This window comes from Pelodiscus sinensis, chromosome 29, assembly GCF_049634645.1.
Source record: "Pelodiscus sinensis isolate JC-2024 chromosome 29, ASM4963464v1, whole genome shotgun sequence".
Taxonomy (NCBI): domain Eukaryota; kingdom Metazoa; phylum Chordata; order Testudines; family Trionychidae; genus Pelodiscus; species Pelodiscus sinensis.
In genome coordinates this window covers 3,904,138-3,976,226 of record NC_134739.1, presented here as the reverse complement: position 1 = coordinate 3,976,226, position 72,089 = coordinate 3,904,138, and positions in this window count along the sequence as shown.

Below are 72,089 nucleotides of genomic sequence, written 5' to 3'. Positions count from 1 at the left end.
ACCCAGGCTCTTAAGCTCTGTTCATGGAGGAGAGGTCCATGAATGGCTATTAACCAGCAGGGGCAGGGATGGTGTCTCTAGCCTCTGTTTGCCAGAAGCTGGGAATGGTCATCAGGGGATGGATACTGTTCTGTTCATTCCCTCTGGGGCACATGGCATTGGCTACTATCAGAAGACTGGGCTAGGTGGAGCTTTGGTCTGAGCCAGTACCAAATGAGCCAGATGAGGATAACAGAACATAAATGTTTGTACATGGAGGAGGGAAAAAAATTGTTCTTCCTTCACTTGTGAGGGTAGGACAAGAGGCATTGGGATTAAATTGCAGCAAGGGAGGTTTACGTTGGACATTAGGAAAAACTCCCTAACTGTCAGGGTGGTTAAGCACTGGAATAGATAGCCTAGAGAGGTTGTGGAATCTCCATCTCTGGAGATTTTTAAGGGGAGGTTAAACAAATACTTGTCAGGGATGATCAGATGGTGTTTCGTCCTGCCGTGAATGCAGGGGACTGGACCAGATGGCCTCTCGAGGTCCTTTCCAGTCCCATGCTTCTATGATTCTATAAATCAAGATGCCTCTGGACACCCCAGTGGAGTTCAGCTCTGAGAATAGAGCTAGCCAGACAGTGTTCCTTGGAAAAGATTTTCCACCAAAAAATGATCATTTGAAACTCTTCAATTGTTTCTCTAGGGCTGTGTCCAGACTCAGGGGTTTTTTCGAAAAAAGTAGCCTTTTTTCGAAAAAACCTCACCTGCGTCTAGACTGCAGCCGCGTTCTTTCGAAATTAAATCGAAAGAACGCGGCTTTTCTTTCGATGGCGGTAAACCTCAATTTACGAGGAAGAACGCCTTCTTTCGAAAGTTCCTCTTTCGAAAGAAGGCGTTCTTGAATGTAAATAGGGCTTCTTCGAAAGAGAGCATCCAGACTCACTGGATGCTTTCTTTCAAAAAAGCAAGCCGCTTTTTCGGAAGTTCAACGTGCAGTCTAGATGCTCTCTTTCGAAAGAGGCTCTTTCGAAAGTATCTTTCGAAAGAGGCTTGCAGTCTAGACATAGCCTAAATGAAAAACTAGGGTTTGATTTGAAGGACAAGCAAGGGATTTGGATTATCAGTTTGGGGTTTTTCCTTCCCCTTTTCTAGGGGAAGAAAAGGAGAGAGGGCAGGAAAGCGAAGGTGGGAGAGTATCAAGAACTGAAAACAGACATGATTATGGTGGTTCATTTAAAAAATAAAATTTTAACAAAACATTTCATGAAGAAAACAACAAATGTTTCATTTCTGTAAAAAATTTGCTGCTGGGATGATTGATATCTCCAAAGTGTCACATCAGAGCGGGGAACGGCATTGAACAATGGGTTACAATTAGCACTTCTGTCAAGCCTGCTGCTAGACAGACCATGAACCTGGTCCATTGGGGACCCATCGCAGTCACAGCATGTAACGCAGATCACCTCTCCTAGGCAAGCCGTACCAGCACCAGAGCACAGTGCGGGATGTGTGAGGGTTGTTTTCCTCTTAAAAGGCAACATGAAGAATGGATACAATTCCTCTTCCCTTTGTGTAGTGTCACTGTGCACTGATAACAGCTGCTTTATGTCCCATTTCAGTCATGACTAATGTGATTCCGATACAGGCATCCTTCAAGGCTCTATACACACATAGGCAGAGCTGAGCAGGGAAAGACTTTTCCCATCCCACAAACATTTTCAAGATTTCAAACGTTGCTAATGCACTGAGATGAAATGGACCCCAACATTTCAGAGGAAATGAGCACTATCATGGAATAGCCTCTACCTGGTGCTTTGCCAACTTACCAAGGATGCAGGCAACTCCTTTTCTGTCTAATTCAGGAAAATTTCATTCTCCTACATCACAAGTAAGTGCACTACCATTGGGCTATCCTAGTACCTTTCACTTGTATTTTCACCAGAAATTCTGTCCTAGCTGTGAGAAACTTTTCTGCTGGAAGTTTTCTCAAACAATTTTCAATGTTGATAAATCAGCTTTTTCTAATGAGAAACCATTTTGCTGAAATCTTCCTGACCAGCTGTACTCACCTGTCTAACAATGACACAAATATGCACGATGTCAGTAAAATTCTAGGCCCTCACTGACCAACCGGACCATTCCTAATCACTGTGATTTGCCTGTGCAGCACAAGCCGCACCTACATTTTTAAAAAGGCAATGGTGCTATCAATGCTCCAATTAAAGCCTGCATCATAAAGCTGCTTGTGCTAAAAAACAGAGACTAAAAGAGAAAACAGAGTAAAAAATACTTCTAATGCAACTCCTAATACTGCTCCTAATAACAAAGCCTAGCTCTGATTTAGTGCATTTTAAGACCTCAAAGCTCTTTATAAATGAGGTGTACCTCTTATATCCAATTTACAGGTGGATAAGGCTGTAAGAAAATTGAAGGCTGCAATTTTGTTGCAGAAATCACACAGCACCCACCACAACTTTTTGTAATAAGCACAGATTTGAATGGAGTTGTGAGTCCCACAAGCCAAATCACAAGGCCACAAACTCAGATTTGGCCCTTCAAGAACAAGCAAAACACACACCAGCGTTTTTCTGTGCTGCTGTCCTGCTTTGGAAGGCTGGCTCCATGCGTTGGAGGGAGGAGCTAGAACTTATTTGAGGGTGTGTACTGCAGGTCTTGCGTCTTTGTGGGGATACCCAGAGGAGGTCTTAATTCCTGAGGAAATAGGTTAAGAAGAAGACCCTGCAGGGAGAATCTTTCTGGTGCCATGCTGACACTGGACACTGTTTCTATGGCTATGTCTAGACTGCAAGCCTCTTTCGAAAGAGGCTCTTTCGAAAGATACTTTCGAAAGAGCCTCTTTCGAAAGAGAGCGTCTAGACTGCACGCGGAACTTTCGAAAGAGCAAGCCGCTTTTTCGAAAGAAAGCACCCAGTGAGTCTGGATGCTCTCTTTCGAAGAAGCCCTATTTACATTCAAGAACGCCTTCTTTCGAAAGAAGCACTTTCGAAAGAAGGCGTTCTTCCTCGTGAAATGAGGTTTACCGCCGTCGAAAGAAAAGCCGCGTTCTTTCGATTTAATTTCGAAAGAACGCGGCTGCAGTCTAGACGCAGGTGAAGTTTTTTCGGAAAAAGGCTACTTTTCCCGAAAAAACCCCTGAGTCTGGACACAGCCTATGTGTGTGAGAGTGTGTTTGTGGCACTTGAATGCACTGCAACTTGAACAAACTATGGCCACAGCTCTCAAAGCAAAGAAATTACAATGTGTGACTTGTCCAAGGGGCGATGAATAGAACCCCATCCTGAGTACCACATCCATGCTCTCATCACTACATCACGCTGCGTTACTGCAAAACAACCCGCTTTCTTACTTTGAGCCCGGCGCTCTGACTGGTGCGTGTTACACTCACCAAACCAACAAGGGAGGTAGGGGGAGAATTCTTAAGTCGCTTTTTTCTGATTGCTTTTACTTTGGGGAGCAGAGCCATCTCCAGCACAGACCCCCTTGACACCCTCCTATATTGTGCTGAAAAGAGCAGAAGTCCAGTCTAGGCTGTAAAATATGCATGTGCAAATTTCTGACTTAATGAACTTAGTTTAATCAGTTGGCATCTAGGGGGTAGGGCCGTGCCCTTGTCACCGAACACGCCGTGTCAAGATTATAGACCCACACTGGAGAGCTTCAGTGTCTAAAGTTAATTGAATCCTTAGCTGGGCACATGAGTGGGGGGTATTATAGGCTAATCCAGACTGTGGCCCCACCCAGGCTCCACCATGAGGCTGTGTCCTGATTCCCCCTCTCATCTGAAATTGGTGGAGGCTCTGCTCTGGCTGGTAGCCAAGGGCCAGGGTGGTGTGGGCCAGCTCGGGAGTTGGGTCAGCTGGTGGCCCAGTGCTCAGGCCAGCTGGCTCAGGGGATGGGCCAGCAGGCAGACCAGGGCTCCTCCAGTAGGAGATGGGAGCTGTCAGGACTCTGGTCAGGTGGGGGTGATTTCCAGAAATGCCGAGCTGGGTAGTTCCCTGGGGTGACATTGAAAAAGGACGACAGTACTTGGATCGGCGAGGTTTGTAGCACTGTGTATCAGACTCTTAAATGCACTTGAGCATAAAACTGACCTCTGTGCATACAGCCTGTAAAAGGGCTTTAAGCAGCACTGAATTGGTGCATAGTCATCAGCACAGGGGAGAATTTCACCCTTTATATTTTTTTCTGTTTAGGTTAGAAGCAAGATTTTGTTTCTATAACCAGCAGCAACATGAGCACCAACAGTCTAGAAACAACAGTCCTTTAAGCCCAGGAAACTGAATCTCTACCCCTCAGTCTGGGTAATTTTAGAATCCAATTATGATCAAGATCAGATCTTGAAAGAAAAAAATAACAATGAGAATTCATATCAAGATCCTGGGAGGTGACGGAACAGTAGCAATCTTCACTCCCCTGGCAATAAAATTATCTTGATTCATCGCATGCAAAGTCTCCCTAAAAGGAATAATGGTGCCTTTTCAAGAAGCAGGAAACTTTCTTCTTTGAGATCTAACACTCTGACAAATACAGTTAGTACATATCAGAGGGGAGGATCGTATTTTTCCCAGATGGAATAAAAGGAAAATTAAGAAATGGTACATTAACATATTTCTAATTATTTTCCAATCTTCCTCCAAAAGGAAACATTATGAATTAGTTTTTGCCTGTAAAGAGACTGGTTTATTAGATGCTAAATTTTCCTCTTAGATTAAAGAAGATATTTATCTAAACCCCTGAATCTGACTTGTTCAGAAAAGTGTACCATGTCAGATTTTTGGAAACTCTAAATCTAAACTTTAACTAACTTTTCTAATGAAATTTCTTCAGGCTAACTTGATCAACTCTTTGGGTAAAGGAATTGTATTGTAGTCTGGCTGTATAACCCCTGAACATTATGGCCACTAATGTGACACTAATGATAATAATAATTAATAATAGTAAAAATAATACAAATGACCTACCATTTGTACACTCAAATGTGCATAAAGATTTCAGTTTAGGATCATCAGAAGAACCTCCCTCAGGCTCCATCTTCCTTATGGTTTGTAACAGAAAAAGCTACAAGGCACAGATTTTCTCTGAGGGTCACATGTGGTTGTTAATTGAAAAATGGTCCAGGCTCAATGGAGGAAATTTAAAATTTTGAATTTGAAATTCCTGATTTCAAACTGTTCGTCCCTAGAGAAGGAAATGTGGCCATCAATGAACATGCAGGGAACCCTGCTGAAAGGTAGTGGTGGTTAAAGCTGGTTGGGAATATTCCAGTGGAATTATTTTCAGATGGAAACATTTATTTTTTGAGAAATTGAAATTTTCTGGTGTTCTGCTGTTTTCTGACGTTAAAATGTTCACTCCATTTTACCCCTGATATGGCAAATGAAATGGAGCTAGTGGAGAAACACAGTGATGTCATCTGTCTCATGAAGTCATTTAGTGGTGGACAAACCTAGCAGAGAGGGGATGGGATGGGGACTTCACATCAAGAGTGGATGCTTTCATTAATTATTATTATTATTTATTATCTGCTTCATCCAGCTCAAGTGATTGGGCTCAGTGCAGGAGTAAATTCCCTGGCCTGTCTCTGCAAGAACCAGAAGATTTAATGGTTCCTTCCGGTTATAAAATCTATAAATTCTCAATTAATGTTCCCTTCAGCACTGCAATTTGGAAGCCAAAAGAGGTTAACTCGTCACTTGGACTTTATAGATTCCGTTTCCCCCCCATTTATCAATCTCCCTGTGCAATAAATGCAGTGAATCTCTCTAATCGCATATTGACTGGCCGATGGCACATTGTAACATTGAAGCAAAGTAATGTCATCGTTTGCTTACCCTTCAATGGTAGAAACTGTCAGCGTGGTTTGGGACCTTTGTGCTTTACATCAATACACGCCTGCCCATGACGGTTGCTCTGAGATGTTGCTGCCTAGCACAACCCAGCATCCATACTTACATTGTGATCTGCCTAAGTAGGCTATTTGTTACATCTGTAAGGCCCCCAGCATAACAGCCGTCCCCACCCTAATCACTCAAGAGGTTCCCAGTCTTGTACTGGGCCTTCTTTGAATTATACAGTGGACTCATTGCTGTTGAAAGCTGCCACTACGAAGGCCTCTACTTGTCTAGGGCAAGCTCTCTGCAGGCTGCTCCCACTGCTGCAGTCCTGATGGTGGGGTGGGGGAGAGGATGCCAGACAAAGTAGCAGGGGCAGTACCACTGAGGGTTGTGGGTGGAGGGTACAGACGGGGCACTGGTGGGGGTACAAAGAAAGGGCGCTGATGGATAATTGCACGGTTAACAGAGAGTTAGTTGGAAGACACTGAGGGCCTAGGGTAGGCCCTGCACCTCTTGGGTGTTGCACGAGGTGGTGGGGAACAGAGGGGAGGATACTGCCAGGCACAGATGGAGTGAGTATCAAATGTTGAGCCTCCCCACCCAAAGTGAGGGTAACCAACTTCCTGTAGGCAGGAGCCCTGAAAACCTACATTGTTATAAGCTATAAGTTACATATGCACCCACCGTGACTGCTCCAGAGCTCTTCCCTGGAGTGGGGCTGCTCTCTGACAACATGCTCCTTTCTTGGGGAATTCCCCAAGCCTGACTCACCACTGCTGGGGGAGGGAATATCACTTGCACTCACTCATGCAGGCAGAGACTCCCCTGGAGGTGTTGGTGGCTTTAAAGCGCTGTCAGGGCTTTGGAGAAGCTGAATCTCTTTGGTGTCCTTTTGTTTCGGGCTGTTGTGGGATATTTTTAACCTGGTTTGACTTACAGGGAGAGGCTGAGGGAGTTGGGTTTGTTTAGTCTTCAGAAGGAAAGAGTGAGGGGGGATTTGACAGCAGCCTTCAACTGCCTGAAGGGAGGTCCCAAAGAGGATGGAGAGAGGCTGTTCTCAGTAGTGATGGATGGCAGAACGAGGAGCAATGGGCTCAGGTCACAGTGGGGGGGATCTAGATTGGATATTAGGAAAAATTCTTTCACCAGGAGGGTGGTGAAACACATGACCTCTGAGGAGAGGCTGAGGGATTTGGGTCTGTTTAGTCTGCAGAAGCGAAGAGTGAGGGGGGATTTGAGAGCAGCCTTCAACTTCCTGAAAGGGGGTTCCAAAGAGGATGGAGAGAGGCTGTTTTCAGTGCTGACAAATGGCAGAACAAGGAGCAACGGTCTCAAGTTACACTGGGAGGAGGTCTAGGTTGGATATTAGGAAAAACTATTTGAGTAGGTGGGTGGTGAAGCACTGGGATGGGTTCCCTCGGGAGGTGGTGGAATCCCCATCCCTAGAGGTTTTGAAGTCTTGGCTTGACAAAGCCCTGGCTGGGATGATTGAGTTGGGGTTGGTCCTGCTTCAGGTAGGGGGCTGGACTCAGTGACCTCCTGAGGTCTCTTCCTATCCTAGGATTCTATGATATTTACTCCTCACACTGGGGGAATTTTTCAGTGGCACAAATGGCAGATGGTGCCCAGTTCTTCTTGATGTTCAATGGATGGTAGATGCCATCTGGGTTTGAAAATGACCCTTCAGAATTAGGATCAGGTGTCGCTGTGCCTGCAAATTAGAATTGTTTGCTTATTTCCCAGCTCTGACAATCAGAAACCACTTTGCAAATTTACCCCCTCTTCCCTTAGCAGAAAGATTTTCTCCTTGCTTTAACCTGACAGCTATTCTTCTACTAGGAAAGGGTGCAGGGAGAGAGAGTGAGAACAGCAACCCTATGTTTCCCTGTAATATATATTTTACACCCATTTCACAAGAGGCTGGAAGCTGTCACAGCCATAATGCACTGCATCAGATTAACATATTTTCCTGAAATGGTAATTATACCCTTTTGTGCTGCATTGAGCTTGTAGTTTTGAAGTGGAAATATGGTCATGACATCAAAGTTGCACTTTCAGTCAGCTGAACTAGTACACTTGTCCAGATGCTTCAGTGGAACAGCCCCCCATGGCTCGGGCTTGCTACAAAGGGAATGAAAGGAGGTGATTTGGTGAATAGAAATTGCTGGTCATTCCAGAGCATCTATGAGCAAAGCAAACTCAGCCAGAACTGCAAAGCAAACAAAGCTCTGAAATGGCTTCCACGGTCATTGATCCTCTGAGTTCTGTGCTTGAAATGATCCATGTGGCCCTGCAGGAATGGTCCTGTCAGAAATACCTTACACGAAATCCACTCCCTTCTCTCTGCGTGAATGAGCATTGCACGGGGGCCTAAAATGAACCCTTCTGGGCAGGTTGGGGGTCTGCACTCAGGCCCACCAACAGGGGTGGGAGAGGCCTGATGATTCAAAGGGGCCCAGGATTTGCAGCTAAGCTGCTGCTACCAGCTGCCCCAGCCCCACCCCTTCCAGGAGCATGGAGCTCCCCTCTCCACCTTACCCACACAGGCTGTTGGCTCCCCTGTCTGCACAGTAACCTTTATTACCTCTGCAACCTCTTCTTGGGACAGTATAACAGTTGCTATCTGCAGCATCTCTCTCTATATATTGCTACAGCCCTGTTTGTACATACCTCAACATGTCCCATCTCTGGTCTGGGCAGGCTGGCTCACAGCCCCTTTGTGCAGGCAGAGGCAGTGTGCGACAGCATGATGGCACATCGGGGCTCTTAGCATTTATTACAGCCATATTTAAAAGTGAAGCCGTGTTTCTTACTAGCACTGTTTTATCCCATAACTTAAATCCCTCCAGTAATTATTTGACATAGAATTACTTTTTTAAAAGTACTTTTTAGGAGAGGAATCAGAATCCAGAATTAGAATTTCTATTTAGCTAATCAGTGATTGCACCAAGCCATACACTGAGAGAGCTAATGTAGAGAGAAAGAGCTCCCTCTGCCCTGGGCTTCACTAGGGAGTTATTTCGAGTTAAGGAAGAATTGGAAGCCCTGGCACAATCAAAGAACTATGATTTGACTGGAATAAGGAGACTTGGCGGGATGACTCAGATGACTGGAGCACTGTAATGGACGGTTATAAACTGTTCAGGAAGAACAGGCGGGGGAGAAAAGGAGGAGGAGTTGCATTGTATGTAAGAGAGCAGTAGGATTGCTCAGAACTCCAATATATAGAGGGAGAAAAGCCTGTTGAAAGTCTATGAATTAAGTTTAGAGGTGGAAGCAACAAGGGTGATGTTGTGGTTGGTGCATTCTATAGATGGATGAGGTAGACGAAGCTTTCTCCAGACTACTAACAAAAGCTTCCAGATCACAGGCCCTGGTTCTCACGCAGGACTTTAATCACCCTGACATCTGCTCGGAGAGCAGTACACAGAAAATCCAGGACGTTTTTGGAGAATGTTGTGGACAACTTCTTGGTACAAGTGCTGATGGAACCAACATGGGGCCATGCACAGCTTGACCTGCTGCTCACAAACAGAGGGAACTAGTAGGGGAAGTAGATGTGGATGGTAACCTGGGCAGTAGTGATCATGAGATGATCGAGTTCAGGATCCTGACAAAAGGAAGGCATGAGAGCAGCAAAATACATCCCCTAGACTTCAGAAAAGCAGACGTTGACTCTCTCAGGGAACTGATGGACAGGATCTCCTGGGATGCTAACATGAATGGGGAAAAGAGTCCAGGAGAGCTGGCTGTATTTTAAAGAAGCTTTATTGAAGGCACAGGAACAAACCATCCCTATGTGCAGTAAGAAAAGCAAATATAGTAGGCGACCAGCTTGGCTTACTGGAGAAATCCTTGGTGAGCTTAAACACAAAAAGGAAGCTTGTAAGAACTGGAAACTTGGTCAGATGACTAGGGAAGGGTATAAATCTATTGCTCGAGAATGCAGGGGATTTATCAGGCAGGCAAAAGCGCAATTGGAATTACAGCTAGCAAGGGATGTGAAGGGTAACAAGAAAGGTTTCCACAGATAAGTTAGTAATAAGAGGGTGATCAGGGAGAGCATGGGGCCCTTACTGGATGAGGTGATGTGGTGAAAGCTGAAGTACTCAAGGCTTTTTTTGCCTCTGTCCTCACAGACAAGGTCAGCTCCCAGACTATTGCACTAGGCAACACAGATGGGAAGGAGATGGGCAGCTCTTGGTGAGGAAAGAACAGGTTAGGAACTATTTAGAAAAGCTAAATATACAAAAATCCATGGATCCGGATTTAATGCCTCCGAGGGTACTGAGGGAGTTGGCAGATGTCATTGCCAGAATCTTTGGCCATTATCTTTGAAAACTCGTGGAGATCGGGAGAGATCCCAGATGACTGGAAAAAGGCAAATGTAGTGCCCATCTTTAAAAAAGGGAAGAAGGACAATCCAGGGAACTACAGACTGGTCAGCCTTGCCTCAGTCCCGGAAAAATCATGGAGGGGATCTTCAAGGAATCCATTTTGGATCACCTGGAAGAGGGGAATGTGATCAGGAATAGTCAACATGCATTCACCAAGGGCAAGTCCCAATCTGATTAGCTTCTGTGATGAGGTAACTGGCTCTGTGGACAGTTAGGAAGTTTTTTCTAATCTCCAGTCTAAACTGCTTTTCCTGCCATTTAAGCCCATTTCTTGTTGTACTATCCTCAGCTGAATTGTTTTCCTCCTTGATCCTTTATGTACTTGAAAACTGTTATGGCCCCTCTTTTCCAGATGAAACATAGCCAATTTTTTCTTGGTCATGTTTTCTAGATCAGTGTTTCTCAACCTTTTTTAATAAAGTACCTCCTTTAAAAAAACATATATATATAAGGACACACAATTTTTTTCTATTATTTCAACACATTTGTTTAAACAACTTAATTGTAGCTGGGCTGGAGATGAAATTTTGGGGTGTAAAAAGTACAAAAATAAGAAAGCGCTGTAAAACTTAAAACCAAAATTCAATTTTCTCCAAATTTCAGTTGTATTGATGTACCCCCCAGACTTTTCTTTCTCATTGCACTTTTGCTGTGTAGACACTCTCTTTTGAAAAAAGTTTTTCTGGAAGATTTCTTCTGGAAAAGTTTCTTCCAAAAGAAGCTTGCAGTCTAGATGTAGCCTCAGTTTGTTCAAATCAGTTTGATCATCACCTGTAGTTCTGTGCTTCAAGATAACCCTTCCTTGTTTGTTGTTCCTTTATATTTCTGAAGTTCCGATGTGAAAACCAGTTCAGAGAAAAGAAGAAAAAAACTTGAGCTCTGAAAATTTGGTTCAGAAAAGTTCAGGGACTTTTTTATTTCTAGCTCTTTTTTTTTTTTTTTTGTGTGGCTATACTCCAAAGTACAAAGTACATACGTATCCTGTCCTCATCACCATGGAATATACACAAAAATCATCATAAATATAGTGCCATGTAATTCTGGGAAATGGAATTTTCACTTCTCCTACAAGAGGAATTCTACTGAACAACATTGAGCTCCCAGGAAACAAAACAAATCATCCTCTTGCTGAAGAACTAGTGAAAATGGTCATAAATGAGATTTAAAAGATTGAGACTGAAGCTAGAAAAATTTAAACTGGAATTAAAGTGCAAATTTTAACAATGATGATAATTAATTATTGGACTAGTTTAGGAAGAGATTCAATAAATTCTGTACTGCTTGATATCAAATTAATATTGTCTGTCTTTCTAAAAGATATACTCTAATTCAACTGCAAGGCAGGGGTTTGAAATAGGAATGACTAGATGAAATTTTCCAGCCTCTGTTATCTGGGATGACATATCGAATGATCATAACAGTCCCTTCTGGCTTTAAAAAACTATAAATCACAAATCCCTATGCTCTGAAAGGCAGGCCTGGGTCTGAATTTCACAGCTTGGATCCAGTTCTCTGTCCATAAAGACAGAGGGTCAGAGAAAGGAGCCTAAAAAACATGCTGAAGCCTAAAAAACAACAGTGGTCTTGCAGCACCTTAGAGATAAACCACAAATATAGAGAGAGTATCATGAGCTTCCAGGGGCACAACCCACTTCCTCAGATAACAAATGTAGAGCAAAAGGCACAGAGCTTTAAATAAAAAGCAGAAAAAGAGGGGAGAGAGGGAGGGGGAAAACCTGTCAAAGTGTCTGTGCTAAATGAGTCTAATAGAGTGGGCTGTAAGTGCTGGATATTTAGCTTTTGATATCATTTGGGTGTTGAATATAACAGCCTGTCCAAGGGAGAAGAAACTGCTTTTGTAGTTGGCTAGCCATTCTCAGTCTTTGTTTAATCCTAAATTGATAGTGTCAAATTTGCAGATGAATTATAGTTCTGCGGTTTCTCTTTGAAGTCTGTTTTTAAAGTTTTTTTATTGCAGGAGGGCTACTTTTCTATCTGCTATTGTGTGTCCAAGGAGATTGAAGTGTCTCCTACAGGTTTTTGTATATTGCCATTCCTGATACCTGATTTGTGTCCATTTATTCTTTTACGTAGGGAAAAGAATGACCACCAGGGCTCCCTGGGAAGTGCTGGAGGCCTCCTATTTCAAATTAAGTGTCTACACAGCACTTAATTTGAAATAGCTATTTCGAATTTGGTGTTACTCCTCGTAGAATGAGGTTTACCAAATTTGAATTAAGCGCTCCACTGTCAAATTAAATTCAAAATAGCGTTTTGCATGTATAGACGCTATTAACGTTAATTCAAAATAACAGCTGTTATTTTGAATTAACTTTGTAGTGTAGACATACCCGAAGATATCTTCCTGAATAGTTTATTTCGAAATAGAGCGTCCACACTACAGGGAAGCCTCCAAATGAGTCGGAGGCAGGCTCCCCTAATGTGGACGTGCTACTTTGATTTAGAGCCCCAGGAGGCACTGGGGAGGAATAACTTAGAATGGCCCTGGGGAGGGGCTGTTTCAACATAGCAGCAATAGTGCATCCACACACCGAAAGAGCTTTTTCAGAAGAGGTGTTATTCCTCGTGGAATGAGGTTTACCAACGTTGGAAAAAACCCTCTGCCTGTGTCTAGACTGCATCCCTTTTTCGTAAAAGGGATGCAAATTAGACATATCACAATTGCAAATGAAGCGGGGATTTAAATCTCCCCCGCTTCATTAGCATAAAAATGGCTCCGAGCTTTATTTTAAGAGGTATAAGGGATCTTTTGGAAAAGGCTTTATTTTCCGAAATATCCGCATCTAGACTAGTGCTTTTTTCCGGCAAAGCTCTGAGCCAGAAAAAAGCAGCAGCCATTTTTATGCTAATGAAGCGGGGGAGATTTAAATCCCCGCTTCATTTGCAATTACGATATGTCTAATTTGCATCCCTTTTACGAAAAAGGGATGCAGTCTAGACACAGCCTCTGTTATTTCAATTTTCTTTCTAAATAATGCAATTGCTATGTTTGTTCAGTATTATTTTTCCAGAATAATGGCCGTTATATGTTTTATATATGTTTTATATAGAGTCTGAAGGGATGGATATGTCATAGCTTTTCTTTTTTAATAGAATAATGTATTTTCTTTACTCTTTGAGATGATTTTTATGCTGATTCATGTGGCTACATAGTAAGGGACATTTGTGAATATTTGAGACTATTGAGAAAATCTCTTGCTTTAATAAAAAAAATCTCTGGGTTCATACTGGTTGTGGTTGTTGTTGTGTTTGTGAGTGTCAGGAGCCTTACACTGCTCGCAGCGAAAGAAGATTCTCCTTTCAGTGAAATAGCAGGTGTCCAGTTGGAACAGGAAAGCTTGTCTGAAGCTTGCGGTGGTTTCACTAGAGCTGTGTATGATGGGGTACAGTCACCGAAGATTCCTTGGGATTGTTCCCTGGTGTGTTGATTATGCCACTGACACCCACCTTCTTTCTCTCTGGGGCGCCCCACCACCCTGTCCCGTGGGGCCAGATCCTCTGGTCTCTCCCAGACAAAGCACAGAGTTGGGGTTACCATGCCGTCTTAAGAGCATGTAGACACTGAACCACTTCAGGTCTGGAAGAATTCAGTTCTAGGGCACAGCACCCAGGAAACCACCCCAAATAAATCCATATTTCCCTGTGTAAAAGTTTGCACAAGGAAAGCTAATGAGGATGTTCACCCTCTTTATCAATGAAAGAGAGATACATACACTGGTTGTTCCCCCAGGTAACAATAATTTACACTGTGCCTGATAGTAAACAAAATTTTTTTTAAGTACAAACAGGATTTAAGTGGTTGCAAATGACAACAGACAAATCAAAGTAAGTTACTAAGTTGAAATGAAAAGAGTGCCAATTCACCGAAAAACATATTGCAAACAGATTCTTAGCCTACAGAGCTTTTGTTATTTTAGGCACTGACTTTATCCTGACCTGGATAAAATAAAAAGGGCTGGTGGCTTCCCATTGCTAAAATAGACTTTCCCAGGCAAGAAGCCTTTGTTTTACACCCTCCTTCCATAGAAAAATATTAGATCAAAAAGGATTCCCGCAGGTGGCCATATGAGCATTGTTCACTGCAAATCTTTGGAGATTTGCTCATTACTTGTTCCACCTGCTGACTGCTGAGCAGATCCTAACATGAGATTCACCAATGACTTGAGTCCTCTATTATAAACTGTGAAGTGCTTCGAGACCTACCCTGGAAAAGTGCTGTCGAAGATCTCAGGTACAATTACCTATGTGCTAAACGACTCTGCTACTCCACTGAAAGGCTGGAGTAACTCCACTGACTTCAGCATCATTGCACTGACCTTTCATCAGGTTGTCCAAGTTGAGAAGTTGGTGCTACTGGCTGCCAATGAAGAGAGATGAGGCCATTAGAGCAGGGAGCAGAAGCTCTGGGTTTTCAACACTGGAGTCAATTCTTAGCAATGACCTGTCCACAGCATATCTAACTGTCTCTTGTGATTAGCACATTGGAGGCTCAAAGCAGGGTATTTGTGATCTGTAGATCTACTGGTAAATGCAATTTGGAGTGGGAGAGGAATGTTGTTTCATTTGGGGTCTTGTAAATGGTTTTAAAAGATTTAAAGGATTTTTAATTTTTAATTATCCATAGATCCCAAAACAAAAAGTGGAAAGGTTTTGTTTCAGAAATGCCAAAATGAAACCTTTCAACATTCCAGGATGTTCTGACTTTTTCCAGACAAAGCTTTTTGCCAAAAACTTGAACTTTAAAATTAGTTTCAGTTGACCCGCTTGGCTGAAAAAAGCTATTTTCATGACAAAATTCACCCAACTCTAATCTGTAGCATGTTTAACCTGCTTGGATTCACATATCTCCAGTGTCACCCTAGAGTCAGCCTAATTTGAGAGCCACAGCTTTGGGGATCTCCTGTTTTCTTCACAACCTGCCGTTTCTCCCTTTGGAGACCACATGATCCAGTGAATTAGGCAGTAGCTGAAAAACTAGCATTCTCATCTCAGCTCTGCCTCTTCCTGGCAATAATAATAAATATGCGGTCAATTTGGTTCCGTTCACCATCACAGCATTTGCATGACCTGCTAAAAAAAAAACAAGTAACCCAAGACAGTTGACTTTGAAGAGAAATCTGGACAGCTTTTCCAACATGTCGTTTGCAGGAGAGAGAAGCTCTCACCTCCCCTTCTGAAAGAGAGAAGGTGTTAGTCGCATGGGTTCTACCATTTGATATGTCACATTGTACAAACATTTCGACAGCTGGGAGCAGACAGAAATGTGGGCTCTACCCGGGAATGTGTACCACTGACTTGTCATTTCAAAAGCTGTCACAATTCCATCCCCACCCACCTCTTCACACACACCCTGCCACCACCTTTCCATTCAATCCCAATTATTTACAGCAAGCAGGTTGTCACTTCAGAGCTATAAAAAGCCAGGAGATCAGAAATGCTCCTGAGCCCATGGAATTGGCCAGCTGGGAGTGAGTCCTAAACACCGTAGCAGCTTTCCTTGGATGACTACCTTAAAAATGAGATGATCCTGGGGAAACTGGAGGAGATAGAAACCCCATCAGGCAGGTTAGGAGGCCTTAGTGCCCTATTCACACACCTCTCTCCACAGCACTCTGCCCACTCTTTCATGTTTCACATGCTGTACAATAACAGGAGAAGACTCCATGTTTCGAGAATTAAATAGGAACTTTACAAGAGAGCAATGCACAGCGGTGCTGTAGCTGCAGATGGCTTTCCAGCCATGTGCATGCAGACTGACTTCTTGGTGTAGCCTGCAAAATCTTCCTTCCTGCTCTTCTCGCTCCCAATTCCATGCAAATTGCTACCCCCATCACTTAACCACTTCCTTTTGCCCTCCCTTGATCCTTCCATCTCTCCCCAAACTCCACTTGAATTTGGGAAGCATGTATAGACTCCATTTGCCCATGGTTGGAGCAAACACTAGGCCCTAGGACAGGTACAAACACGGGCATATAACAGCACGAACATAGCATGTGTTGACACAAGGGGCGAGGTAAGCAAAGGCAACCCTAGTACAATATAACTGAGAAGGCTCCCAGACTTTCATCCCCTACTATACCCCATACAGAGGCATTTAGGACCAAGACCAAAAGCCATACACTTGGGGAGCTGCTCAGAAAATGGAATATTTCCATGAACAATCAAAATTTTCCCCAGAAAACACACTTTTCATGAAAAAATTATTTGTCAAAACATTGCTTAGCCCTACAACTGGAACCTCAAACTTGCTCACTTTTCATTCAGGCCAGTTAGTATCTGAGGGTATGTCTACACTACCCTCCTAGTTCGAACTAGGAGGGTAATGTAGGCATACCGCACTTGCAAATGAAGCCCGGGATTTGAATTTCCCGGGCTTCATTTGCATAAGCGGGGAGCCGCCATTTTTAAAACCCCGCTGGTTCAAACCCCATGCAGCGCGGCTACACGGGGCTCGAACTAGGTAGTTCGAACTAGGCTTCCTATTCCGAACTACCGGTACACGAACTAGTTCGAACTACCTAGTTCAAGCCCCGTGTAGCCGCGCTGCACGGGGTTCGAACCAGTGGGGTTTTAAAAATGGCGGCTCCCCGCTTATGCAAATGAAGCCCGGGAAATTCAAATCCCAGGCTTCATTTGCAAGTGCAGTATGCCTACATTACCCCGCTAGTTCGAACTAGCGGGGTAGTGTAAACATACCCTGAGGGTATGTCTGTACTGCAGGGGTAAAAATAACTTAAATTTCTTACAGGTACTGCTCTATCACAACCTGTCCGCCCTTTGGGGGTGACTAAGGATGGGGAGGGGTTGGTCATAAAACAGTACCTGTAAGAAATTTAAGTGTTGGATGGAGTGTGTGGGGCTCAGGGCAGAGGATTCAGGTGTGTGTGGGGGGGTACAGGACTTAGGGCTGGGGACAGGGATGAAGGAATCAAAGTTGGAGTGTATGAGGGGATTCAGAGCAGGGGGTCTGAGGAGAGGGCTCAGGGCAGGGGGCTGTGGTGTGTGGGGTTCAGGATTTAGGGATGGGGGTACAGGAGTTAAGGTTAGCAAACAGGAGCCTAGCAAACAGGAGCAGCTAACAGGGAGTTTCATGCGGGAGTTCTCCAGGTGAAGGAGGAATGATTAAGGTGTAAGGTGGCTGGAAAGCTGCTAGATTATTGGGTTCAACAAGTACCAATCAACAGCTCAATGTCTGGCTGGCGGTCAATTTCAAGCAAAGTGCTCCAAGGGTTGGCTCTGGAGGCAGTTTTGTTCAACATCTTTATTAATGACCTGGATGAGGGGATGGATTGCACCCTCAGCAAGTTTGCAGATCACACTAAGTACGGGGAGAGGTAGATACAATGGACAGTAGGGATAGGGTCCAGCGTGACCTAGAAAAATTGGAGGATTGGGCTAAAAGAGACCTGATGAGGTTCAACAAGGACAAGTGCCTAGTCCTGCACTTGAGGATGGAGGAATCCCAAGCACGTTACAGGCTGGGGACCGACTGGCTAGGCAGCAGTTTGGCAGAAAAAGACCTGGGGATTACAATGGATGAAAAGCTGGATATGAGTAAACAGGGTGCCCTTGTAGCCAAGAAGGCTAATGGCATATTGGGGTACATTAGGAGGAGCATTTCCAGAAGATCTAGACAAGTGATTATTCCCCTTTATTTGGCACTGGTGAGGCCACATCTGGAGTATTGCGTCCAATTCTGGGTCCCCCATTAGAGACAGGATGTGGATGCATTGGAGAAAGTCCAGCAGAGGACAACAAAAATGATTAGGGAGCTGGAGCATGTGACTGATGAGAAGAGGCTGAGGGATTATTTAGTTTATTTAGGTTTATTTATTTGGGTTTATTTAGTCTGCAGAAGACAAAAGGGTGGGGGGAAGATGGTATTTGATAGCAGCCTTCAAATACCTGCAGGGAGGTTCCAAAGAGGATGGAGAAAGGCTGTTCTCAGTGGTGACAGATGACAGAACAAGGAGCAATGGTCTCAAGTTGCAGCGGGGGAGGTCTAAGTTGGATATGAGGAAAAACTATTTCCCTAGGAGAGTGGTGAAGCACTGGGATGGGTTCCCTAGGGAGGTGGTGGGATCTCCGTCCCTAGAGGTTTCTAAGTCTCGGCTTGACAAAGCCCTGACTGGGATGATTTAGTTGGGGTTGGTCCAGCTTTGGGCAGGGGGCTGGACTTAATGACTTCTGAGGTCTCTTCCAACCCTGGGATTCTATGGAAAAAAAGGAAGAAGGGCTCTTGAGGAAGAAGGGTTCTTGTGCAAAAGGGGTTTTTTTGCGCAAAAAGGCGCCGACTACACAGTGATTTTTTGCGCAAAAACCTCTTCTGCCAAAAGGATCGAAATGGGCGCTCCATTTTCATTTCCTCTTCTGGAAAAAGCTTGTAGCTTAGCTGTAGCGCTAGTGTGGGTTGCTGTCCCATGTCGTGGCACTTAGACCACGTACAGCGAGAAATAAGAACAAGGGAGCTCTACAGCCTGAGCTGAGAGCCAGCTGGCTTTATTGCTGGAGCTGTAGAGGCCCCTGCACTAACTCTCCAAGGGTATGTCTACACTACCCCGCTAGTTCGAATTAGCGGGGGTAATGTAGTCATCCACAGTTGCAAATGAAGCCCGGGATTTGAATCTCCCGGGATTCATTTGCATGAAGCCGGCAGGCGCCATTTTTAAATGCCGGCTAGTTTGGACCCCGTGCTGTGTGTAGCCTCGTTCCACGTACAGCTAGTTCGGATTAGAAGCCTAATCCGAACTAGCTACTCCATGTCGCGTGTAGCCGCGCGGCATGGGGTCCGAACTAGCCGGCATTTAAAAATGGCGCCGGCCGGCTTCATGCAAATGAAGCCCGGGAAATTCAAATCCCAGGCTTCATTTGCAACTGCGGATGACTACATTACCCCCGCTAGTTCGAACTAGCAGGGTAGTGTAGACATACCCCAAGTCCCTGGTTCAAATCTACCTGGTGGTGATTACAGAAGAGCTGCAGCTGCACTTACCCCAGTCTCTCAGTGGGGGTTTTATCTGGGCACTAGAGTAGGCTGTGAACTTTGCCTCACTCCCTATTCAGCTAAAAGAAAAAACCCATTCGGCAACCTGGGAAAGTGAGGCGGCAGTTCCCACCTCACCCCTGAAATGGTGCAGGGGGGCAGCTCAGGGCTGGGGCAATCCCAGAGCTCCCACCCAGTCAGCCCCTCTAACCTGCCAGGCTGCCTGCTTCTAGTGTGGCAGCCTGCAGGAAGCTGGGAGCCCTGGCCCTCCCCCTGAAGCTGAGTGCCCCAGCTGGCCAGTTTCTTGCAGAGACTTTCACCTCTGTTGTACTGCAGAACTAAGCACAGCGCTGCAAGTCTCAGGGCCAGTGTCAACCCACCTGAGCTCATGGGGCTTGTGCTGTGGGGGTAAAAACAGCAGCCGAGACATTTGGGCTGTGCGGAAGCCTGGACTCTGAGCTCTTCCCGCACTAGGGTCAGAGCTCGGGCCCTAGCCTAATGGGAATGTCTGCTCTGCTATTCTCAGCCCTGTAGCAAGCGCCCAAGTCTGTAGGCCTGGGTCTACACAACAAAGATAAACCAGAGAGAGAAGCGCAGTTTGCGTATCTTCTTCTGATTTACTTCCGAAAGAGGCTTTTCTGAAATTTGGCCACACGGGGCCAGATTTCAGAAAAATCCTCCTTTCGAACATCCCTTCTTCCTTGTAAAACGAGGTTTATGGGGATGCTAAAAAAGTGTCTGCTTTTCTGACATTTTTTTTGGAAAAGCAGACGCGTTCCTTGGACATGGCAGAGCTTTTCTGGGATACCTCCAGTCTCCCTCTCTGCAGTCTAGACATAGCCGGAGATAAGCCTTTTCTTGCTGTGGAGACGTAACCTGAAGGAGTCTGTCTGGCTAACAGGTCCATAGAGCAATGGGCAGGCTTTAAACAAGGCCTTCCTTCTCCCAAGTTTGCAGGGCTACAAATTATCCTGCTGTGCTGCTAAGTTCATTAATGCAGCATCATTCGCAGTGGCTTTGGCTGGTTTCATGCCCTCCGTCCCCTTTGGTCCAGACAAGAACAGCAGGCAGAGAGGGACTGGAGCTGTACGTGTCAGTAGAGAGCAGGCAGGCAGGTTTCTGGACAGTTGCTGAGCCAGGTGGTCACACGTAAGTAATGACTGTGTCTGCTCCCGAGTCAGGCTAGCGTGGCTCTCACCAAGCGTGCACCCAGGCAACACAAGACAACCACAGCTCTGTGTAGATGGGCACACACACATGCACTCCCACAAGGCAAGTTGTGCAATAAGCCCTGGAGGCTGGAAAAAGATTCTAATCCAAACTGGCCCAGAGTGCAGGGCTGGTCCACTGAAGAGATTAGGTCAGGCCTGTTCAAAGGAGGGAGCCCCAAGCAAAGTTTGAAGCTGGATCTGGATTCAAATGCCAAACTCCCTTGCATGCTGCTTCTTAAGCCCAGATGTTTCTTCTCCCTGCCTGGGACTGTGGACTCCTTAACGCTCTGGCCTGGGCTGTCTCTCACTCGGCCTTGCTAGTGACAAGCAGCACACCCTTCCAGGAACCGTGACCTTACCGCACAACAGCATGTGGTGCTCCACAGCCAGCTAGATGGCATTAGTGCTCCCAGCGCCACTCCAAATCACAAAGAGAAAGGCCCAAGCCAAAACCCACCAACTCCCAGCCTTGTGGCTCAGAGGGTATGTCTGCACTACCCCGCTAGTTCGAACTAGCGGGGTAATGTATGCATACTGAACTTGCTAATGAAGCCCGGGATTTGAATTTCCCGGGCTTCATTAGCATAAAGCCGGCGCCGCCATTTTTAAAAGCCGGCTAGTGCGAACCCCGTGCCGCGCGGCTACACGCAGCACGGGCTAGATAGTTCGAACTACGTAGCCATTCCGAACTATCTGTACACCTCGTTCCACGAGGCGTACAGATAGTTCGGAATAGCTAGCTAGTTCGAACTATCTAGCCCGTGCCGAGATAGTTCGGAATGGCTACGTAGTTCGAACTATCTAGCCCGTGCCGCGTGTAGCCGCGCGGCACGGGGTTCGCACTAGCCGGCTTTTAAAAATGGCGGCGCCGGCTTTATGCTAATGAAGCCCGGGAAATTCAAATCCCGGGCTTCATTAGCAAGTTCGGTATGCATACATTACCCCGCTAGTTCGAACTAGCGGGGTAGTATAGACATACCCAGAAATACACCAACTTGCACTGCACAAGACAAGCAGCGCACGTTTACTAATTGGTTCACTACTTCCTCAGTGGAAAGTGGGTGTACACGGGCAGCCTTTGTAAACCCAAGCAGATTTACCAGTGGCCTCAGGCAAACATACCGCTAAAGAGAAACGGTAACACAAGCGGATTGACTACAAATACAGGAAATGCAAACAGGCTGTGTCTAGGTTGCAAATAAAGGTGAGTGATGCATGGGAGGTTGGATTTGCACTAGCTGCTTTGGGCAGCAATAGTGGCAGAGGTGCAGCAGTACAAAGCCTGGTGTTGTCCAGCAACCCAAGAACAGAGCCTAAGTCACCCTTGGCTGGGAGCTGGCTGGTGCTGCCATACCCTTGCTACGGCTGTTCCTCACGCCAGCTAAACTAGAGCTCCTGCGAGTACGGTCACCACACTGCAATGACTCCTTCATGTGCAGGGTAGAGGTGCCCAGGGGATGCTCTTCCCCAGCCACTGTGCTCTGGCAGGAGCTGTTTGGATGAAATGGGAAATTAAATCTTTAAGCGGCCCAGGGTGCAGGCGTCTCTCTGACTGAAGGGCCACTAGGGTCACTGTGATCATTTACTGGGTTGCACAGGCCACGGGCTTCCCCGAAACGCTTCCCGCTGGCATGAGAAGAGCCACAATCTCTTCCTTTGATTGGGGATGAATCCAAAATCCAACTCTAGGATGGCTCCAGCCTTCGGATGCCCTCTCTGGCCAGTGAGTGGCAGTGAGTGGCAGAGTGGCAGAGTGGCTAATCTCAGGTGAATTGGATCACATCCTCACCGCTAAATACAGAGCTTTGCCGTAGAGCTCTTCTTTTCATAGATCAGCCTGCGTGTTGCCCGCGCATGACACTGACCCAGGTGGGGAGGAGCACACAGAACCTGGAGACTTTCCTTTTCCTGCTTGGAAGCCTGGCAGGGGTCTCAAATGTATGGGCCAGATCATATTTGCAATCCAGCCTGAGATCCCTGGGGGGGCATGCCCAAACCTATCCCCCAAGCCTCTCCTCTTCCCATCACTGTACTGCCCCATCCTCTCCCTGCCTTGGGACCCAACATTAGGGATTACCGGGGTGGGGGGGTTGACATAGGGCAGCAGCAATGGGTTGGGCCCCTTCATGTTCCCTGCATCAGCAACTAAAATGATTAGGGGTTTGGAATGGGTCCCATATGAGAAGAGGCTAAAGAGACTGGGACTTTTCAGTTTAGAAAAGAGGAGACTGAGGGGGGATATGATAGAGGTCTATAAAATCATGAGTGGTGTGGAGAGGGCTGATAAAGAAAAGTTATTTATTAGTTCGCATAATAGAAGAACTAGAGGATACCACATGAAGTTAATGGGTAGCAGGTTTAAAACTAATAAAAGAAAGTTCTTCTTCACACAACGTGTAGTCAATCTGTGGAACTCCTTGCCAGAGGAGGCTGTGAAGGCTAGGACTATAATAGAGTTTAAAGAGAAGCTAGATAATTTCATGGAGGTTAGGTCCATAAAAGGCTATTAGCCAGGGGATAAAATGGTCCTTGGCCTCTGTTTGTCAGAGGCTGGAGAGGGATGGTAGGAGACAAATCGCTTGATCATTGTCTTCGGTCAACCCTCTCTGGGGTACCTGGTGCTGGCCACTGTCGGTAGACAGGATACTGGGCTAGATGGACCTTTGGTCTGACCCAGTACGGCCGTTCTTATGTTCTTCTGTTATGTTCTTATGTTTCCCTGTGACTCCTGCTGCCACTCCCTAGTCACTGCTGTCACCTTGCACCATGTCTCCCTGGTAACCCCTGAGGCCAAGTTCTTGGGAGACGGGGTGCCATAGGGGAGCGGGCAGGACAGGGCAGCTTGGGGGGTGGGTTCAGATGCACTCCCCTGAGACACGAGGTCCCCGAGGCCAGATTGAGAACATGCTCTGGCACGAAGATGGCCTGTGGGCTGGCAGTCTTACACGCTTGCACGGTCAAATGGGAAAAAGGGTCACTTGGCGCTCCTGTTACGCTGTTTGCACAAACCTCATTTCCATCACACCCAGAATGAGACATTCAGGCTGTGCTCAAGGTTTCCTTTCAGAGTGTCGAACACTGAAAACTTTTGGCTGACGGCATTTTAACCAGCACCTGTGCAATAATACAGCGGCATCAGGGCAGCCACGGTGCCTATATCTAGCTAACATTGCACTGCAGTGCAAACCCATTCTTGGCCTTATCAGAAATGGAACAGCAGTGTGAGCGGGGCATTGCGGGAGGCTGAGGCAGGATACGAGGCTGCTTTTGCCCACTGTGAAGGGAACAGCCATGTCCCACAGGCATTCTTTCCAAAATACAGCCCACTGGAGATATTCTGGTCTGTGACGGGTGCCTCCTAGTCCTCACGTGGAAATGAACCAGGAGTGACTTATGGAGTGACATGCCCTCGTGAGAGCATGCTTAATGCATGAACTCATCGCTCACCAGGGTGTGCTCATTTACACACATTGAAACTGAGAAGGAAAAACCCCCAACAAAGGAGGAAAATGCACCAGCCCTCTCAGCCACCAGCCAGCAGCTCTGGGAACGAGGCAGGACGCCTTTTGCCTCTAGGCTGTGGGTTCATTTCTGTTTGGAAGTGATGGAGGGTTGGTGATGGAGGGTTGTCAGCCTCTGGTTGCTGTTCCATGGATTGGTGGGGTCTCGGTTCATTGCTTAGTGGTTGTGTCCACATCCATGTCTAGATTAAGGGCCAGGATCCCTACAGGGTTCCAACTCCTGGAACCAAGCAGCGACCTCAGCCCCTCAGCTTCCATCTGAAAAGCAAAAACATGTTTCGAGCCTTCCTGGTCAGGAAGAAACGATTGAACCTGTGTCCGGCACCTGCCGGAGTCTGCAGAGAGCCCGAGACAGTTACTCTGAGGGAGATGGGAAAGCTGCCCTCACGCATCCAGCAAAGTGTCAGCGACAAGCCTCCGCCCAAGGCTCTGTGTCTGACAGGAAGGAAAATACACCCTGGCTGCTGGATAGCATCCTGGCTGGGGGCTCCCCAGCTGCTGGCAGTACCTCTCTGCACCCTCATTGCAAGTGCTGTGGGGAAAAAGGCAGAGGTTCCATGTGGTTTCCCTGTCATATTCTGCTGCTGCTACTCCATGTAGGGGAGCAGCAGGTTGGGAGTAAGAGGTGTTAACAACAACGCTTGTGTGGAGTATCGGGGGTGCCACGGTTAGGGGATCAGGGGCATCAGCTGTGTGTACTGAGAATTGTTGGAGCCCCAGTGAAGAATTCAGGGCCCTCCTCATAACAAGCTCTGTAACATCCTCCCGCCCCATGTGGAAGTGGTTTATTTCTCTCACCTATGGTATAACCTCTGCCCCCATTGAATCAACCCACCCATCTGCCCTTAAGTCAGCTCCTGATTGGGGCAGAAAACCATTGAGTATCCAGAGCAGTCCGCAAAGCCGTACTAACCCAAAAGGTTCCACCCTGCTGGGGGCAGGGGGAGTTAAAACTTCACTGTATTATTTAAAAGCAAAATGCCATTAAAAGCCCGAGATCTTTAACTCCTAATTTCATTTCTTGATTAAACTTTAAAGAGTAAGTATTGGTTCGTCTGAAGAAAAAGCTGCCTATTAACTTGCAATTTCACTAAGTGTATAACCTAATTTGATTCTGGCAGCCTGCCAGGAATATACAAATATCACTTTAAAAAACCCTGTAAAACCAGGTTTTTGAAATTGAAATTCTCCATGTGGTACTTTTTTGTTTTTAATTGATTGACTGGCTGTGGCACCTGGGACCTGAGTCTCTTCCCATTTCTCCTGGGGGAAGTCCAGCCACTTTACACCCATATGAGGGTGACACAAACAGATTTTTGGCCCCCTTCCACTATGTCTCCTCTGCCCTCCAGCTGTAGGTCTATGAAAACCCAAGTAAACCCAGGCCTCACACTGGGAACTCAAAACATCTGTGCTGCAGCAGGGGGAGTGTTTCCTAGCTCAGAGTGAGGCTAGCACACTAAAAAGTGCAGTGTGGCCACAGTAGCGCAAGCTAGTCACTCAGCTGTGCACCTAGGGACTCTGTTGGGGGTAAAGTTGGGTTAGAAGGCCTGAGTTCTATTCCCAGTTCTGCCTATTGGGTGCCCTTGGGCAAGAAATAGCACCTGCCTATGCCTCAGTTTCCCTGTCGATAACATGTGGATAATGATACTGAAGTACCTGGTGATCTCCAGATGAAGTGCTGAGTGCCACTGTGGTGTCTGGCATTGGGGGATAGAGGGAAAGGATGTTGAGTCACATGATATTTATGTGTTTAAACCTTCAGTTGCTGATTGCGTGAGCCAAGTGCTTTTTGCCTTGATACATAACAAGCCCTTGACAGAGAAGCAGCCGGTGCTGTGCTCACAAGGACGGCAGAGCACATGTGGCTATAAATCTGAGGGCATGCACCTGATGAATCAGTGTTCCTGGCTTATGGGAGCTTCGTTCTATTGCCCTTGGATTTCAGACCCTGCTATTAATACGTCAGTGAACTTGGGTTCAGTCTGTGGAGCTGACTGGGCGTTTCAAAGGCGAGGCCTGTCTCTTGCCTCTTGCTGTGTGCAGCTGCCAGATGGATGGAGGCAAAACCCAGTGCAGGTCACTGTGAATTCCAGGTGGGGATTCTCCTCTGACTTGTGTAGACCAGGAGTTGCTCTGGGTCTTGGTGCTGTCCCCTCTTATACCACCGGGAGTCGAGCAGCCAGGGAGGTGTAAAACCAGTGCAAGCGAGAGGAGAAGCAGGCCCGGACAAATGAAAAAGCCCATCCCAGTTCACTGGCCAGAGTTTTAAACCCCAATGTGGGGTGTTTGGATTCAGTGTATTAGCTGCACACTCAAATGCTGGATGAGGGATGCTCTGGGCTGGGATCAAAGGGTTTGGTGGGTTTGGGGGGGACAGGGCTGGGGCAGCGGCTGGGACTCGGGGTGCAGGCTCTGGAAAGTGCTTTGCTCCTCATGCAGCTTCTGGAAGCAGTGACATGTTCCCCTTCCTATGTGGATGTGAAGCCAGGAGCCTGTGTGCTGCCCAGGCATGTCCCTACAGCTCCCATTGCCCGTGGTTCCCAGAGTGTGGGGGTAGAGACAATGTACAGAACCCTCTGGCCATCCCTACACACAGGAGCCAGAGGGGGAACGCAGCTTCTTGCAGGGGCCACACAGAGCCGGGCAAGTCCCAACCCTGTTCCCCAGATTCAAATGGCTCAAATGGCACAGTTTGCTCCTTCTGACCTAGACCGTTCCTTACAAGAGTCTAACCTGCAACCTCCCCGGACAACGTATTGCAAATTTCCAGGGCTGCCGACATACCCTGACAATTAGGCAGTTTCCCCTCGCTTCCAACCTAAACTGCCATTTTTGCAGTTCAGTCCCATTGCTTCTTATCTTCAGAGGTTGAGGGAAACATTTGTTCTCCCTGTTCCTTGTAGCAACCTTTTATGTACTTCAAACCTGTGATCGTGTTCCCGCTCGGTCTTGCCTTCTCCATACGAAACAAACCCTGTTTTTTCAATTTTCCCTCACCGGCCTTGTTTTAAGACCTTTAATAATCTTCTCTGGACTTTCTCCAGTTTGTCCACATCTTTCCTGAAATGAGGCACTGGGACTGGAAACAGTACTCCAGCTGAGACCTAATGGCTACGTCTACACTGGCATGATTTTCTGGAAATGCTTTTAACGGAAAAGTTTACCGTTAAAAGCATTTTCGGAAAAGCGCGTCTAGATTGGCAGGGCGCTTTTCTGGAAAAGCACTTTTTGCGGAAAAGCGTCCATGGCCAATGTAGACGTGCTTTTCCGCAAAAAAGCCCCGATCGTCATTTTCGTGATTGGGGCTTTTTTGCGGAAAATACTACTATGCTGTCTACACTAGCCCTTTTCTGGAACAGTTTTCTGGAAAAAGACTTTTGCCCGAGCGGGAGCAGCATAGTTTTTCCGGAAAAACACTGATGATTTTACATTAGATCGTCAGTGCTTTTCCGGAAATTCAAGCGGCCAGTGTAGACAGCTAGCAAGTTTTTCCGGAAAAGCGGCTGATTTTCCGAAATATTTTGCCAGTGTAGACACAGCCAATCAGTGCAGAGTAGAGCGGAAGAATGACTTCTCACATCTTGCTCACAACACTCCTACTAATACATCCCAGAACAATGTTTGGGGACTTTTGGAACTGTGTTACAGTGTTCATTCATATTTAGTTTATGATTCACTAGGGCCCCTTTCTGCAGTACTACTTCCTAGGTCGTCATTCCCCATTTATATGTGTGCAACTGATTATACCTGCGTCACCAGCTAACACCGACTAACTCACTTTAGGGTCACACAGAATCTGGCCCGTGTCCACCATGAGTGCAAGGAAAGCACAGAACTGATCATCAGCATCATTTCAAACAACAGGAACATCGAGTTCTGTGTTAAAGATCAAAGCAAATCAGATTTGGGGGGAGATTTTAAAAAGAGGCATCAACTTTTCTCTTAAAATAATTTTACAATTTATGAAAGATTCCCCCACCCAGGCTCTGAAAAATCTCTGAGTCCCCCCAGAAGTGCAGTCCAGAGCCATGTGTGTGTCACCCCATCCGTGAGTGGGTTATCAGTGGCTGGGGGTAGAGACCTGGGAATCTACTGTCATTATACCAAGCTAAAATGCCTCTCTTTCCTGTGGGGAGATAAGGAGTGCAGGGTAATAGCTCTTAGGCTATGTCTACACTGGTGCCTTCTTGCACAAGAACATCTTGCGTGAGGGAGCAAGAGCTCCCATGGCAGTATGGACGCTCTCTTGTGCAAGAAAGCTCTGATGGCCTTTTAGCCACAGGGCTTTCTTGCGCAAGAAATCCCTGCCGAGCGTCCACACTGCCCTCTTGTGCAAGAGCTCCTGCACAAGAGAGATTACACCTGATAAAAAAAGAGCGTAGCTCCTGCACAAGGAGCCCTCTCTTACCATGCCGTACTGTAGATTTCCTTGCGCAAGAGCGGGCGGGCAGTGTGGACGCTCTGCAGATTCTTGTGCAAGAACGGCCGTACTTGCTCAAGAAGCCGCGAGTGTAGACATAGCCCTACTGTTTGAGAGAGAGACAAGCTTGTGAGCTTACCCTGGTTTTTCAGCCGATTAAGGATGTTGCAGGCTCATCTGAAGCAAAATGCAGGACAATTTCGCCAAAGGATTAATGCCCACAAAACAGATATCAGACAAGATCACAAAGAAAAAACAGTTTCTTGCCATTTTAACCAGAAAGGACACTCTCTCAATGACTTAACCACCTGCATTCTGCTACAAAGACCTTTTACATTTGCACTTGAAAGGGAATCCTCTGAACTGTCATTCATGTTAAAATTCGACACTCTCCGAGAAGGAATGAACAAATACTCAAACTATCTTACCCATTACCAAGATAGCTTCCCCAATTATCACCTCTAATACCATTAGCTCACAGACATCCCACTCTCCCCACCTCTAATATAATCAATTCACAGACACTTACCTTCCTTCCTCCCCCCCCCCGCATCCCCCTCCTGTTCTGAAATGTGATTTGTCCTTTTCATATGTGTTCATTTTTTTAATTGTATCCTTTGGTATATATGGTTGTGACTATTTTCTTCCACTATTTGATCTGAGGAAGTGGGTCTGGCCCACGAAAGCTCATCACCTAATAAACCATCTTGTTAGTCTTTAAAGTGCTACATTGTCCTGCATTTTGCTTCAGCTACCCCAGACTAACAAGGCTACATTTCTATCGCAGGCTCATCTGTACATGCAGCTCAGTCACCACTAGAGTGGGCAAGAGCCCCACACTAAATGGGTGTATGTTACACACACACCTTAAGTGCCCGATGTCGTGGCTTTCTAGGCATTGATCTATTGTGCCGCTCTCTTGAGGAGCACTAGCTAGCGACAGTCGCTATGTCTGGTCTTGGAGCTTCAACTAGTAGCGTGTGTGGCTCTCAGAATATCCCCGGAAAGGTGACTGTCAGCCGAGAACATGGCTGTCAGTAGGGAGCCCTGGGAATTGACAAGGAGGCCGTTGCCTGGGAGATGGCCAGCCTGATTTACAGTTACCTCTCTGCCAGACAACTAGAATTTCTTTCCCAGGGCAATTCAATGTTTGTTTTCATCCTGAAACAGGATGAAAAGTTGAAATGCCACATTTTTTCGCGGAGCAAAAGGTGCAGAAAAGCCTTTGATTGGGAAATGGCGAGATAGTCCATTTAGGGCCAGTTTCTCATTAAGCTGGCTAACTGCGGTTCCGCATTGCTAAGGGGAATTGTAAAGCCTTTGGCCCCCAGCTGAACTACATCCCCATGCTGCACCAAGTGGCTCGGTCAGACGGGAGGTCAGGTTTCCTCCTGGCAAGCTTAGCTCAGGTGGCTCCCTGCATGTGAGAACCCCATTCTAAGGTGCTCCTTCACACAGCAAACCTGTGTGCCAACTGCAGTGCTGTGAATTCCACGGGGTGGCCTGGCACCCAAGAGTTAAGCATCATAATCTGCTTTGTCTTCTGGAGGATCTAACCCCTCATTTCTGAGGATCAATGGGGTGGGGCACGAGGGGACCAGACACACGTCCGTAACCTTTAAAATTCATCTCATGTGATGCTGGCTTCTTGCCCTCAGGGACAGTTGCAATGAGTAACATTCACTGTCTGGAAATAAAATCATTCCCTCTTCCTTGCAGGACACGTGGTACTTTTGTTCCTCTCCTATTAGCAAAGCTTTGGCTCAATCATGCTGCAGCCCAGCTCAGTAAACAAAGACTAACCCCATGCCCTGATTTCAGTCTCTCCTCCTCTCAAAGGGGAAATCCTCTACTCTATTCCCGTTGAGAAATCCTTGTAGTGAGCTCAGTGCCAGATTGATTCGTGGCTCGTTTCTGTATTGCCATGAGATATTGAAACCATCCTCTTCTCTCATCACAAACCTCAGTGCTCCTACACCGCGGCTGGCAAGAACTATACTCTGCATGATGCCTATTATTTGCTGACCAAAAATGCAGCCAAGTCTCAAATTAGGCCTTTTGGTTTTCCAGGTAACACCTGTAACAGGTGAGTTGGTTTTAGCTAGAAGCTCTTACATGCATAACTTTCACTGCCTACTGTAAGAGCTTGTCTACACTGGCATGCTTTGTCGCCAAAACCTACCTTTTGGTGACAAAACAATGAAAGCATTTGCACTACAGTTTGATTTTTGTCTGAAAAAACACCTCGGTTTGGTGGAAAAAAAACCTTCCACCCTGTGAGAGATCTTTGTTGACAATAAAGGGAAGGGGAAAAGACAGTCAGTATGGACTCTGCTGTTTGTTTTGTCAAGAGAACTGACCTCCACCAGTATCCCACAATGACTACCCTGGTGGTTCTGCTCAGTGTTTTGTGATCTCTGCTGCCCTGCAAACATGTGCCCTCCCCTTTCAAAGTTCCAGGAAGTATCAGACAGCTGAATGAGCTTCTCCATTTGGGGAACAAACAAAAGGGAAGGTGATGACAACCTTTCAGCAAGAAATTCTTCCAAAACCATAATTTTCCATTCAGCTTTCCCAAAGGCAAGCGGAAGGCCCAGAGCACTAGCTTCCCAGTGGCTAGCATTCCGACTGGTCATGCTGTGAGAGCTCATCGCAGAAAGCGCCTGTGTAAATGGGAGAGTTGTCTAGAGTTTGCATGAGCTGCATTATAGGTACACCTGCCCCCCTCGTATTGCACAGAGTTAGGATGACTCTAGCAAAGATCAATACACAGGAGTGTTATTCTCTATGGGTGCATGAAGAAAAGCCGTGTCATTCTCTTTTCAGACTTTTTTTTGCCTTGAAAGCAAAGATGAATAGGAAAATTGAATTGAAATTTGTTCCCATTTACATTGAGAGTACAATTTCAGTTGATTTAAAGATAAGCACTGTACTAGTGTTGATGACAGCAAAAATAAGCTGTCATTAGTCAATGAATAAGCCACAAAGTCCTATCCTGGCTTGTTTGTACAGGACTGGAGGTAAAACAAACAAATAAGCAGGTAGGTTCATGGAAGCAGGCTAGCAGTAAAAAGCAGAGTTTAAAAATCAAACCAGTTGAAAGCAGGAGCTACAAGCATACAGCTTAGGACCATCTATGCTACAGATTCCATCAGCCTTGATGGCAAAGAAACTTTCAGTCCTGTACCCTCTTCTGATCTTGCCTACAATGGAAAATCAATTGGCCCAGCCATTGCAGAGTAAGATAGACTCCCAAAGCAGTGTAATTCTGGAATCAAATCAATTTTATTCTGGAATACAAGCTCTGTGCGGGGGAGTTATTCTGCAATAGCTCAATCATATTGGAATAGCTATGTTGGTCAATTTCCTCCATGCAAACTAGGACTAAACACAGATTCCAGTGCAGGGACAATTTGAGACTATGTCTACCCTACAAAATTAAGATGACCGATTTACATTAGCATATAGCTGCTGCAGTGCGTGACTACACTTTGCTCCATGGGTTGTGGTGCAGGCATCCTCACCAGGAGAACTCAGGGCTGCTGATGAGGGGGCAAAAGGGGCAGCTTCCCAGGGCCTGGTGTTTTCAGAGAGGAGCAGCAGCAGTTGGAGCCCAGCCTCCTTAAACTGCCGCCAGCGCCCCTGGCAGCGCACATCCTCCAGCCCCACTGGCTCTGAAGGGCTGGCTAGTGGAGGCTAGCCCCCAACTTCCTCTTCCAGGGGGCCCAGAACCAGCTCCCCCAGGGCCCAGTGAAGTCTCTCATCAGCCCTGGGAACACTTGTCAGTGTGGGTCATTGTGGGACAGCTCTTGAAAGCCCATAACTGTCACTATAAGCAATGCGTGTCTACTGGACACTGTCAATGGAACTCCATTGACCCCGACCCTGCTTTGGTTTGGCTTAACTAAAAATACTGAACACCACTGGGGAAAAAATTATGTTGAGAGAAAAAAGGGGGAGACCAAAGTTGTTGAGCAAAAAGAAAAAAAGGACCCCGAGAGTAATTAAGCAAAATAAATAAATAAATACATAAAAATAAAACGGCATTAAAACAGCATGGCCCCTTTAAGAAAAGTCTTTAGGCTTTTTGCCGGCAGCCATCTTGTTTTCTTGATAGGAGCCAGAAGACAGCTTCCCTGAGGAACCAGGCAAGCAGGAGGTCTGAGGGTCTGGGAGGAGGGGGAGACTGGGCCTGGTTGCTGAGTGTGTGTCGGGTTGCCAGGTGTCCAGTATTTTCGCCTCCTGGCAGGGAAAAAAATCAGAAATTGCCGGATATTTTAGGTGTCCGGTATTTTCCGAATTTTTTTTTACCGGACACGAGGTGAAAATATTGGACTGTCCGGGTCAATACCAGATACCTGGCAACCCTACCGCTCAGGGAGGTGGAGTTACAAAGGCAGCATAGCAGGGCACTTCTAGCAGTGGGAGTGTAAACACGTCCATGTGTAGGCTGCTATATGCCACCTTACAGTGGCCTGTTTCTGCAGTGTAGACCAGACCCTAATGTCGACCTGCTCCCACATGAAGAGAAGCCCAAATCCTAATGTCCGAATATCAGTGAATGGTGGATCCTTCCAGGCTCTCCAGTAGGGCTCAACAAAAATGGAAGGTTTCCATGGAAAAATTCAGAAAAAACAATTTCACTGAGATTTTTTTCTTCAGAAGTTTCAGGGAGGGATGACAATGTCTCCTTGCAAAAATAGAACAAACATTCCATTTGCAGGAACCGGAAACCGAAAAATTTGTACTTCGTGTTTTGGAATTTCCAACTACAGAACATGAAGACAAGGGAAGCACAGTCTCTCTATGAAAAAAAATCATTTTGTTGAAACTTCAATTTTCCATTAGAAATAAATGTCAGTGGGAAATTATTGTCCAGTGCTACCTGCCAGGGTCTTGTTCCATCTCTCCTCCGCACAGCACTCTGCTGCTCACATAGGGTACGTCTAAACTACACACTTCTTTCGAAATAAGCTTTTTTGAAATCTTTCAAAAAAGTTTCTTTCGAAAGAGATCTTCTAGACAGCCACAACTATTTTGAAAAAACGATTTGCTTTTTTGAAAGAGAGCACCCAGGCAATCTGGATGCTCTCTTTAGAAAAAGCCCTGTTTGAGGATAAGAATGCCTTTTTTTGAAAGAGCTCTTTAAAAAAAAGTGTTCCTCTTCATAAAATGAGGTTTACCGCTGTCGAAAAATCTGCCACGTTCTTTCAATTTAATTTCAAAAGAACATGGCAGCAGTCTAGATGCAGGTGAAGTTTTTTTAAAAAAAGGCCACTTTTTTTTAAAAAAGCCCTGTAGTCTAGACATAGCCCTAGTCTTTGTCTAACTAAGGGTATGTCTACACAGCAAAGTTATTTTGAAATAAAAGCCCTTATTTCGAAATAACTTTCTAGCATCTACACAGCCAAATTTATTTCAAAATAGCAGAGTGCTTATTTCGAATTTGGTAAACCTCATTCTATGAGGAATAACTCCAAAATCGAAATAACTATTTTGAAATAAGTGCTGTGTAGACACTTATTTCGAAATAGGGGGCTTCCAGCCTTCCCAGGGTGCCCTGGTGGCCACTCCGGTCTCAACCAAGAACACTCCTCCCCCTTCCCCCCCTCCCAGAGCCCTTAAAGGGGTAGACTCTGGCCACAGTGGCTGTGTCAGCTCCAAGCCTACCAGCCCAGAGCCAGCAGTCACTGCCCCTGACCCAGTGGCCCCAAAACATAAGCCAGCAAGCCACTGGCAGCCAGCCCTCCACCGCTCCCCAGGAACAGTCTGCCAGCTCCCAGGAGCCTGCCAGGGCCCAGAGAAGGTAGGAGCCCCTCTGGTCCAGAGTGGAGATTATGGACCTTATTCAGGTTTGGAGGGAATGCTCCCAACATTCATGATCTCCACACTAGATGGAGGAATGCGGCCTTTGGCAGGAGAGCTGCCAGCCTGGCCACCAAAGGCCACATGTGAACACAGGAGCAGGTTTGCATGAAAATCAAGTTGGTCCGGCAAGACCCGCAACCCTGAGCCCTGAGCTTCCCCTCCCCCTTCTTCTCCTTGCTTCCCCCTTCCAGCTCCCTCCTCCCAGGTTTCCCCCTCCCCTCTCCTCCCCTCTCCCAACCTCTCTCCTCCCTTCTCCCGCCTCCTTTCCCCAGTCTCAACAGAGTTTCATTACACACACACACACACACCCCGCAGTTTTGTTAAATAAAGAGAGTTTGTATTCATGAAAATACATGTATTTTATTTTACATCAGGAAAGGGGGCTAGGGAGGGGTAAGTGGAAGGACGTGAGGGAGGAATGAGGCACAAGCCTCCAGTGGGGCAGACCAGGGAGGCTCTTAATGTTCCTCAGGGTGGAAGCTCTCTGGCAGGGCCTCCTGGATACTGACAGCCCCCCGATTGACCTTCCGGATCGCAGCCTGCAGAAAGTGCAGCCAGGCTCACAGCAATGTGTCCAAGAGAAGCACCAGAGTGCCCAGGGGCAGCTCTGGCTCCATGTTGCAGAGTGCTGTGGTGACCCAAGTGAGGGCAATCAGAGCACGCAGAGACAAAATGCTTTGCTGTCCCTCATCGAGGTAGCAAGCAAGCAGGGAAACCTGAGAACTGGCTGTCTGGGGGGCTGAGGGTCCCTTTAAGCACAGACCTCAGATAGCCTCAGGCAGCAGCCCCCACACAGTAAGTCCTGACCTGGTCCCCTGCTGGAACTCGTTCCGGCCAGCTGTAAATGCGATTGAGTCCACTCTGTGTGGACGCACTATTCTGAAATAGCAAAATGCTCTTTTGAAATGCATTTTGTGTGTAGACGCATTATTTCGAAATAACACTGTAGTGTAGACATAACCTAAGGGCATTGGGGGTATTAGAGGGATGTGTCAGTGCTATACACTGTGTCCAGGTACTATATGGAAATCAGACCTACATGGTCTGTTGGGCTTTTCTGACTGTAAACTCTCTGACACAACCTGAGGCAAAGTCATTGTGTTCATTATTTTTATTATTTCCATTTTACCATGGGACAAACCAAGACACAGCAAGACACATTGACTAGCCCATGGTCATAGTAAATCAGCAGCAAAGCCAGGCATAGGAACCAGGATCCTGCTCCCTGTCCCATGCTCTAACCACTAAACATTTCTCTCTTGGCCGTGTGGCAGTGTCTGTGGGATGGGGAGGCATGTGGGAGAGGGGACTGAGAACCTGAAAAAGCAGCTGGCGTATTTGAGTATCGCCTCGGGACACATCTGTCTTCAGGTACTAATTGGAGCCATAGAAAATCAATATTTAATATAATGCATTTGAAATTCACTGACACTGGTGTGTTGAAAGAAGAATAGATTAACGTTCACTGCCAAAATCATTGTGCTCCGACATCCTTTACCTCCATGTCCTCAGGAAACAGCAGTTAGTTATGAGTCAGAGGCCATGCAAGACACTCTGCTGCACTAGGCAAAACGTCAGTGCCATGATCCTCTCCTCATAGGCTGGGCCTTCCCAAAGTCACAGCGGTGAAAAGCATGTGGCAGACCCTGGGAAAGCAGGCTTGGTAGGTCATTGTCACTGCAGGTCATTGTGGGACAACTCCTGAAAGCTAGTAGCAGTCAACATAAGCAATGCATGTCTGCACTGACACTGCGTCAATGCAACTCCATTGACCCCAACCCTAGGCTGTTGAAGTAGGTCCTCCTACTTCTGTGCTGCCTATGGGGTACCCAGCTCTGAAAGCACCAGCAGCAACACAGAAATTAAGGGGGTATGGTGTGGAAGGGAGGGAGGGGATCCTCACTTTGGGGGGGGGGCAGAGCTGGCCTTAGAGATGGGTGACGTGGGCAACTGCCCAGAGACACCATGGTCACCCCTCCCCCAACATACACACAGCTGTCCTGAGGCCTTTTTAGCCCCCAAGTGCTGTGTCCAGAGTCAGGGAGAGGCAGATCTGGGGGCATCCTGGTCAGGATCTGCTTTGGGCTCCAACTGCCAGTCCTGGCTGGGCTGGAGAGGGATGTGACTTCCTCGTCTCCTCAAAGGTCATTCCTCGGGCCATGGCAGACGCCCTTCCCACAGCAGGAAGCTCCACGACTGCTGGCTGGGAGCCAGTTTTGAAGGCAGCACTGCCCTCAGCAGCAGCACAGAGGTAAGGGGGGGGCGATATTGCATCGCCCCTAGAATAGCCTTGAAAACACCTCCCACAGCTCAGGACCAGTCTTCCCGCTAAGCTGCGCGGCAGCCCAGATTCCCAGGTGATTAATCAGGCCTGCCCAGCCAGTGAGCTCAGTGCACGGAGCCCTGGGCTTCCCCGCAGCTTAGAGGGACACTGGTCAGGAGCCCCCCGGTTACACTGCTGTGAAATATCAGATTTCAGTGCCTGTGCAAGTTAAGAATTTTAGAATCCTCTGATTGTGAATTATACCAACCTGTACCGTGAATTTGGCCAGGCCCTACCCGTAAACCTTGGACAGCAGATTTGGCTTGGCCAAGGGGTGACCAGACCAAATCTGCCACCATAGACAGCTGCCTCGTTCTTCTATAAGTAGAGAAACCTCTCTACCGTGGTCTGTTCGACACACAGCAGTTTACTTTGCCCAAACTCTGTAGCCTGTTCTGCTCTAAAATGTAACTTTTACAGCTCCCGGTGTAACTTGCCCATTACAGCAACTTAATAACTCCACCTCCAAGAGAGGTAGCGCGTAGGCTGATTTAGACAGTTCAATGCAGTGTCCATGTAGACCACTACTGCCTTTCAGAAGCATCCCACAATGCCCTAGCCTGACAGTTAAATCAGTTCAAGTGCTCCCGGTAAGGACGTGCACTGCCAACACAAGGAGCATTGTGTGGCCCGCAAAAGGGATTTAATTACTGTGGTGACTCTATGTTGACATAACGTAGGTTGACTTAATTTTGTAGTGGAGACATACCTGGGCACAGAGGCACTGGGGGCTGGGTTTCTTTAATGTAAAGGATTTTGCCTCAGCCAGTAATTTTCAGAGTACATTAAATCATCTCCCAAATCTAAGCTATATCTACAGCTCTCAGATCAGATCAAGCCACTGGCCGTCAGTTTAGCAGGTTTAGTGAAGATCTTGGCTGTGTCTACACTGGCATGAATTTTCGGAAATGCTTAAAACGGAATACTATTCTGTTTTCAGTTTTTCCAGAAAAGGAGTGTCTACATTGGCAGGCTGCTTTTCCGGAAAAGCCCTGTGGCCAATGTAGACGCGCTTTTCCGGAAAAGAGCCCCGATCGCCATTTTCGCAATCGGGGCTTTTTTCCGGAAAAGACTACTGGGCTGTCTACACTGGCCCTTTTCCGGAACAGTGTTCCGGAATAAGGACTTATGCCCGAGCGGGAGCAGAATAGTTTTTCCGGAATAGCGGCTGATTTTGTACAGTAGAGCATCGTTGCTTTTACAGAAATTCAAGGGCCAGTGTAGACAGCTCGCAGCTTATTCCGGAAAAGCGGCTGATTTTCCGGAATAAGTGGCCCAGTGTAGACACAGCCTAAGAGAGCTTGACAAAGAGAGAGAGAGAGAGAGAGAGAGAGAGAGAGAGAGAGAGAGAAATCAAACTGCAGTGTCTGATAGCTGACCTCTTAGGCTATGTCTAGACTGCAGGCTTCTTTCGGAAGAAGCTTTTTCCGGAAGAGATCTTCCGAAAAAACTTCTTCCGAAAGAGAGCGTCCACACACAAAAGCACATCGAAAAATCAATCTGCATTTTCGAAAGAGCATCCAGACTCATAGGACGTGCTCACACATAAAAGGCCACCTGGAACCACTTCGGACGGGGCTTTAGGTCAACAGTTGCTTCCAAGGGCTGGTGCCAGAGCCTTGCAGAGACACGTGCTTAAAGGGACCCCCTTGGACAGCCGTTTCTCTGCTTCTTCTTCCCCGGGGGACAGCAAAGCTCTCGTGGTGCCTGCTGTGGTTGCCCTGCTTTTTTGGACACCACAGCTTTTTCCTTTGTGCCATGGAGCTGGGCTTCATAAACTGGAGGGGGGGGGATCAGAGTGGCATAGGGGCAACTAGATGTGTACTTCAGGTGCAGGAACCTCATCGGCATTGGGGTTGGGTGGGTCCAGGGACCACAGGGGAGGTGGACTGAAGGGGGGGGCTGGATCAGGGTCAGGGATGGCAGGGGTGGGGCAGGCATGGGCATTGCTTGGGGAAAGAGCAGAGGCATTGCATGGCGGGGAAGGGGAGGAGGAATGGGCATAGCACGGGGGGCAGGAGGGTGATAGGCAAGAGGAGTGACAGCAGGTGGGTGTGCCATCATTTCTCTCATGACAGCACACATGGTATCGCACCGCTGCATGAGCTGGTCCCTGGCACAGTTCTGCCACTCAATGTCCTTGTGAATCTTCTGCGCTAGGGTCTGCTGCATGTCGCACAAGACACTGACATGCTGGCATGTGAGGTCTTCCTGGACCCTGGCGTGCTTTCGGGTCCCTTGGGCTGGCAGCTGGCATGGGTGGCGTGGCTCACCCCTTAATCCCGACTAGTCCGGCTGTGGAGAACACAGAGAGGGAGAGGCATTCAGGCATCCATGCAAACTCTGTCCCTGAGGCCGTGCCCTCCTCTGTGAGCAGCGACCACCAGTCCTCAGGCCAGAGGAGGGATGTCCCAGGAGCAAGGCCGTGTGTGGTCTGCACAGCAGGCCCTGCCTCCCAGGGCTTCCCGCTCCCCCCCACCCCGCCAGCCCATGGACAAGAAGGCAAGGGAAGTGTCCAGCCACAGTGGGATCCTATGGGTGGCAGAGGAGCTGGGAGCAGCCTGGACCTCCCTAGGGTCTGCACACACACCTGCAGCTCAGAGCGCTGCCTGTGGGAGCGGGTGCTGCCTCTCCTGTGCAGGCATGTCCGCGTGCTGAGTGTGGCACTCCTCGGGGTGTCTGCGCCCTTGTGGCATGGCAGGTGCTGGGAGGGCCCCGCTCCCCGGAGCCAGACGTGTGTGTGGCCTCCCTTGAGCCTGGAAGCAGGATCCCACCCATGCTCAGGGGCTGCCTGCTAAGTCCACATGCCGCACATTAACACTGCACATGGTTCCACGTGCACAGACCACAGCACGCTGTCCAGCCTGAGCAGCCCAAGTGATGCTCACACCCTGTCCCCTGTGCGCCCACCTCCCCCACCCTGTGAGTGACAAACGGAGAGCACTCACCTGAAGATCCCTCCAAGTGTCAGACAAGACCTGGGAGATGTCCTGGCTGACGCCCTCCTCCGGCTGGCCCCGGTCCTCTTCCGCCTCTGCTGTGACCTCCAGCCAGGTGACGATGGGGGTCTCAAAGCCAGAGTCCACCACAATGGGTGGGGAAGATGTTTCCCCATCCGCCAGGATCTGGTGTAGTGCCTGGCAAGAGGGGCAGGTATGGGGTCCTGCCCCTGAGTGTGAGCTGTGCTTTCTGGCCCTGACATATCCCTGATGGAGATCCTTTACCTTATTCCAGACCTGTTCCAAGGTCTGGGGTCGGTGCCCACGCTCCGCCAGGGACTCGACCATGCGCTCGAAGATATCTGCCTTACAGCACTTGGAGCAGAGATCCTGTAATGTCTCCTCCTCGCCCCACAGCTCGGGGAGGGACAGGATCTCTGCGCTGGACCAGGAGGGTGCTCGCCTCTTGGTCCCCCGGGTAGGTCCTGGGGCTGCTCCTTGTGAGGTCCAGGGGAATCTCAGGGGGCTTGTGGCTCCTCCATGGGTGGCAAGGCCTGTGCCAGGGAGAGCCGCATGGTCAGGGTGCTGCTGTCAGGCTGGCTTCCTACCACAAGGCCTGTCAAGGGTGCCTGCAGCTTTAAGTGGGGCCAGGAGACAAGACCTTTAGAGTTGTGATTAGTATGGACGGAGTGTCCACCAGGGCACCTGTGTTATTTCCTGGGCTATGTCTAGACTGCAGGCTTCTTTCGAAAGAGCCTCTTTCAAAAGATCGCGTCTAGACTGCAGGCGGATCTTTCGAAAGAGCAATCCGCTTTTTCGAAAGAGCGCACGCAGCGAGTCTGGATGCTCTCTTTCGAGGAAGCCCTATTTACATTGAAGAACGCCTTCTTTCGAAAGAGGAACTTTCGAAAGAAGGCGTTCTTCCTCGTGAAATGAGGTTTACCGCCATCGAAAGAAAAGCCGCGTTCTTTCGAAATTATTTTGAAAGAACGCGGCTTGAGTCTGGACGCAGGGGAAGTTTTTTCGGGAAAAGGCTACTTTTCCCGAAAAAACCCCTGAGTCTGGACACAGCCCTGGAGTCCTCTTCTTTCAAAAGAACTCCCTTCTCCCCATCCACACATGCCTTTTTCCAAAAGAGCTCTTTTAGAAACAGGCTTCTTCCTCTTAAAAAGAGGATTACCAATGCCAGAAAAACCCCTCTGTTCTTTTGATTTACTTTCAAAAGAACATGATTGCAGTGTGGACGTAACTCAGGTTCTGTCAGAAAAACATCCGTTTTTCTGTCAAAACTCTGTAGTGTAGACATGCGCTCTGTTTTAGGCATGCATTTGCAGACCTCCTGTTGCCTTTCAGGACACAAGAATCAAATCATAGCCTTAAAAAGGTGATTGTATTAACAAAAGAAAAATATATACTTGGTAAAGCATACTAGGTTCCTAGGTGAGCAACTGAGAAAAGAGCAGATTAAAACACAGAATTGTATCCCTGGGATTCAGTTTAATACAGTGTATTGGAAGGGGGAAGGCACCGGAGCTTAGCTCAGAGAAGTTTAACCAAACAGCAAAACAAAGAAAATAACCTGATTGCATCTAAATGACATTCCATTCCCTAGCTACTCACAGATTTGCGCTTTAAGGTCCAGTCCATTTCCATGCCAAGTATTTTTGGTAGGCTGGTAATTCTGCCTGGATCAATGAATCTTGTTCCCCCAACTCCGGGCTTAAAAGTCACACAAAGAAAAACAGCTGGCAGGTATACCTTTCAATTCAATTTTCAACACTTTCTCCCTTTGGCTGTCCTAGCTCCCTGCCAACAACCCCTAGCTACTTGATTTTAACCCTTTAGTCACCAAATGCTGTCAACACACCTCTTATCCATCAGACCTGCTAAATCAACCACAGATCACTCTCTGTTCAACCCTGTTACTCTACCCTGGATGAGAGGAGTTAGAAAAGTTGATGGAAGAGTTTCTCCTGTCAATGCCGTGCAGTGGGGATGCTAAGTTGAGCTAAGGAATGTTGTCTCCAGCTATGTTATGCACTAAGCTGGAGCTGCATATCTTAGGTCGACTTTCTGTGGTAGTGTAGATCTATGTCTATACTATCACAGAGATAAGTCACATTTCTGACATCCTGGAGTTTGGGAGCCATTGGATCAGGGTTATGTTAAGTGCCTCTATTGGCAGAGTGGCAACAGAATTTGTGGTATTGAGTCAGGAAGTGAACTCTGCATTCACATTCAGCAGACGTGAGACCACAGTCTGGAAGGTTGATCAGAACCCTTTGGAGACTTGATCTTCAGGATCCTGTTCACGCCCATTTAAACGGAACTGATGAGGGGTTATAACAGCTTGAACAGCGTTGAGGAATCTGAAGTTCATTTTGAATCAATGCACACATACACGTGACACACACATGCACACGCACACAACACACACATTCATTTATCATGTAACACAAAGCAAGGGAGATGTGGCCTGATTATTGCACTCCTGGTCCTCCCCAGTTACCAGAGCAGACCAGGGTATATTTCAGGGGGAGCTTAATAAACAGAATGACGTCCTCGTCAGGGAGGTTTATATCACCACATGCCAACATCCACATGAAGCGTTGGTCAGCCAGGTCTTTGCTGGAGCATTGCGAGTGGCTGCAGCACTTTTCCCAGGGGAAGAAATGGGGCTTGGATTCATTTATCTGAAAATGACTGAACAAAGGTGTATGGCACAATCAAAGATGAGAACGCCACAGTGAAAATGACTCCTCTTCCCAATCTGCCAGCCCTGACCAGAAAGATGGAAGTCACGCTGAACTGGGCTGGAAAGGTTAGATTTTTTCACATAAATGTGGGTAAATATAAATTTCACCATACACACATACACAGGAAGCCCTTCCATGGATAATCATTGAACAGAGAGGAAATATAAGAAAATTGCTGCCTGGCAACTGATTAGAGTCTGATTTCAGGGTATTTGTAGATTTTGACATGTGATGTTCACAGTTTGTGCCTGAAGTTGCCAAGTTAACTTTTAGAATCTAACTATTTTCTGTCTATTGTCTGACCCCCTCCCATGTCCTGCAACTGTGAAAAATTTTATGAATGCCAATAAGACCATTTATAAAGCTTAAACCTCATAATTTCCACAAAAAATAGATTTAAAAATAAGCATTAATGTTATCTGTAGAAATGATTTAAAAGCCAAATCATGGGTCAGGCAATAAAAGCATCTTTCCTCTGATATTGTCCCTCCCCTTCCTCCTCCACATCACAGGAGCCCTGAGTAATGAAGGAGCACTGTCCCATGGCCTGGGAGTTAATGAATAGGAGCCATAAAAATCAGTCATCATTCTAAACGCAGCCTTGAATCAGCAGGCTTGTTCCAGTCTCTCTGGAGACTTACTGAAGCAGCAGGCAGGGCAGTTGATGCAAAGGCGCTCTGTAGGCTAAGGGAATGCATAAGGCACAGGCTGGGATATTTAAGGCATTATGCACCCCTCCTTCCATGGAGCAGTCACTCTTTCAGAGGCTCGCTGCCTACTTCTGATCTTGTAGCCCTTCTCAGACGGTCCTACAGCATTTAATATGGCCTGCACTTTGTTGATTCTCATGCTCGTTGGCTCCTTGTGCGCCCTCATCTGTCTGTGCCCTGAGGTCTCTAGACTTAGGGTACGTCTAGACTACTGCGTTTTGTCGACAGAAGTTTTGTCGACAGTATCTGTCGACAAAACTTCTGTCGACAAAGAGCGTCCAGACACATTGAGTTCTGTCGACAAAGCAAGCTGCTTTGTTGACAGAACCCTGTAGTCTAGACGCAACCCTACAGGCAATAACACCATCTGTCGACAGAACTCTGTCGACAGAAGGTGTTATGCCTCATAAAATGAGGTTTACCAGTGTCGACAAAACTGCTGAGTTCTGTCGACGTTATGTCGACCGACCTCAGCGGTAGTGTAGACGCTGGTATAGTTTTGTCGACAAAAGTCCACTTTTGTCGACAAAACTCAGTAGTCTAGACACACCCTTAGATTGCAAGCTCTTTAAAGCAGGGTTTTGTTCTGAGTTTGTACAGCGCCTAGCACTATGGAACTTGGTCCATGACTGTCCTGCTAGAGATGACCATAATACAAATGCATCCGCATAACAATACATTTATTATTATTATTATTATTATTATTATTACGACTACTGATAGTCATAAGGAGCAAACACTGCAGACTTGGCTGGAGTTGGACTCCCTTGACCATAGGTTCAGTCAAATTTTCCCTATTTTAGCCATCCCCGTGAGAAGCATGGCTTAGCAGCCCTAGACTCCTGTTAGGCAGTGCTAGGCCGACAGACCTAGCTACTGCCTCTCAGGGAGGTGGACTAGTTATGCCTCCAGAAGAACCCCTCCTGTCCGCAGTGTACGTTGAGGTACCACAGCAGCTCAGCATTGAAGGAGTGCAGACTGGCCCTTGTCGATGTCTTCGGTTACCAAGCCATGCTCCTCACAGGGGTGGCTTTTTAGCTGGGGCTGTTTTGGTTATCACACAACGCCCCCAGGCAGAGACACAGCACTGCAAAGCACCACGGGCTCTCCAGGCACCAAATATTACCTGCCTATAATTGAGCATGTTTCCCTGCTTTGCTCTCGGCATGCTTGGCTGCAAGTCTTCATTTTTAACATTACACACACCCCAGTTAATGAGGTGCTCAGCAAAGGGAGACACAAACCTGACACTAATTCCTCAATTTGCTGGCAATCCAGGATTAGTGGAATTAATGCAGCGGAGACAGACTCTGGATAGCGGAGAACAGGTCACATTAAACCACTCAGACAGTCACAGGTATCGTTTTAAATCTGCTCGTTTGAAGAAGGAAAGAATCTATGTACGTGTTCACCTTGCAAAAACACGCACCCTGGGTGGAGGCAGAACAGCTCGGGGGATCGGTAATTAGAGCTGGTCAAATCTCAGAAATTCCAAGGTGTCAAGAAGGCTTTGTTCTGGTCTGGAATGAAAATGCCAAGTGTTGACATTTCCTGGGGAACGGGAATTCCAAACCTTTTTCATTTTAGAAAAATGAAAATGTTTCTGTTCTATTTTTCCAGGATGACTGAAGCAGGCAGCTGCCCCGACTCCCGGCCGCCATATCTGTGGCGAGTTGTTGCCTGGGAATCTAGGGCAAAGGACGGCCACCCCATTGATGTCTGTGGTTAAACATTTATTAAAAATCTTACCAGATCATCAACAGAATGGATGCGTAATGGAGCTATAACTACCCTAAAGGCCACCTGGGAGTCTTGTGCTTTAGAGACAGCCTTTTCTGAAAGGGAGGGTGCACCTTACAGTAATGATATACAGGCAGTCCCCGGGTTACGTACAAGATCGGGACTGTAGGTTTGTTCTTAAGTTGAATTTGTATGTAAGTCGGAACTGGTACATATTGTAGGGGAAACTCTAGCCAAACATTTCTCCAGAGCTCAGTTTTATTCTCCCACACCTCACTTCCCTCAGTCCTTTATTCTCAAGCTGAGGTGTCTGCTGAAAAAAGCCGCTCCTTGTCTCCCTGGTCTGCTGGGGGGAAGCAGCTAGTGTGGGGTTGCCTCACCCCGTTTGTAAGTAGGGATCCGATGTAAGTCGGATCCATTTAACCCGGGGACTGCCTGTATTCGTGATGACACAGTGCCTAACCCCAAATGCCAGTCCAAACACTGGAAGAGAAGGGTGGTCAGCGATGGCCACATCTAAGCTGCAGCTGAGAGGTACGTACACCTGGAAGGTTTACTAGCGCACTGAAGCAGTAATTTGAGATTAGCTGCTGGAGCATAACCCCATCTGAGATCCTAGTCATCATCTGCACCACCATGGCCACGATGCTTTTCTGAGCTCAGTTGGAGCGAGCGTATCTATGTCTATCCAAGCCAGGATCGTACCTCCCAGCTGCTGTGCACTCATGCGTGAGCTAAGCCAGTAACCATCTGGTTTGGATAGTTCCAGGCCATCACCATGGCTGTTTCAGATGATTCAGCATGGCCTTTAGAGGGGGGCTGCACTGCAACAGAAGTCAGCTTTGCTAAGGAATAGTTCTGAGCCACTTAAATTTAACATTTTTTATGCCGAAAATGTCCACACCTCTCCACTTTTCTATTTTCATGTCATTAACTGGATCAATATACAACAATTATCTTTTAACCTTCATCTCACTGCTAGTCGGCCTATAATTTGCTCACTATCACATTCGCTTGGGCTTCTGCTGAACAGACAGTCCTGTGCAGTCCGTGGGGAGTGTCTGAGGCTTTCCATGCAAGTCTCAGAGTCTGCGCTGGAACTTTGGATCACTAAGCATTGAACTAACACCCATCGCTTTTCAGCTAGGCAATTAATGGTCCATTGGAGTCGCTGCCCATGATCATCACCGGATATCGATGTAGGCTGAGATCTAATATCTCTACTGTGCCCTTGAGAGAGCCTGTTTCCTGGAACTGGCACTTAGTTTGCCCAGGCAAGCCCTGCCAGAAATGAAGCGCTGCCTAGAACCGCGCTGGTATTGACCACTCTGACATCATTTCATAGTTTTGGAAACTCCAGCATTTGAGCTGAGGAAGAGACACAAAAGTTACATCAAATCAGGAGCTGGGAGGAGGTTTGCCAGCAGGGGGTGACAGAAGCACAAGCGGCTAGTGTGCTGCAAATAGCAGCAGGTGATGGCAACACAAGGTAGCTGCCCATGTACATACTCAGAGGGTCAGGCAGGGCTGAATCAAGCACGCTGCTAGCTTATAGTGCACTGGCTTGAGCAGAAAGCGCATGTCTGTCTAAGAAGCGTGCTGTGTAGATATACCTACAGGGTCCTGTCCATGGACATTGGACCTGACGTGCTACATGCTAGTGAGAATACCCTGGGCAAAATACGGCCTGTGAGCTGGATCTAGCCCACCAAGCCACCAGTTCCGGCCCGCAGAGGCAGTGGGGAGACTCAGGCAGGCTCCCCTGCTTGCCCCACAGCCCCGCAGAAACGTAGCTTCATGGCTCTGTGTCTAGTTTAAAACTGGAGGGGAGGGGGGAAGTTTTAGGAGCCACCCTGCCCCCAGGACATTCCCATTGGCCAGTTTCTGGCAGAAACCGGCCAATGGGAGCTGCTTGTTAGAATAACAGGCAGCTAAGAAGAATCATTCCCCGTCTCCTGGGCTCAGTTATTCATGAAGCACATGGCGGGTGGCTGACTGGCTGGGACACATTTTAAGTCTGCAGGCAGCTGACAAGTAAGTCTCTTGGCCACAGCCTGCTTCTGGCACCCCAGCCCCAACTCTCTGCCCCCATTCAATATACCCAAACCCCTCTGTCTCCTTCTTACACCCATACCCCCTCCCAGATCTGGCACCCCATTCTCCTGCCCCAGATCGCATCCCACACCCCTCCACTCCAGTCCCCTGCCTCATCCCAACTCCCTCCCAGACTCCATCCCAACTCCTCATCCCAGCTCCCTCCTGCACCCCAGTCCCTTCCCCCAAGTTCCCTTCTGCACCCAACCTCCATTCCAGACCCTGCATCTCCTCCATTAATATCATGGAAGGGTGCGGCCCTCGACCACTTTCCAAAATCTTGGAGTGGCCCCCCATCAAAAATTATTGCCCACCCCTGCTCTACCAGATGTGGATGTCCCGCATGTTAAAACAAATGGCCAATCCTAGGTTTTGAACCATTGTAATTTGGGGGAACATCCCACAAATTCTTCATAACCAGCACCACTAGCTCTCAGCTTTACCGCTGGTAAATTGTCTATACCACATCATCAGGTACAGTATAAACTCATCTCCAGCTAGGTATTCTTTCTGTGCTGCGTATATGAAACACACACAAGTGCATGGTCTCAAAGATTTAATTTGAAATGTGCAATCAAATTATAGAGAAAAATGTCCAAACACACAATGAGTTTTGTTTAGGGTTTTGTGTTGTTTTTTTCCAGTTAATTACCAGGCCAAATTGACTACTTGCATAACTGCTTTGAAGTCAATGGGTTTCTGTTAGCAGAGAAGTGGCCTACAATGTTTGGAAGTAAATGCAAAGGGACGTAGAATTTCGTGACTCATTTTCAAAGTGCTTCAGATGGCTTAAATGTCTTATAAAATAATGATCAGATAAGCCTGTGATGCGGAAGCTGGAATGGTGCTTTTCTGTGCTAGCCACTACATTAATTAATGTCCCTTGAAAGGGAGTCATTAACGGAATCGCAAAATCTTCCCAGCCCTGACCTAGGCCGTGTCTGCCAAACTCCCCAGCAATATCTAGCATTCCAGGGTTTAGACTTTGTTGCAAGAACAAGTCAAAAGAGTCACCAAGAGAGGGAGAGAGAGTCTGGCTGCCCCTTCCTGAGTAGATTCAAAATCTAGGGGTTTGAGCTGAATCTTCAAACTCCCCTTTTGCAAACAGCTTGGGGGCTAAAAGAAGAAGCTACAAGTGAAGCTGTTCTGGAGATAAATAAGGAGAGGCACACACTTTGCCTAGCAGACAGCCTCCCTGGCAAGCTGCTCGCAACCCAAGACTCGCACAATGGAGCTGACAGTTTGGAAAAAAGAGGTGTTACCCATTTGGAACATATCCCCCAGCATGCATTGCTTCAATTGGCCACCAGTGACATCCTCAGCAGGCAGGTTTGAGTTTCTACTGATTGAACTTTAATGTTTGGCTACGTCTACGCTAGCATGAATTTCCGAAAATGCTTTTAATGGAAAAGTTGTCCATTAAAAGCATTTTTGGAAAAGCGCGTCTAGATTGTCAGGATGCTTGTGGAAAAGCGTCCATGGCCAATCTAGATGTGGTTTTCCACAAAAAAGCCCTGATCGCCATTTTCGCGATCGGGGCTTTTTTGCGGAAAACAGTACTATGCTGTCTACATTGGCCCTTTTGGGCAAAAGTCTTTCAGAAAAAGACTTTTGCCCGAATGGGAGCAGCATAGTTTTTCCGGAAAAGCACTGATGATTTTACATGAGATCGTCAGTGCTTTTCCGGAAAATCAAGTGGCCAGTGTAGACAGCTGACAAGTTTTTCTGGAAAAGCTGCTGATTTTCCAGAAAAACTTGCCAGTCTAGACACAGCCTTTCAGTTTTGCTTATTCTTTCACACTTGGTTTGGCCACAGTAGGCTGCATGGGATACACAAGATCCCTGCGGACGGTACTCTGGAAGCTGTAACTTTCCTATGCCTCTGGGAGCCATGGAGTTATCCCTGATTAAGAGCTAGGTCATGAGCCATGTGTGATGTTTAATAAACTGCCATGTTGTTTGGATTCTCAATATTGCAGACTGCAGGTGCCTGAAGTAACACGAGCCCCGTTATGTGTTAGGGACAGCTCTGGTGTGTCTGTTACTGCCAGAAAGTTTATCCCAAATTTACCCCCAGAAATGTATTGCCAAAAGACCAGACTACAGTCACCTCCCAACACTGGAGAGCTTGAAAATTTTCCCCATTACATCGCTCCCATTTCACATGCTGAATGCTGGGTATTAACACAAGAGGACTCCCTAATGTCTATATTTCTATCAAAACTATTTTAACCTACTTAACAATAAGCTTAGCACAAAAGCAACTCATTAACCAACCATTTTCTGTCTCCTTCTGCAATTTGAGACATGCAATACACTGTCCTATTGTAGTTATGCACCTGAAAGGCAAACAACCGTCTCCATCCTGTGGTTTCAGTCACAATTGCGCACGGCTTAAAAACATCTGCTTTTCCACATAGCTTCGAAAATGTCTTGTTCTTAAACGTCCTTCCACTCTAGGTGCAGTTTAATCTTTGCTAGTAATTTGATAGTCTCTGTTTTAGTGTAACCCATGCACTTAATAGGGAGCTATCCCTCTAAGAGACCCCTGTGGGGGGAGGTAGGAGTGAGTTGAGTGTTAGGCTGTGTCTACATTGGCACTGGCCGCGAGTATTTGCGCAAGTACACTGACGTTCTAATGTATGAAATCAGGGCTTCTTGAGCAAGAACTATGATGCTCCTGCTCAGGAATAAGGCCTCTTGCACAACTGTTCTTGCGCAAGAGGCCAGTGTAGACAAGCAACATGAATTTCTTGTGCAAGAAAGCCCGATGGCTAAAATGGCCATTGGAGCTTTCTTGCGCAAGAGAGCGTCTACACTGGCACGGATGCTTTTGCACAAAAGCATATGCCTGTGTAAACGCTCTCTTGCACAAATACTTTTAACGGAAAAACATTTCCGTTAAAAGTATTTGTGCAAAATCATGCCAGTATAGACGCAGCCTTACTATTGCTGGGTAGATTTAGCACTCCACCCAGAAGCTTCTGGAGGTGGGTCCAATAGTTTGGGGTCAGACTTCATGAGCGAGCAAGCAGGCAGGGCAGCTGCTTTTCTGAGTAAGGCCTGTGTGAGCTGGAGGAAGCTAAGCCAGGAGCAGAGAACTGGCTGCTGTTCCTCACTCTGCAGCACTTAGCAGCAGGTAGTGGTGTTGTTAACCTACTGGGGATCAGGGGCAATGTACTTAGAGCCAGGAGAACTTGCGAGGGGAAATCACTTCTGTGTTAATTGTTACTTTAAATACTGTTTTGATTTTAGTCAGACTGTTCTAGTTCGTTTTCTCAGTCCATGTGGCCTTCCAGCTCCTCTGAAAATGTAGCAATGGGGAAAAGAGTCATTTCTATTTTGTTGTTCTCAGATTTGTTTTGTATTTTCTTGTAATACGGTTTCTTTAAGTCTGTTCATTTGTGAGCTAACTGACTAGTTAAATCAGTGAGCTGCCTGCCTAGCAGTGACCATAGCAGAGGAAGAATCTGCCTGGACTCCAGCTGAGGATTCCCTACAAGCAATTCGAGAGAGAGACTTCAGACCTCAGACTTCAGATATCAGAGGCACAAACTGAGACTTTGGTGAACCAAATCTAAGCTAAGCTCTTGGAACCTCTCAGGCTTTTCCTACTGGCTGTGTCTAGACTGGCAAGTTTTTCCGCAAAATCATCTGATTTTGTGGAAAAACTTGCCAGCTGTCTACACTGGCCATTTGAATTTCCGCAAGAACACTGACGATCTCATGGAAGATTGTCAGTGTTCTTGCAGAAATACTGTGCTGTTCCCGTTCGGGCAAATCATTTGCGCAAGAGAGCCAGTATAAACATCACAGTACTGTTTTCCGCAAAAAAGCCCCGATCGCGAAAATGGTGATCGGGGCTTTTTTGTGGAAAACCGCATCTTGATTGGCCACGGACGCTTTTCTGCAAAAGTGCTTTTGCGGAAAAGCATCCTGCCAATCTAGACGTGCTTTTCCGAAAATGCTTTTAATGGAAAACTTTTCCGTTAAAAACATTTTCGGAAAATCATGCCAGTGTAGACGTAGCCACTATGTGTGTGTGGACTGAACTGTTCACATTTCACTTTTAGTTTTCTCTTTACTTGTGTTTAGTGTAATTATAGACATTAGTTGTGGACTGTAAAATAGTCGTGTTCTGTTGTAAGAATTAGAATATTTGTTTCTTCATAAAATTTTATAAAGTTATTTAATTTAAATTCATTTTTAGTTTCTTTTGGAACTTGACTGTGGGAGGCTAACACTGGGTAGTCCTTGCTGAAATTCCTAACAGACTAAACTCTGGGTCTCCAGTACTGCAGTGAAGACTAGCCCACTCAAGGTTACATTAGCATTACCTTTTGCAAAGCTTTATGGGAGTCTTGCTTATAACGTTGTAAGCACAGTTCTCTGACAGACTTAGGGTTTTAGCTCTATCTGTGTGCTAATCCTTCCCACCTCCTGGAACAGCCTTTGGTTAATGCGTTGACATCAGCTGTGCTTCTAATTGTCCATGATCTGGAAATGGTCCTGGCAGTGATGCTGTTGGCTCCATAATTGTCAGTAACAATGATGCAAGGAGTGCCAAAGGTTGAGCTCAAATAAGATTCCTAAAGCTACCTAACTTATTGTCTGGAAAACCGAATGCAGAAATGCATTTTACAAATGGCCTCCATCATATAAAGACCCATATCAAACCACCAGCTTTTATCCCCCTCTCAAGCTGTTTTGGAGAAGTTTTACAAAAAATTGAATCCAAATCTGGTGCCTAGAACCCCTCTCTGTTTCTGATTGGGGACACTAGGACCGAGATCTTCAAAGGTATTTAGTTGCCTAACTCCCATTGATATTAGTGAGAGTTGATCAGTCTTCTAATCTAGTGTGAACTCTTTTAGCACCCTCTGGTCTTGACTTAATCCAAAACACTAGCGCTACGTCTACATTGGCATGATCTTGCGCAAATACTCTTTAACGCAAGAGTTTTTGCATTAGAGTATTTGCACAAGAGAGCATCTACGCTGGCATGTGCCTTTGCGCAAGAGATGTGTTTTTGTTTACAAAAGCATCTGTGCCAGTGTAGATGCTCTCTTGCACAAGGAAGCTCCAATGGCCATTTTAACCATCGGGCTTTCTTGCGCAAGAAATTCATGTTGCCTGTCTACACTGGCCTCTTGTGCAAGAACAGTTGTGCAAGAGGGCTTATTCCTGAGCAGGAGCATCATAGTTCTTGCTCAAGAAGCACTGATTTCATACATTAGAACATCAGTGTTCTTGTGCAAGAACTCCCCGCCAGTGTAGACAGGCGGCAAGTTTTTGCGCAAAAGCGGCCTCTTTTACACAAAATCATGCCTATGTAGACACAGCCTAGGGCTACATCTACACTGCAGGCTTCTTGCACAAGAACTGTTTTGTGCAAGAGTTCTTGTGCAAAAGGTCTTCCACAAGAGTGTGTCCACACTGTCATGTGCTTTTGTGGAAGAGATGTGCTTTTGTGCTTTTGTGCAAGAGCGTCTATGGCAGTGTGGACACTCTCTTGTGCAAGAAAGCTCTGATGGCCATTTTAGCCATAGGGCTTTCTTGCCCAAGAAACCCCTGTTGCCTGTCTACACCGCCTTCTTGTGGAAGAGCTCTTGTGCGAGAGGGCTTATTCCTCATGGGGAGAGGAACAACTCTTGCGCAAGAATCCTTGTTTTCCGATGCTTTACTGTAAATTTACTTGTGCAAGAACACGTGTGCAGTGTAGACACTCTGCAAGTTTTTGCACAGGCACAGTTGTTCTTGTGCAAAAAGCCTTCAGTGTAGATGTAGCCTACAGCCTCTCTCCCTGTGGCTGGATACTTCACCTCTGCTCCTTGCTCAAACCACGCGGTGCAGAAGAGGATGCATGTATTGTTTCTTTAAATCTATAGCAAGAAGCTTAGCAGCAAGGGTAAGGTAGGGGAAGCATTAGCGGGTGTACAGTGGGGAAGCAGATATAGGGAGAGCTGCTTTAGCACTAATGGGCTATGTCTAGACTGGCATGATTTTCCGCAAATGCTTTTAATGGAAAAGTTTTCCGTTAAAAGCATTTTCAGAAAAGAGCATCTAGATTGGCACGGATGCTTTTCTGCAAAAGCACTTTTTGCGGAAAAGCATTCTGTGGCCAATCTAGACGCGCTTTTGTGCAAAAAAGCCCCGATCACCATTTTTGCGATCAGGGCTTTTTTTGCGGAAAACAAATCTCTGCTGTCTACACTGGCCCTCTTGTGCAAAAGGGACTTTTGCCCAAACGGGAGCAGCATAGTATTTCCGCAAAAAGCACTGATTTCTTACAGCAGGAAGTCAGTGCTTTTGCGGAAATTCAAGCGGCCAGTGTAGACAGCTGGCAAATTTTTCCGGAAAAGCGACTTATTTTCCGGAAAAACTGGCCATTCTAGACACAGCCATGCTGTTTCTCTTATTCTAGTCACTCACTCTAATGAAGTCCCTTGTTCAGCATTAGCAGAAAGGGGCTCCTCTCTTTCTTTCCCATTGTCATGCGAGCAGTACAGCAAAAGATACATAACTCAACCATTTCGGACCTACAAAAGAAAGTTTGATTGAGGATCTGAGGCTCTTTTGGAGCAAAGGTTGGTTCTTTGTTGATTAGGAGTGATCTCAGTGTCTCCTGGCAGACACAGACCTGGGATACTAGGAAGAGGTAGAGAACTTAGTTCTCAGACATTGCATCCTGACTCTGCATTCTCCTTCTCGATCCTGGAAGCAGCAGCTTGAGAGCAGGGACATGGCTCTTGAGACAAGGATCTTACCATGGGCTAAGGAGAGGTATTTCCATAGGAACGTTAACAGCACATCAGTGGATGAAAATGATCAGAGGAAACTAGCTTGACTGGACTCAAGGGCTACGTCTAGACTGGCATGATTTTCTGCAAATGCTTTTAACAGAAAAGTTTTTCTGTTAAAAGCATTTGCGGAAAAGAGCGTCTAGATTGGCACGGATGCTTTTCCGCAAACGCACTTTTTGCGGAAAAGTGTCCATGCCAATCTAGACGCGGTTTTGCGCAAGAAAGCCCCAATCACCATTTTCACGATCGGGGCTTTTTTGCACAAAACAATACTGCGTTGTCTACACTGGCCCTCTTGCGCAAAAGCATTTGCGCAAGAGGGCTTTTGCCCGAATGGGAGCAGCATAGCATTTCCGCAAGAACACTGACGATCTTACATGAGATCATCAGTGTTCTTGCGCAAATTCAAGCGGCCAGTCTAGACAGCTGCCAAGTTTTTCCGCAAAAGGAACTGCTTTTGCGGAAAAACTTGCCAGTCTAGACGCAGCCAAAATGTTTTCCCAAGGGATCTGCCAGAAACCCCATCACTGGAGTAAGTCAAAGCCAGTCTACATACGGCTCTTGGGAGTGCTCTGTAGAAACATGTCTTTTATTAAATGTCCTATGGAGAGGACCCAGGTAACTGAATGGGTCTTTTCTATTTATCCAAGTCTGGGAGATCAGGGTTTACAGCAGCCATCAAGTGAACCAGGGATTCCAAGCCTCCAGGGCAGTTTCCTTCATTGCTTTGTGGCAGGGTGATGGTGAAGGTAACTTGAGAAAAGAGCAGGTTTTTCTTCTTTAAAAGCGCTCCATTTCAAAATAACGTTTTATTCCTTAACCAAATAGTTTGGGTAATTTTTTTTCTAGCTCAGGGTGGCTGAGAATATCACTGCCCACACACTTTTAGCAGGCAGTGAATTACAGTAATTGTGTAATTGCTTAGACACTCTTTCCTCACTTGCACGAGTTCACTTAAAACATTTCAAAGTGCTTAAATAATTTCTGGGTAAATGTTCAGCTCAGAGCAGCAGATGCAGCCAGGCTGGGACTTTTTTGGACTGAAGAGGAGCGGGGAGATTGAAGGAAGAGAATGAAGCGACATGAACATTTGGCATGAACAAGCCAAATGACAAACAAGTGACATTTGGCATGAACAAACCAAATCCATGAGAAAGAAAGAAAGAAACCACTTCACTCATCAGCAAGACTCACTACAGGTGACCAAGTTAAACACTGTCACTGGTTTTTATGATTATTAACATCGGTGGCTATGCTGGCTACTAAACTCAGAGCAATCAAATTTCATGCTTCATGGCATAAGGTCAATGTGGCAGTTGTTAGGAAGGAGGTTTTCTGTCCACCCCACATTAGTAGGGAGGCAACAACTACGTATGGAGAAGAGCGAATCAGGAGAGCTGGTTTCTGATCCTCATTCCACCCCTTGACTCCCTGCATAATGAGCAAGTCATTTCTGCTCTCCCTGCTTCCATATAAAGCTTTGAGAGCTGCGAGGGAAAAGCACTACGTATAAATTAGCAGGGGCTGGGGGTTGGTTGGCTGCTGCAGATGAAACCTGGTGTAGCAAACCCAGTGTCTCCATATTCACACGCACAAGGATCTGATTGGACTTAGGTTCTCCCTCAGCAACTGCCATTTCCCCATAATCAAACCCATGGAAATGATTTTTTATAAAAAAGACAAATCCACATTGAATAAATTGAATACATTTAATGAGAAAATATATATTTCCATCAGGAAACTAACCGTGAGTCTCACTATCTCACCCCGTAAAGGATGAAATAGACGTACAGGTCACCATGCTTAGCTTCTCGACATTAAGTACATAGTTTCTTCTTCCTGGTCATGATTTATGCCTGATGTGATCATACTATCAGTCCAGAACACAGGCTGCACAGAGCCATTTGTTTCTCGTTACGAGTGCAACCTCCAAGTGGCTCTCAGCCTTTGCCCTGAGTGATGTCAGATGACATTACCATCAGATTCTTTTTTTAAGGGAAATTAATACAGTGAGCGTGTAGGAGTCACTGGATGGCTCAAGGCCTCGGTACCAATGGAGGGGCATTAACGAGTTCATTGATCCGAATGCAGCTTTGCTGTTGTGGAAAGGCCCCCGGAGAGTCTCGTCCCATTTCCCAATAAGCCATATTAAAAAGCCCTGGCTGGGATGATTTAGTTGGGGTTGGTCTTGCTTTGGGTAGGGCGTTGGTCTCATTCTATGATTCATTCTCCATTCCAGACTGAGGAGGCTCTCAGGCTTTGTCTACACTGCCAGTTTTTTCGGCAGAAAATATGCGAATGGGGGATAATTAGCATAAATCATTATCTCATTAGCATATTTTCTTCCATTGCTTTTTGTGCAAGGTGTTTTTGCGCAAAAAGAAGCAGTGTGGACGAGTTTTTCTGCACAAAAACCTCATTTTGCACAATATCCTTATGTCTGTCCTGGTGGTTTTGAGCAAAAAAAAGGTCCACTGCTTCTTTTTGTGCAAAAACACCTGGAACAAAAAGAAACTGCAGAAAATATGCTAATGAGATTGTGACTTATGCTAATGAGACCCTCATTAGCATATTTTCTGCCAAAAAAACTGGCAGTGTAGACGAAGCCTCAGTGACCAGAGGAGAATGTGTTCATGTTGACCAAAGCTGCTGTCATTTGCCAGGAGGATTGCAGACTATGGGGACAGAGAGGACTACGGAAATCATCCCAGGGAATTGTGGGATACTTCCAGCTTTCTCCCACAACCTGGGTCAAGTAGAGCTGTGTCTACACTGCAAAGCAATTGGGCTTAGATCCTGCATCTTGGCTTTATTCGAGCTTGGACCCTCCAGTCCTGCAAGATCCAACCCCTGTGTTAGTGCAATTGTGCTGTAGATGCAAGGGAGGAGAGGCCTGCACCTGGGCTCATGCAGCATTGTAGATACACCCTGAGACTTAGTGCTCTGGGTTTTCCTTGGCAGTGTTAACGTACCCCCAGAGGCTTGTATGTGGTCACTTCTTACAGGTCTCCCAAGAGGCCTTCATACAGGTCTCTCCAGGGCATAATGTCCTACACCCTGGGCCACCACCGTCTGCAGCCAGCCTCATGCATTATGAATGTTAGACTAGAACTGGGACCTAGCCAGCTACTCCCAAACAGAACTGGTGCTTGGCTAGCCTGAGCCATCTATAATGTATCTGCACAGATTGTACTCACAAGGGTCAACCCGAGCAATGGCATTTAAAGAGATTGATCGTCCACAGACAGTTCCCTGGACGCCTGATAATCATTAATATCCAATCGAAATGCCTAGCCAGAGGGGAGGTATGAGCTATGGATTAAATGAGTCACCCATCATTAAAAATGCCCATTATGAACCCCACATCAAAGCAATGGAGCTGGTAAAGTTGTAAATTGTTCCTCTGGGATGTCTACACTGCAGCTAGAAAGGTGACGTTAGCACCTGCAGACAGAGCCAGGCCAGCCTTGCTGTGGTAGTGATGCTTCTTCAGCTTGCGTAGCCACTCGGTTACAAACCCAGCACCGTGGGTGTGCATGTACAGCCCACGTGGTCACCTCTGACTGCCGTGAAGCTAGACTCTTAGATCCAGAGCCGGGCTCTAATTGCTAACGAGTTCAGCTTTTTTAAGGCTCTGGAAGGGACATAGAGACATAACTGCCTGGAAATATTGGGAATGCAGAGGATGGGGGCAACAGACATGCAGGGCCAGATGTTCAAGAAAGCCGTCAGGCTGGGTGCACGTTGGGAGCTGAGGTCTTTTGGACATCTGGTGGTAAGTGCAACATTCGGGGATGGGGCGGCTGAGTACATGGAATGTCGCTGTTTGTTTGCACAGTCAATGGAAATTGTCCTTAAACCCCTGGGAACAGCATGGAGTTCCCTGGATTCTGTGCTCTCCACTGGAAATTCTGTGGCAGCTTGATTTAAATCTAATCATGGAGCAAGGCCTTCCCTGAACAGCTTGTGCCTCTCCAGGCTGTTGTTCCAAGCTGCCTGCAGGCTTCAGAAGATGACGCTGCTCAGACCACTAGAAAATGAGGTTGGGTGTGATGCCAGAATGAATCAGGGCAAGGTAGATGGAAGAATTCTTCTATGGACCTAGCTCCTTCTCCTGGTGTATGTAATGCTCTTCGGAGTACCACAGCTGTGCCATTGCAACATTAGAGGCTACTTCTAGACTGGCAAGATTTAGCGCGAATACTCTAAACGCAAGAGTTTTTCCATTAGAGTATTTGAGTAAGAGAGCGTCGATACTGGCCTGTGCCTTTGCGTACAAGATTTGCTTTTGCGCAAAAGCATCCATGCCAGTGTAGACGCTCTCTTGCGCAAGAAAGCTCCAATGGCCATTTTAGCCATCGGGGTTTCTTGCGCAAGAAATTGATGTTACCTGTCTACACTGGCCTCTTGCGCAAGAACACTTGTGCAAGAGGACTTATCCCTGAGCGGGAGAGTCAGAGTATTTGTGCAAGAAGCAATGATTTCATACAGTGGAATATTAGTGTTCTTGCGCAAATACTCGCAGCCAGTGTAGACAGGTGGCAAGATTTTGTGCAAACGTGGCTGCTTTTGTGCTAAATCTTGCTAATGTAGACACAGCCTAAGTCAGGGGTCTCCAACCTTTTTACACTGAAGATCAGTTTTTAAATGACAGACCAAGCCAAGATCTACCGCCCCGCCCCTTCCTTGGAAGCCCCACCCCTTCCTTGAAGCTCAGCGAGGGTGCACCACACTCCACATGGGCTGGCACAGAGGAGAAGCTGCCTGGCCAGCTGGCTGTGGCCTTCAGTCCAAAGGAGGCTGAACTGAGCTCCAGCTGATCGGGCGGCTTCCCCTCTGTGCCTGCCCACGTGGAGCTTGGTGCACCCTGGCTGAGCGCCATGGCCAGCTGGCCAGGAAGCCTCTTCTCTTCGCTACCACACGGCTGTCCTGCGCTCAGCCCGGGAAGCTTGCTCCAGCACAGCTGGAGCCTGACGCAGCCTCCCTGGGCTGAGTGCAGGGCAGCCGGGCTGGAGGGAAGAGAAGCAAATGCCCGGCCAGCTGGCCATAGCGCTCAGCCAGAGTGCACCAAGCTCCATGTGGGCAGGCTCAGAGGAGAAGCCACCGATCAGCTGGAGCACGGGGCATCCTCTTTCAGCAGAAAGCCACAGTCAGCTGGCTGGGGTGTTTCAGCCCTCCCGACCTCCCAGCTCCCACCATTCCTCGCAGCTACTCACCTGTGTTGTTGCTCGGTGAGTAGCTGCTCCTCAAATGAGGAAATCTAATGTAAATGTACTGCGCCGGTGCGCAGTTCAGAGAGGGCTCAAGAGCTACTCTTAGAGCTCCTGAGATCTACCAGTAGATCGCGATCTACTGGTTGGTGACCACGGGCCTAAATGTTGAGAAGTCCTAAGCTATGCTGGGCTCTCACTATTATGGTATCTGCATAATATAAAGGCTAGGGATGGTACAGCTTGGCTAAATGACAACTATGTATATAAACACTGCTACGGAAAGCTATAGAAATCTATGGGCGAATACACAATTTGACAGCAATAGGGGAAAATAAATAAAAGGGGAGGTCTACAGAAATGAAATAGAGTTTTATAGAATGAATCTAAATAAGCTATTGAATTAAGGCGCTAACTCTGTCCTTCCTACAGAAATGTGACACCAACAAGCATAATTTGACTGAGATTGATATCCCTGCTGCAGAAAGCTGCATATTGTTTTTTCGAACCAATAGAAATCTGAGTTTTCTCCATTGCATCCATAATCAGTGAGTACTTAAAGAATGATTACAGCACATATAGTGGGGGAGGAGGTGGGATGACAGGCAATATCTAGGATGAATCAAGCAATGTGTAACAGGAGGGAAAACGTTTGGCTGTGAGATTTATCAAGCTGTGGAATGGTCTCCCAAGGAAAAAGCAGGAATTTCCATCTCTCTTGCCATGTTCAGATGGACTGAAAGCCCTGGAGAACACACTACAGAGGAGAATCCTACAGTGAGGCTGTGTCTAGACTACATGCCTCTGTCGGCAGAGGCATGTAGATTAGACAGATCAGCAAAGGCAAATGAAGCCGCGATTTAAATGATCGCGGCTTCATTTACATTTACATGGCTGCCGCGCTGAGCCGACAAACAGCTGATCAGCTGTTTGTCGGCTCGCGTGCTAGTCTGGACGTTCCCCCTGTCGACATCAAAGCCCTTTGTCAGCAGCCCCGTTATTCCTCGTGGAATGAGGTTTACCGGGGCTGCCAACAAAGGGCTTTGATGTCGACGGGGGAACGTCCAGACTAGCGGCGAGCCGACAAACAGCTGATCAGCTGTTTGTCGGCTCAGCACGGCAGCCATGTAAATGTAAATGAAGCCGCGATCATTTAAATCGCGGCTTCATTTGCCTTTGCTGAACAAACAAATCTACATGCCTCTGCTGACAGAGGCATGTAGTGTAGACGTACCCTAAGTGAGGGCAGGACCTGTCTTTTCTATTACTTCTATGCTGTGATAGGGATGCAGTGTGCAGAAACCCACCTGGCTGGCAGCCCAGTGGGGTGTGGTCCTGCTCAGAGGCATATTAACTGAGTTAATAAAAATGCATTTTGTTATTACATTGACTGAAAATAGCCTCCATCACAGTAATTACAAGTGGTTGTCAAAGAGCGGGTGCCCTTTACGGCGGCATGCAGGGTGACTGGCGAGACAGGAGGGGCTGGCTCACTGTATACTACCTTCTCTTCGGTGCTAATGTCCTCAGAACAAACTGCTATTTGCCGCATGGATGTCAGCCCCAGAGTAACACAGCAGAGTTATGGCTTCAAAATGGATCAGGCCAGTTCTGCTCCCAGAAGCCTCTGTTTCTGGCAGGACTGGCAGTACTTGGCATGAGTCCAAGGTCCCCAAAATCTGCCATACCTTTTACATAGGAGAGTTCACCACCATGCTGGGCTATACTGAGAACAGGGGAAAGCAAACTCATGGAATAGTCTTGAAACAACTTCTCTCCGCCCTGTATTTATGGGGCTACCAAGCCCTCCTTTGACCTACGTTAAAACGAACTCACTGAGAGCAGAGTCAGGCCGAGCGGGAAAGGGGCGGCTGAGAGCCCATTAGAGTGGGATGTAGGGGCAACAGCAATCATAAGAACGGCCATACTAGGTCGGACCAAAGCTCCATCTAGCTTAGTGTCCTGTTGGCCGACAGTGGCCAGGTGCCACAGAGGGAATGAACAGAACAGGTGACCGACAAGTGATTCCTCCCCTGTCACCTATTCTCAGCTTCTGAGAAACAGAGACGAAGGACACCATCCCTACCCAGCCTGGCTAATAGCCATTGATGGGAATATCCCCCCTGAATGTATCTATTTCTTTTAGGAACCCTGTTAAAGTCCTGGTCTTCATAACATCCTCTGGCAAGGAGTTCCACAGGTCGACTGTGTGTTGTGTGAAGGAATAGTTCATTTTATTTGTTTTAAACCTGCTACCTATTAATTTCATTTAGTGACCCCTAGTTCTTATATTGTGGAAATAAGTAAATCACTTTTCCTTATTCACTTTTCCTACACCAGTCATGATTTTATAGACCTCTATCATATCCCCCCTTAGTCTCCTCTTTACTAAGAAGAAAAGTCACAGTCTTTTTCATTTCCCCTTATATAGCAGTCATTCCAAACGCCTAATCATTTTTATTGACTTTTTCTCAACCTTTTCCAGGTCCAAGAGGTCTTTTGGAAGAAGGGGTGATCTGTGTGAACTAATCAAGATGTGGTGTATAACATTGTTTTATATAGAGGCAATTTGCTATTTCTGACTTGTTAATGATTTCCAACATTCTGTTTGCTTTTTTGACTGCCGCTGCAAATGGTGTGGATGCTTGCAGAGAACTATCCACAATGACTCCAATATCTCTCTCCTGAGTCGTAATAGCAAATTTAATCCTCTTCATTTTATACATATAGTCGGGATTATGTTTTCCAAGATTCATTACTTTGCATTTATCAACATTAAAATTCATCTCTCATTTTGTTGCCCAGTCACCTAGTTTTGTGAGAGCCTTATGAAGAGAAGCTAAGCAATCATTGGGTTCCACAAGGTAAGCCAGAGCAGGGAGCAAGACCTTTCTTTGGTTGGTTGGTTATTCATCTGAGTCTAGGAGATACTTGATTGAAGGTGAGAAGAGGTGCAAATTGCCTGTCCCCCTGAGGAAGGTGCTAAGCCATGGGTGGGCAATAATTTTTGGTGAGGAGCCACTCTGAGGCTGTATCTAGACTGGCAAGTTCTTCCGGAAAATCAGCCGCTTTTCCGGAAAAACTTGCCAGCTGTCTACACTGGCCGCTTGAATTTCCGGAAAAACACTGACGATCTCATGTAAGATCATCAGTGCTTTTCCGGAAATACCATGCTGCTCCCATTCAGGCAAAAGCCTTTTTCCGAAAGACTTTTGCACAAAAGGGCCAGTGTAGACAGCACAGTACTGTTTTCCGCAAAAAAGCTCCGATCGCGAAAATGGCGATTGGGGCTTTTTTGCGGAAAAGCGCGTCTAGATTGGCCACGGATGCTTTTCCACAAAAAGTGCTTTTCCAGAAAAGCATCCTACCAATCTAGATGCACTTTTCCGGAAATGCTTTTAACGGAAAACTTTTCTGTTAAAAGCATTTCCGGAAAATCATGCCAGTGTAGACGTAGCCAAAGATTTTGGTAAGAGGTCAAGGGCCACACTTTTCTGTGGAGGGGGTGCAGGGTCTAGGTAGGAGGTTGGGTGCAGAAGGGCACACTGGGTAATGGACTGGGGTGCAGGAGACAGTTTGGGGTCTGAGCGGGTGTTTGGGTGGAGAAGGGGGTTGTAACCTGGGTCAGGGGTTTGGGTGTAGGGTCAGGGCAGGAGTGGTGGTGCAGGAGAGGACTCTGGGCTGGGGGAGGGGTGTAGGAGGGGGTACAGGGTCTGTAAGAGAGTTGTTACCTGGGGCAGGGGGTGCAGAGGGTTTGGATGGTGACTGGGGGGAGGGAGTTGGGATGCAGGAGGGGTTGGGGTTCCAGAGGCTGTCAAAGGCTGGGAGGAGTTTACTTAAGTGTCTCGCCCCAAGGCAGGCAGGGTTCCCCTCCCGCTGCAGCCCGAAACCACTTGAAAATACAGGCTACTCCCTCCAGGTGGCTCTCAATTCCAGCTGCCCCAGTCGCGCACGCCAATCTCTCAGCTCTGATTGGCTGGCTGTTTCTGAGAGATTGGCTGAAGTCAGTTCTTATTGGCTGGGAGGAGTTCATTTTATACATATAGTCGGGATTATGTTTCTGGCCAATAGAAGCTAAGGATTGGGCTGGGGGCGGGGAGATCATACGATGTCTCCCCCTCCCTGCAGAGCAGAGAGCCACAGGAACTGAGATTTAAACCACGGCAGCTGTGTGTGTCTGAGGGTCCCGGCAGGGTGGGCCGTGGGCTGGTCTGGTGGCTTGGCAGGCCAGATCCGGCCCATGGGCCATATTTTGCCCAGCCCTGTACTAAGCAAATATGATTCTAGGTTGTATCAACAGGTGTGTTGTAAGCAAAACTCGTGAAGTCATTCTGCCGCTCTACTCTGCACTAGTTAGGCCTCAGCTGGAGTACTGTGTCCAGTTCTGGGCGCCACATTTCAAGAAAGATGTGGAGAAATTGGAAAGGGTACAGAGAAGAGCAACAAGAATGATTAAAGGTTTAGAGAACATGACCTATGAAGCCAGGCTTCATGAACTGGGCTTGTTTAGTTTGGAAAAAAGAAGATTAAGGGGGGACATGATAGCGGTTTTCAAATATCTAAAAGGGTGTCACAAGGAGGAAGGAGAAAATTTGTTCCTCTTGGTTTCTGAGGACAGGACAAGGAGTAATGGGCTTAAAGTGCAGCAGGGGAGGTTTAGATTGGACATTAGGAAAAAATTCCTAACTGTCAGGGTGGTCAAATATTGGAATAAATTGCCAAGGGAGATGGTGGAATCTCCCTCTCTGGAGATATTTAAGAACAGGTTAGATAGACATCTGTCAGGGATGGTGTAGATGGAGCTTGGTCCTGCCTTGAGGGCGGGGGGCTGGACTCGATGACCTCTCGAGGTCCCTTCCAGTCCTATTATTCTATGATTCTATGATTCTAAGGCTTGGCTCCCTATAGCTCCTTCTCTCCTGAACCCAGAGCCTGGCTTGCATGAGCTCCCACTGTCCTAACGTCTCACCCTGGAACTCAGTTCCTGATCTCGCTCACCCCTGTAAGTGGGCCATAGGGTCTTGTAAGATGTGCTCTGGGTGGACACTGCTGAGAATACCAACTCAGGATGAACTGCTTAGAGACCGATGCCATAGCTCAAGTCTGGGGTTCTTCCACTATAAGGCACCAAACCAATCACAAAGAGAACTTCTGCTTCACCACATTGGGTATCAGGTCATACCAGCAATTCTCTCAGACACTCCAGTTGCCTGGTATTATCACCTGTAGCAGATGAGAGGCTCATCTCCTTACACAGAGGAGTGGTTATGAAAACTACTGTCATCAAAGAAACAGTTCTGATCCCAAAGGACCAGCTGTATACACATTAATAACTCAGATCTTACCCAAAAATCACACTGTTGCCAACCTAGGGTGTGTCTAGACTACATGCCTCCTTCGACGGAGGCATGTAGATTAGCCAGATCGGAAGAGGGAAATGAAGCCGCGATTAAAATAATCGCGGCTTCATTTCCCTCTTCCGATCTCGCTAATCTACATGCCTCCGTCGAAGGAGGCATGTAGTCTAGACACACCCCTATAGAAAGAAAGAAAGAAAGAAAGAAAGAAAGAAAGAAAGAAAGAAAGAAAGAAAGAAAGAAAGAAAGAAAGAAAGAAAGAAAGAAAGATGGTGAGAGTTAAAATTGTTAATATCAACATCAATATCAAGGAATCAAATAGATATAACGGTTGCAAAATTCTTGATTCAGGCTTATAGCAACCATGGAACATTCCTTTGCAACAAACCCCGTTGCCAGCTTTGTCCACATATTTACTCTGCTGACACCATTATTGGACCTAACCAATTCAGTTATAAGATCAAGAACACATATTCCTGCTCATCCAGAAATATAATTTATGCAATCATGTGCCGACAGTGTCTGTCTGCTATGAACGTTGGACAAACGTCTCAGACACTTTGCCAAAGAATCAATGCACACAAAACAGATATCATACAGTATCACAAAGAAAAAACTGTTTCTTGCCATTTCAACCAGAAAGGGCATTGTCTCAACAACTTGATTACCTGCATCCTGCTTCAAAGACATTTTAACACCAGACTTGAAAGAGAAACCTCTGAACTGTCATTCATGCTTAAACTTGACACTTTACGCCTGGGTCTCCACAAAGATGCCAATTACCTTACCCATTACAAAGATAGCTTCCCCAATTATCACCTCTAATATCATTAGCTCACAGACATTAACCTCCCCATCTCATCCCTCCTCTGTTCTGAAATTTGACTTGTCCTTTTTATGTGTGCTCACTTTTTTGATTGTATCCCTTTGGTATATATGGTCATGCCAATTTTCTTCCACAATTTGATCTAAGGAAGTGGGTCTGGCCCACGAAAGCTCATCACCTAATAAACCATCTTGTTAGTCTTTAAAGTGCTACATAGTCCTGTCCTTTGTTTCATCCAGACTAGATTAACATGGCTACATCTCTATTACTAGGCTTATAGCAGTGATAGAATAAACTGCTCGCTTAAGTCAAGTCTCTGGGGCTGTCAGCCGACGGTCAGGGCAGTGTGTGTGTGTGTGTGTGTGTGTGTGTGTGTTTCCGAGAAAAGGTTTAACATCCGTGTCTTTACTGCCAGGACCAGGGTCCCTTCGCAGAGGGTAGCCAGCAGGCCAACAGACGCCCGTTTATAGGAAGAGCTTATTACACCTCAGATTTTAGCTGCTAGGATGCAAAATCCTTTTGCAGCGGGCAGCCTAGGAAAGACTGAGAGATGCCCCAACGGATCTGTCACCTGGGAGTGACACAAATCCAAACGCCCAAGCTCTTCCTATACCTGTCCCTTATGGCTGAAATTCTTTTAAATTGTGCTTGGTTCTGTTACAGCAACTGAAGGAGTCAGGTTAAAGCTTAAACAGTTACAGGTTTATTAAAGAAGCTTATAAATCATATGGTTACAATAGCTATTGCTCTATTTATTAACTGCTAGCAAATATAGGTCTTAAAAATTGTTACAAAGAAAATAAAGATAGAAAATAGAAATAATGGTACCAAGTGACAGCTTAATCTTTAAAGAGCTCTAACACTATGCATATATATATACTTAAATAAAGGACCACATCCAGGTACAATTTGTACCCCCTTCTGTGCCAGCGGGTCAGGCCAGGGTTGGTCCCTCAATTCCTCAGAAAGATGAATACGAGGTGGGCGTCCCCTCTGGAACCTCGGGAGGTCAAACACCAAACCCGACCAGCATAAAGGTAGTAGATTGACGCTCAGAGTAAGTGTGCTGCTGGACCCATCTTTATACCACTGAGGGCCCGTATTTTCTTTCTTATCTTTAGATACCAAATTGTTCTGGTCCATTTGTGGCACCAGTTCTTACAAGGGAGTTTCAAAATAATTTACACTTGTAAGAGAGGAAAATAGCTAAATTAGGAGTGCCGGATATTCTTTGCTGGGCGGGAGATTGCTCCCCTCTGCGGTCGGATGTGTGTTCGTATCAATATGGGTTAAGTCAAGGGCACTCCTGTGCAGCCTCTTGGTCAGTGATTAGTTTGACCACTCTCTTATCTCTGCTTACAGTTGTCCATGATCACTGAACTAGCATATCTGAACCTCCTGCTCCAAGGTTTTCAAAGATCATGCTGTTTTTACTGCTCTGTGTGACCTGCATGCTTTCAAGCAGACAAAGATGGATGTTAAAATGGGGGTTCATGTCTGGCTAACGGAGGCACATCTGTAGTTTGGATGGGTCATTCAATCCTTTGCTGAGAGCTTTAGTTGGTAACAAAGATCCTCCAGAGATAAACAGGACTGAAGACAAGATAGAGGCCTTTTATATCCTTTGTTACGCAGAGGGAAATCCAGCGTTTTCACTATGGAAAATTACAGCAGCAAGATGTGCATGCATGACTCAGTTCTTTACAGGAAGAAGCTAATGTTCCCATACTAGTCTGAATGTTCACAGGAAGGCTCATCAGATGTGGATTTGGCATCTCACGAGGCCAGTTGTCCATCAAATACTTGTATTCAACTTGTCTAGTCCCTTCACATACGTTGGCTAAACCCCCTGTTGGTGTCTCCCAAAAGCATCACCAAGACCCAGAACTTCAAATACAAAAGCAATAGATACATACAAGTAGTATAGTCATAACCAGAAAAATATAAGCTTTACTTTGGCACTCACTTTGTACAAGATTTGTTGCAAATATATAATAACGGTTGCAACAGTGATCTGTATGGGTATAGATTAACCCAATAATGTCACAGTCCTTCCCCCTTCTTCTGTCCCTGTTCACAAATGTCTCTGTACAAGGTCATGCCGGGTGGTCCCATGAAAGGGCCTTGATGGTGCTGTTCAGGGGAGCTCCCCAAATCACGTCCTCTCCCACTATTCTGCAACATTTGGGACTCTTCCTCAGACTTGTCTCATAAAACGAATGGCTCAGATGTAGGAATTTCCCTCCCATCCTCTGCAGTGAAGACCAATGCAAAGAATTCATTTAGCTTCTCTACAACACCTTTGTCTTCCTTAGAGCACATCCATTGTTCAGTGACTCCACTGATTATTTGGCAGGCTTCCTGCTGCTGGTGTACTTTTAAAAAAATGCTGTTAGTTTTTATAACTTGCTAGTTGCTCTTCAGATTCTACTTTGGTCTTCCTAATTACACTCTTACGCTTGACTGGCCAGAGTCTACAGTCTCTGTTTTTCTCAGTAGGATTTTGAGACTCTATTATGGTGTGTTTAAAGTGTCCATACAGCTCATTGGCATTTGATAGTGCCTTTTAATTTCCATTTAACTAGCCTCCTCATTTTGTATAGTTCCTCTGTTTACAGTGGTGGGTTTCTCTGATACTGAATCTTTTTAAACTTCTGAAGTCAGCCTTTGATAAGACACAGATGAGGTTAAGAAAAAAAGCAGCAGTTCTTTACGTAAAGTATGTATCACTCAGAGCAACCAGCCTGGGCCTCCTTGGCTACGTCTAGACTGGCATGACTTTCCGAAAATGCTTTTAACGGAAAACTTTTCGGTTAAAAGCATTTTCGGAAAAGCGCGTCTAGATTGGCAGGATGCTTTTCCGCAAAAGCACTTTTTGTGGAAAAGGGTCCGTGGCCAATCTAGACGTGCTTTTCCACAAAAAAGCCCCGATCGCCATTTTCGCAATCAGGGCTCTTTTGCGGAAAACAGTACTGTGCTGTCTACACTGGCCCTTTTGCGCAAAAGTCTTTCGGAAAAAGATTTTTGCCCGAACGGGAGCAGCATAGTATTTCCGGAAAAGCACTGATAATTTTACATGAGATCATCAGTGCTTTTCCGGAAATTCAAGCGGCCAGTGTAGACAGCTGGCAAGTTTTTCCGGAAAAGCTGCTGATTTTCCGGAAAAACTTGCCAGTCTAGACACAGCCCCTTCTGTTTGTTTTCCATCGCTTCTCTCTTGAACAGACAATTCTTGACCCTTGTATTGACGTAGAGATGCGAGGGGCAAGAATCAGATGATCCTGAAGAATCTAGAAATTTCCACAGGGGGAGTTAGAGAATAATCCACTTGTTGGCTCCTGCTTCTCTTTCACATTCCCACCTGTGAGGGAAGTAATCCCTCCCTTTTTTTGATGTGGTCATAGGTACTGTTCTATTTATGTGCAGATACCCAGCCTCTCTCATCACCTATCAAGTTGCCAATGAGGACGATTACCTTCCTGCACCTACACTTCAGTGGCAGGTGTTTCTGTGATGTGTATGCCATGGCGTTAGTCAGGAAATGGTTTATTTCCCATGGAAATGTGTTACTTTTCACTGGCCATCTTCTTCAGGGATGTCTCGCTCCCTACCCTGTGTCCCTGATCTCTCAGTTACAGATGTGCTGTTTCCTTTTCACTGCATGTATCTTTGGGTAAGTCAACACTTGCAACTGAAGTACTTGAGTATACACAACACATATACTGGTGGGAGGGGTTCTCCCATCAGTGCAGGTATTTTATCTTCCCTCCAGGTGTAGCTAGCTTGAGGGCAGAATTCTCACCAGGGCTTACATCAGTGTCCTTACGTCTCTCAGGAGTGAGGATTTGTTGGACTCAGTCTGTGAAGCTGCGTCTAGACTGCAAGCTTATCCCAGAAAAGCTTATTTCAAAAGAGAAGGTTCACACACAAAAAGCACAACGAAATAGTGATGTGCTATTTTGAAAGATAGCATCCATACGTATAGGACATTATCTCACATTTAAGGTCACTTGGAACTAGTTTGGGCAGGGCATTAGTTCAGCAGTTGCTTCCGGTAGCTGCTGCCTAAGGCTATCTGAGCTTAAAGGGACCCCTCTGGACAGACGTTTCTCACATTCTTCAGCTTACTTGCCTACCTCTCGGAGGGTATGTCTACACTGCATCCCTAGTTCGAACTAGGGATGCAAATGGAGACAATCAAAGTAGTTAATGAAGCTGGGATTTAAATATCCCGCGCTCCATTAACATGATCTCGCCGGCGCGCTAGTTCGAATCACAGCTGATTCGAACCAGGATGTGCGCGCCGGGACGCGTTAGTTCGGACTAAAGCCCTTAGTCCGAACTAATGTTACTCCTCAAAAAATGAGCTGTGATTCGAACTAGCGCGCCGGCGAGATCATGTTAATGGAGTGCGGGATATTTAAATCCCCGCTTCATTAACTACTTTGATTGTCTCCATTTGCATCCCTAGTTCGAACTAGGGATGCAGTGTAGACGTACCCTGAGGGACAGCAAAGCATTTGCAGTGCGTGCTCTGGTTGCCCTGCCTTTGGACACCACTGCACTCCTTGCCATGGAACCACTGCTGCCTTTGGGCGTGTGACAGTCCCCCACTGTCATGCTGCAGTTTCTGCAGGTTGCCTTCATGGCCATGCACAAACTTGACCCCAAGCTCATCCAAACTGCTCAAGATAGTTAAGACCAAAGCAGACTGTGAAAAGCTTCAAAAAGATCTCACCAAACTAAGTGATTGGGCAACAAAATGGCAAATGAAATTGAATGTTGATAAATGTAAAGTAGTACACATTGGAAAAAATAATCCCAACTATATATACAATATGATGGGGGTTAATATTACTACAACTACTCAAGAGAGAGAGATCTTGGACTCATTGTGGATAGTTCTCTGAAAACATCCACTCAGTGTGCAGTGACAGTCAAAAAAGCAAATAGAATGTTAGGAGTCATGAAAAAAGAGATAGAGAATAAGACCGAAAATATCTTATTGCCTCTATATAAAAGCATGGTAAACCCACATCTTGAATATTGTGTGCAGATGTGGTCACCTAATCTCAAAAAAAGATATACAGGTGGTCCCCGACTTACGAACACATCGACGTATGACCATCCGCATTTATGACCAACCTCCCATATAGCCAGTCCCTGACTTACGAACGGTGATCTGCGCTTGTCAGGAGGGGAACCTAAGAACCTGGAAATGGAGGGGGGGGGGGCTGAGAACCTTGGAGGGAGGAGGAGGATGTGTTATTTACTGGAGGCCTCTTTTTTTCGACAAAACTCCCTATTCCGCATCCTCACACACCCTTTTCTGAAAAAGCTTTTTCCGAAAAAAGGCGTATTCCTCATGGAATGAGGTTTACCGCTGTCCGAAAAAATTGTGGCCGCGGTGTGGACATTCCATTGTTTTTCCGGAATGATGGCCATTATTCTGGAAAAACAGTACAGTGTAGATGAACCCTAAGTAAGTGAGGCTTGTGAGTTACAAGTGGCTTTTCAATGCATCTCCTGCGGCTCTTTGCAACACATGATATTAAAGGACTGTGTGATTTAATTATTAACCAGTCAAAGTTATTAACCAGTCAGGGTGCTTTTGCTATGTTATTAACCAGTAGCAGTTAATCAAATAATATTTGGTTAGTTGTTTTGCAGTGAGAAAAATATATATATTTCCCCTGTCTTGCTGTTTAAATACCACTATACAATAAGGCTGTGTCTAGACTGGCAAGTTTTTCTGCAAAATCATCTGCTTTTGTGGAAAAACTTGCCAGCTGTCTACACTGGAATTTCCTCAAAAGTACTGATGATCTCATGTAAGATTGTCAGTGCTTTTGCAGAAGTACTATGATACTCCCATTTGGGCAAAAGTTTTTTTCCAAAAAACTTTTGCGCAAAAGGGCCAGTGTAGACAGCAGAGATTTGTTTTCCGCAAAAAAGCCCCGATTGCGAAAATGGCGATCGGGGCTTTTTTGAGGAAAAGCGCGTCTAGATTGGCTCCGGACGCTTTTCCGCAAAAAGTGCTTTTGCGGAAAAGCGTCCTGCCAATCTAGACGCGTTTTTCCGAAAATGCTTTTAACAGAAAACTTTTCCGTTAAAAGCATTTCCGGAAAATCATGCCAGTGTAGACGTAGCCTAAATGAAACAATGAATTCACACTGATGTTGTTCCTTTGGGTAATGCTGATTCTCATTTGGCTCCAGAACCACTGAGGGCTACTAGTGAGCAGGGCCTCCTGATGCTACAAAGGAAGAGAATCAAACAAAGAAAAGCTGCCAGTTTGTCCTCTTTCTTGACCTCAAATACGGTGATCAGCTGGACCCGGAGCATGTTGGCAACACCTGCTTGCTAGATACTTGGCAGCAAATATCTCCAGTGATGGTACACTTAGTGCAAGGAGGGGCTCTGAGTTACTACCGAGAATTCTGGGAAAGAACTAGAGGGCTGTTCGCTCTATAGGGCAGCCCTCAAGTCCTCCGTTCTACAGCAGTGCATGGCACAAGAGGAGACTTCTATACCACTTCTGCCCCTATGCAGCTCCCCCTTTGAGCTCGCTCTCCCCTGGCTTCCTATTCTTCCCCTTTATATCATCAGTCCTGCAATCACTGGGGCAGGTTTAAGAGGCAAGGGCAGGCAAGGGCTCCCCTGGGTCTTAGTGCTCAACTCTCCCTTCCTCCTATGCTTATTCTGATCATTTCTGAAGGCTCCCACAGCAGGTTGTTAAAGTGAAAAGCATTTCATCTTGCCAGACCTATTAGCATAACACTGGGCCTGTGAAAGAGCCATTAAGCACAATGAAGCCGTTTAACAGGCATGTGCCTTCTCTGAATTTACTGACAAAACCAGTTGTGCATTGCTATATCAATAAGACCTTAGTTTAAAACAGGACTACTCAACACATGGCCTGTGGGCCACATGCAGCCCTCAGCCCATTTGAATGCGGCCCGCCGTGTGGTTTGGGTTTACATGAGGCTCAACACGTGGCTCACAGGTGGGATCCTTTGAACACGGCTCCACTGGGAACACGCTCCACAATGGCGAGGCGTCTCCTA